The sequence below is a fragment of the Pyrus communis genome, chromosome 4, assembly GCF_963583255.1.
Source record: "Pyrus communis chromosome 4, drPyrComm1.1, whole genome shotgun sequence".
NCBI lineage: Eukaryota > Viridiplantae > Streptophyta > Magnoliopsida > Rosales > Rosaceae > Pyrus > Pyrus communis.
Window position 1 is genome coordinate 18570817 of NC_084806.1, and position 72089 is coordinate 18642905.

At 36.4% G+C, this 72089-nt stretch overlaps 2 protein-coding genes and 2 pseudogenes across 2 annotated transcripts; 1 reads left to right on the forward strand and 3 right to left on the reverse strand.

The window, feature by feature from the left end:
- The first annotated feature begins 15762 nt into the window (after nucleotides 1-15762).
- On the forward strand, nucleotides 15763-16943 carry LOC137730598 (senescence-specific cysteine protease SAG39-like; annotated as a pseudogene).
- An 854-nt stretch (nucleotides 16944-17797) lies between these two features.
- On the reverse strand, nucleotides 17798-46534 carry LOC137730661 (calcium-transporting ATPase 10, plasma membrane-type-like). The gene is made up of 37 exons (XM_068469633.1): nucleotides 46391-46534; nucleotides 46253-46306; nucleotides 42722-42761; nucleotides 41465-41615; nucleotides 40101-40217; nucleotides 39974-40016; nucleotides 39339-39448; nucleotides 39119-39250; nucleotides 38911-39000; nucleotides 35876-35945; nucleotides 34605-34675; nucleotides 34433-34516; nucleotides 34266-34343; nucleotides 34104-34175; nucleotides 33821-33904; nucleotides 33659-33741; nucleotides 33470-33578; nucleotides 33333-33388; nucleotides 25405-25447; nucleotides 25223-25306; nucleotides 24694-24831; nucleotides 24530-24595; nucleotides 24334-24432; nucleotides 23907-24017; nucleotides 23381-23548; nucleotides 23154-23213; nucleotides 22203-22367; nucleotides 21964-22080; nucleotides 21656-21754; nucleotides 20314-20451; nucleotides 20099-20199; nucleotides 19402-19447; nucleotides 19158-19283; nucleotides 18737-18844; nucleotides 18554-18645; nucleotides 18290-18389; nucleotides 17798-18196 (listed from the first exon to the last, which is right to left on the reverse strand). Exons 1-37 carry the CDS (start codon nucleotides 46413-46415, stop codon nucleotides 18185-18187), a joined length of 3342 nt encoding a protein of 1113 aa, XP_068325734.1. The 5' UTR covers nucleotides 46416-46534; the 3' UTR covers nucleotides 17798-18184.
- Nucleotides 46535-53833: 7299 nt separating this feature from the next.
- Nucleotides 53834-58800, reverse strand: LOC137732812 (uncharacterized; annotated as a pseudogene).
- A 6564-nt stretch (nucleotides 58801-65364) lies between these two features.
- On the reverse strand, nucleotides 65365-70892 carry LOC137731792 (suppressor protein SRP40-like). The gene is made up of 7 exons (XM_068471010.1): nucleotides 70561-70892; nucleotides 69849-69913; nucleotides 69204-69238; nucleotides 68269-69017; nucleotides 67686-67769; nucleotides 67536-67597; nucleotides 65365-65735 (listed from the first exon to the last, which is right to left on the reverse strand). The coding sequence occupies exons 1-7, from the start codon at nucleotides 70804-70806 to the stop codon at nucleotides 65630-65632; spliced, it is 1347 nt and encodes a 448-aa protein (XP_068327111.1). The 5' UTR covers nucleotides 70807-70892; the 3' UTR covers nucleotides 65365-65629.
- Nucleotides 70893-72089: the final 1197 nt, after the last annotated feature.

Genomic DNA, 72089 nt, shown 5'->3' on the forward strand with positions numbered 1-72089 from the left:
TGCCCACCTTAAAATTTTGGTCACAGTACTGTACGGCAAGTCGATTGTATAGAGCAACTACACACAAAAAAATGGGATCAGGTGAGATTTTCTGTGGGGGCGCACTTTTTATGAGAGAGTTGCCATGTACAGATGTTCGTATGGAATATAATTTCATGTTTACCCAGCGTATTGAGAAATTTTTTTTGGATTCTATATTTTGTGTGTACGTCATTGTAGCTCTCACTTTCTTATTTCTTTCATTTATTAACAGAGAAAGAAGAAATAAAGAAGAAGAGAAAATGGTGATCGGGCAATGAGAGATGAAGATAAGATTTCAATTGTGTTTATTACATCATAATTCACAATGACTCGTACACTTTGTTTATATACAAATCTAACACACTACACAACTACAATACAACCTTTCAACTAGCTCAATCCTTACAACTAATTCAACCAATACAAACATGACAAATGTCACTACGGTTATTATTCCCCACCTCCCCAAAACACGAAGCTGGGAAGTCCCAAACTGAGATTGTTGCAAATCTTCAGGAACTCCCAAACTAAGATGTCGATAATGTTTCTGAAAGACAGGACTATGCAGTCCTTTAGTAAGAACATTTGCAATGTGGTCCTTTGTTGCACAATGAGATCTCCTTTTTGAACTTTCTCACCAACAAAGTGGTAGTCTGTGTCTAAGTGTTTAATCCAAGAATGAAAAACAGGATTTAAACTCAAGGCTATGGCAGAGAGATTATCATAGTGTAAGTATGGAGGTGCATTTATGAATTGAAGAACATCTTTGAATAAAGATCGAATCGAAAAGATATCAACTGCACAATGAGCTAAAGCCTTGTAGCCTCTACTGAGCTTCTGGAAACTGTTGATTGCTTCTTAGATTGCTATAAGATTGGATTGGATCCTAAATACACCACATTCAAGTGATTGTTCTTTGAGTATTGATATCAGTAGCCCAATCAGAGTATGAATAATTCATGAGATTAAAATATGCACACTTTGTATACTTTTGACTAGATGGTTCCTTGCAGGTATCTAAAAATTCTTTTGACTAGATGAAGATGCAACTTGGTAAGTTATGTCATGAATTGACAAACCATGTTGACCGAATGTGCAATATCAAGTCTAGTCAAGGTTAAGTATTGAAGAGCAACAACCAGATTTCTATAATGACTTGGACCAAAAAGTTGAATACCTTTAGCTACAATCAATTCTATATGACGCTTGGATTGACTGATAAACAAGAATTTATCATGTTGATATTGAATATGCAAACCTAAGAAATATGTAAGTTCGCCCATGTCTGTGAGATCAAACATCTTTCCTAGGCTTGTTACAACTAACTAAATTTTGGTAGGACTTGAACCAGTAAAAATGGTATCACTAACATATAGCAAGAGAATAACGTTTTCATCATCAACTTTAACAAACAAACTGGTGTCTGACAATGAAGCTTCAAAACCAAAAGCTAGAAGATAACTTGTAAATTTGGAATTACAAGCTCTATGAGCTTGTTTTAGACCATAAAGATATTTAACTCATCTGTAAACATGATTGAAATACTTGGAATCTGTGAAACCCTGAGGTTGCTTTATATAGACCTCTTCTTCAAGATCCCCATCAAGAAATGCATTTTTTATGTCCACTTGTCTTAAATTCCAACCAAATTCAGCTTCTAAAGCAAGAATGAGTCTAATAGTAGTATGTCTAACTACTGGACTAAGTCTCTGAGTAATCTAAACTTTACTGTTAACTATACTCTTGAGCAACTAGCCAAGCACTATGTCTAGATATAGAACCATCAAGATTATTTTTCACTTTGTAAACTCATTTTCTCCCAATGATAGCTCTATTAGGAGGAGAAACCAACATTCATGTTCCTTGAGCTTTCAGTATATCAAATTCTTCTTGCATAGCAGTTTGCCATTGCAGTCTAGCAGAAGTAATTTTAAAATTCTTAGGTTCTTGAACAATAGTCATATCAATAAAAAATGAAAATCCTCCAAAAAAGGAATCAAGTATTTGTAAAGATGTTAGTTCAAGTAATGAAGCAAAAAATGCTGCATAATTCTTCCTACAAATGGCACATGTCTGGAGCCTTGTTTGTACGCGATTATTCCTTGAAGCTGAATTAGGAAGAATAACTTGATCAATGTTATGTGGAGGTGTAGAGAAATGAAGAATTACCTGTAACTGTGCAGAATCAAAGATAGGAAGCTAAAATGTATCTGATAAAGAAAAAAGAGTATGGCCAGATGTTGCTGAAGTTTCAAATTCCTGAACGTGTAAACCCTCATTAACATCAACTCCAGTGGATAAGGACACATCAAAAACAGATTCACCAAACTTATTGAAGGCTGATGAAATAGAGTAAGTAAATGGATCTTGAGGAGCTAAAACATATGTAATTTTTGGTCTCAATGAAATTGGAATACGTACTATAACAGGAGTTAAAGCATATGGATCGTATCTCAATTGCTGCATATCAGATTAAAGATGAATTTGTTTGTAAAGAAATATTGTCTCATAAAAAATCACACGCTAGAAATTATGCATTTCTTAGTCTTCAAATTATAACAAATGACTCATTTATACTTCATTGAGTATCCGTAAAATACACACGTCAAACACCTTGATTGCAGCTTATTAGCATTACAAAGGCTTAACTAAGGAAATACTGTAGAACAAAAAATTCTTAAAAATTGTAAATCTGGAATCTTCTTGTATAATGAAATATAGGGTGAACTCAATGACAAAGTCTTACAAAGCATCCTATTAATTAGAAATATTGAATGTGCACAAATAAAATACCAAAACACATGAGATACTCCAGCAGCAGTAAGTAGAGTAATTACAATTTCAACTATATGTCTATGTTTCCTTTCAGCCACTTCATTTTGTTATGGAGTGAAAGACCATGAAATCATTTGTGGTATTCCTTTTGCAGCAAGAAAAGCATTAAAACACTTACCAGTATACTTTCCCCCACCATTTGATTGCAAACACTTAATTGGAATATCAAATTGAGTAAGTACGAAATTATACAATTTCTCTAAAATTGCAAACACATCTGATTTATTGCATATGACAAATATCCAAACATATCTTATATATTCATCAACAAAGGTTATTTAGTATATGTATCCTTCTAAGGACTTTATAGAAAGGGTCCTCAAATATCAGAATGTACCTTTTCAAAAGGTGACAAACATCTATCTTTCCTAGTAGGAAAATGAGTTCTAGACATTTTTCCTTGCAAGAAGTATACATACTATGTTTGTTATCTGAACAAGTTGTAATACTAGATTACTTTAACATTGTAGACAATATTTCATGAGTAGGATGTCCCAACCTATGATGCCACACATTAGACTTCACCATTTGACCAAGAAAAGCTTCTGAAACCTTTGTTGTAGACTACACATTTTGAGCAGGTTTTAATTACAGTTATTTGAAACAATTCTTCAGGCATACTCTTTCCTTGATACATTGTTTCCATTGTCTTCTTGTCTTGCACAAAGAATTCAATACATATAAACAACTTTTGTTGTCAACACAAAATTGTTTCACAAAAAGTAGATGTCTAGCAAAATGAGGAACATGTAAGACATTACTAAGAACAAGAGAATGATTATTGCTTTGAAGTGTAGTAGAACCAATATTCTTTATTGGTAAACTTGTACCATTACTAATTGTAGTTTTCTCATAACTTTAGCATTTAAGTTGGTCTTTAAGGAAGGATGATAGTAGAAAGACATCGAGATGAACCAAAATCATAAAAATTCACATCAAATTCACTAATACTAAACTGATGAAAATATATATATAAATCAAATACAAGAACTATAGTGTCTAATCTGTTTAGAACAATGTGATTGCTTGTTGCCTAAACAATTGGGCTGACATATCTGAATAACATAAATAACTAATCTGCTAAAAAGCGTTTAATTATTGTAAATTCAATCTAATAAGTGAGTGTATAATGAAGCATGAAACTGACAAGATTATGTACTCTCAAAATTGCGAAAGATATGTAAAATTGCCTTCGTATTTATGTTTCTATTATGCAACCCTAATAGAAATAGCTTCTATTCAAAGATGATGTTGTGTTTATATGCTTTTAATTAAGTGAAAAGTATTAAGTAAAGCTTTTAATCATCTGTCATAAGATCAATAATAACAACATCGATTAATTACTTGTTTTAATTACCTTCAGCGGATATGACCTCACCGAATTTCACAAACATTGAGACACTGACTAGTTCCAATTTTAAGAAGCTGAAACAAGATGCGGAGATAGTGCTAGACCTTATGAATATTGACTTGGCATTGAGGGAGGATCAGCATGCAGCCCTAACTATTGCAAGCACCGTTGATCAAAGGAACACGTATGAGAAATGGGAGAGAGATAACATGATGTCCCTAAAGATAATGAAGAAAGCCATGATAGAGTTAGGATCCTCTCCAGATTCATTCCTTGGGGATCCTTGGGATTAAATCATCTCAGCGTTTATGTAAAATGTACGGTTGAGATGAGGCTTCCTCTTAACTTTATCACTCTCTCTTTCTCTTCAACATTCTTGCCTTCTTTGCTAGCGGTAATCGAGATTTTCTGTCATCCTTTTTGTCAATATTCTTCCACTGCTAAGAACTCTCTCCCTCATGCTACATCTCTATGGTGAACACGACCATGGATTTGTTATGAAGCTTCAACTTCACCTTTTTCTCAGTCCACCCAAATCCACCATTGTTAGAGCCCCTTGCTTGGGGAGGTATATCTATGATTGAGTGCATAACCAAATAATTAGAAATTTTATTTCTCCAAAAACTCCTGAGTTCTGCTCTAATGAAGACTAAATCGAGAGTTTCTACTGGATGGCTAAGGTTGCGGTTTTGAGTGAGTGGCGGAAATTTTTATGGGACGTGGATTTGGTCCTTTGATGCTGATAGAAAATCTCGATCACCGCTGGAGAGAAGGCAAGGACGATGCGATCCTGCGGAGAGAGAATGTGGAGAAAGTTAAGAGGAACAGTAATCTCAGTTGCATGATTTTACATGAACGGCTGAAATTATTTGATCCCAAGGATCCCCAGGAAAAGGATCCGGTGAGGATCGTAGTCCACCATGATACAGTCAGTGAAATGAGGCATACCAAAGCACACTAATGCCACAAAATTCCTTTTTGTTGTTGCTGAAAATTTAAAAAGTTAAAGAAAACTGAGACATGCAACTTTCTTACAAAGCTTACCTTTATGAAGTTTGATGGGGGCATAGCAAAGCATGCTGATGCCATAGAAGTCCTTTATGTTGTTGCTGAAAATTTAAAAAGTCAGACAAATCTGAGACATGCAACTTTCTTACAAAGCTCACCTCTATGAAGTTTGATGGGGTTCGGAGTGTTCGTGAGCATATCCTCAAAATGGCTTATCTTGCTCATAAACTCAAAGACCTAAAAATACCCACGACTGACCAGTTTTTGGTCCATATGGTTTTGAATAACTTGCCTGCTAATTATTGTCAGTTAAATGTGCCTTACAACACCTTGAAGGACAAATGGAGAATCGATGAACTCATCTCAATGTGTACTCAAGAAGAAGACAAATTGAAGGCTAACAAGACCATGGAAGCCAACTTTGTTTAAGAAAAAAGAGAAAGCATCAAGGACTCCAATGTTGGTTCATCAAGTACTATTGGTAAGAAGAAGTAGAAGAAATCAATTTCTTCTTCATTTAAAAATACTAACACCTCTAGAGGTTGTCACAAACTTAAACAGTTAACATTGATGTTGAAAAGGAAAAGGAGTGTTATTTTTGCAAAGAAACTACCTTTTAAGGAAGAATTGCATTGGTTTCAAATATTGGTTTGCTAAGAAAGGTAAAGTCTTAAATGTTTTTGTATGTGCTAAGCCAAATTTGGTTTTTATTCCTCCTCAAAGTTGATGGTTTGACACTGGATGTTCTATTTGTATATCCAATTTTTTGCAAGGCTTCTAAAAAACAAGGGAGATAAACAATAAGGTCTACAATGTTTTTGTGGAGAAGAGGAGCAAGCTGCTATTGAATCCATAGAGAGCGTCAAATTGGTCCTGTCACTTGGTTTTGTTTAGTTTTTAAGTTCAGTTTTATATGTACTAAAACTCAAAAGTTGTAGGACTACCATATATGCAACACGAGGAAATGACAGCATCACGCTTTGATGATCATCGTCAAAGAAGCATTGCAACGAGTCACCACCAACAAATGGCAACCTTCCTCCTTATGGTCCTTTGCAGACAAACAAACCACAAGAAACACAATGCCACTAAATCTACTCTAACAGATGTTGCTCAAAAGATTTGAATTTGAACAGTAAACCATAGACTTCACAAATGTTCTCCTCGATAAAGTGAGAGAACGACCACAACTATAAAAACTCTGCTCGCCAAAATGAAGGAGCAACCATAACCAGAGGATGAAGATGGTTGGAAGATGTAAGAGAAATATGGAGGAGAAGAGAAAAGAAAAACCAAGAGAATTGTTGGAATTTTTAGGGTATTTCAAAATGCAAAGTCGATTTATTTCCTAAAATTATGGTTGTTAATATTATCACTTAATTGGTTGGTATCCATCACTTCTTGTGCACCGTTATATATATATATATATATATATATATATATATATATATATATTAATGGCTATAGTAGCCGTTCGTGCATTCATTGACATCTTAATTTGATATCAATTATTTCCTTTGTAACTGTTAGTCACTATTTGATGTGAATCATTATTCATGTATCTCCAAAATGTAAACCCATTCCGTAAGAGTTGATCAAGTGATTCTCTCCCTTGAACCACTCAATCATAAATGAAGCTTCTCAAAAAAAAAAAAAACAAAAAAAAAAAAAAAAAAAAAAAATGTCTCTGATTCTCTCCTGTCTCGTCTATGGATCCCTTATCCTTTCAAATGTTGATATGTCATTCAATTGTTTTGTACAATGGAAGAATCGAGTTGTTCACTCGATCCAAGTATTGAGAGTGTACGCTTACAAGGATCATAGGTTGTTGTATCCTGGAGAGTAGGGCGTCATAACCTGCTACACCGAGACATTATCTTAGAGGGGCGAAATCTACTCTGGAGGGCAGTGAATTTGCATGCCTCAACCTAAAAGTAACATCCATATCGCTAATATTTCCAATAATCTTAAGAATAAATTTTGGCTGCTACTCCTACTACTTCTCAATCACATATAGTCCTCGATGGAAAATTTCTATCCATGTTAGCTAGCTATATGGATAATTTAAGAAGGAAGCGTGATTGCAATATATATGGAGCTTTCATATAAGTACCGCAAATTATTTTAGTCATTGAATTATGATAGGAGCATATTTAGGTGATTTAGTTAGCTTATTTTCTTACATTTAGTTCTTAATTATTTTAGTATTTTCAGCTATATTCGTGTGTTTATAGGTTCACATGGTTAAAGTAGCAAGAAAGTGCATTTTGGTGCATTTTGGAGTAGTTTTGGGCATCAATTCGATAGCATATGCTTGGAGCAAGACGGATGGACAAAATTGAGGTCCAAAGGAGGCTAGGAATCTGCTAAGGAGATGGAAGAAATTAATTCAAGACTTGGAAGAAAAGGAATCAATCACAAAGAAGGAAACATGAGTCAAACTTTCTTATTTTGACTTAATCAATCCTAATCTTTCCTACTTAATTTCCAGCTATCAAAAGGGGTTCCTAATCAATTTGGGACACTTAAATATATGTCCTAAAAGCTCTGATCCCAGTCCAAGATAGAGCCGCACCTTTCTTACCTTTTTCTTCCAAAATCTGCCACATATCTTCTTTCCCCTTTTCTTCTAGTCAATGTCGCAACTTTCCTTTCCTTTTCCATTGGGATTCTAATTTGTTACCCTTTTTCCTTGAAGATATGGAGCCCAATTCCTTCCCAAATTAATTAATTAAGGCCTTAACCTTTCTTCTAATATATAAAAGAATCTGCCGCACAAAATAGGGCTCTCTCATGCTCTCCATTCATTCAGCCATCATCCACCCCCTACCACCATCCAACCTATCCATCCATCACCATAATTCATACCCAAACACCCTTGTGCCGCAACAAAGAAGGAGAAAGAAGAGAGGAGAAGCCTTGGACGTTTTGGCCATTCAATCTTGGATTGTTGGAGCGTTTCTAGGTGTATTCAATCTTTGTTTTCAATGTTTAATTTATATTCTCTTTGTTTTGCTGTAAACATGAGGAGCTAAACTTGTTTTAGCTAGGGGAGACTTTGAAACCATGATTATATTTGTGATATGAATTGATTAATTTCAATTGTGATTTCATAAGTTGTGAATGCAATTTACTTAACTGTTTGATTAAGAACTTATTCTTGTTTGTTGATTAAGGGTGCACACTTAATTTGCATGCTTGAATTTGGTGCTAGAATATAAGGGAGTTTCACATAATCGTTACAAACTTATATTCACAAGTAGTTAAGGTTGTTTTCACAATCATGTTAAGTAAATTCCTAGCATGAGTATCATGATGTCATAGTTACAAGTGCTTTGTCAATACTTATGATTTTCATAGAACGTAATGATCTTTGATTGTATCTCTATTATGATGTCATGTAGGGAACTTTTGAAGAATGCTTTTGGTTGTCGTATGATGTCATCCAATCCAATAACTAAAGGAAAATCTGAGGGTTAATTAGTGATGTCACGGTTAATCTGGGGTGTTGAGGTTCATGGTTTATTGAAAAAGCAACTGGAAATCAATTTGTGTTCAAATGTATCATGTGTGGAAAAGAATCCTCTAGCTAGCTAATCACCCATCCATATCCCCAAATTCGTCCAAACTTTATTTAAGTCTTTTAGTTACTTGTTTTCATCTTAAATTCGTCAAAAACCCAATCCCCTTTACTTTGTTGTGTCAAATCTATCCTAAATTGTGCTTTTAGGTGTTTTGAGTCAAAACCAATTCTATTTTCGTCCAAATTAAGTCCTAGAGTCTAGTTTGAGTCTATTTGATTGTTTTGTGTTGTTTTGAGTCTTTTCAATTTGTTTTGAGTCATATAAGTTTAGTTAAGAGTCTTTGAGTCTATTTAAGTGTTTTCAAGCCTAGTTTTGTATTCTTAAGTTAGTTTTCATTAGATTAGCAATCCCTCCTAATCCCCGGCCTAGAACAATCCCTACTTGCATCTTTACTACAATTGTCAACAAGAGAGTTTAATTTGTGTGCTATTATATATCACATCAAATTATTACCTTCACTTAAACATTTCTAATAGTTCATTACGTGAGCCTGTGTTTGTGTGCCATCAAGGAGGCTAATTCCCTGTGATTTTGTAAATCTAAAGCTAAAGAGCAAGGCATATATATTTGATGTGTAATGGCTTTGATTCTTAAAGAATAGTAGGCCATTCTTACATACCTTGAAAACAAAAATGAGGTACGAGTCTCACACTTGAGCTTGATTTATAAGTGCCACAATCTTTTAGATTATTCTTTATAACCATTTTTTTTTAAGGGGTCTTTTGATATGGGTCCAATTTTATAAGTCTGTTTTGAATGGAATCCACTTATATTACATAAGCATAAGTGGGGGCTAGTAAGTACAACAATCATCCATGTCAGCAATTAAAATGCACATAATTTACCAACAAAATTACAACAATTGCCATTAGACCCCTTTATCAGGTCTCTTGCAAATTAATCTCTTTGTTTATTCAAAAACCTTATCCTCCCATCTTTCAAATTGGTTTGCGTCCGTGTCCAGCGAAAACCTTGTTTTGAATTCTAAATCCGTATGAAGCTATGAAAGCTATAAATTTTCTCCCAGTATATGATGAAAACAGAATAGGCGAAGATTTGGTTCTGGCTTCCCGGTATACCTGGAGAACAGGTATTGTAAGTTTGGGTGTTATGTGAACTGAGATATGCTTTGTCGTATCTGTTTTTTAATTTCAATTTCAATTGAAAGGGGATATTCTTCATGTTTCCCTTTATTGATTGCACAATAAGTTTTGTTTGTAATCTCAGATAATGTTATTTTGTCATTATCTGGACATAGTTCGTAAATGTACTTTCTAATTGTATAAGGATAGGTACTTTCAAATTGTTGATAAAAAATGGATGTCGGTAATTTTCCTACATGTTAGGTAGTTTAAAACCGTCCCAAACAGTAATATGTCGTACAACTAATGGTGAATGTAAAAGTCATATTCTACAAGGATAGGTATACCTATAGAACAGGTATTATAACTTCTCGGAAGATTTCAATTTCATACATGGTCATATGGTATACCTGTAGAACAGGTACTTTCAAATTGTTGATAAAAAATGGTTGTCAGTAATTTTCCTACATGTTAGGTAGTTTAAATACAATATAAGTGGGATTTTTTTGCTACATGTTGGATTTTTTGCTACATGTTATCAATCATTTGGTAAGTTGGCATCTTGCGTTCATCCAAAATCCAAGAATTGAAGGATTCTGCAATATTAGAGCACATCTCACCATATTTTTTTCCCCCCTGAAGTATGCATTGGACCAGTTTTCTTTGGGTATGTTTTGCAAAAATTTCTGAATTATTGTACCACCATCCTTGATGAGAGTTTTCATTTCCTGATCGAACACAAGTTGGGATGAAGCGTAATTAACAACATTTTTGGAACAGGTTAGCAACGACTTCACCATAACCAGAACCCATCTGCTTTGGATATTTACTTTGTATATTCAATTTCAAATGAAACATGCAAAATAAATGTGGTGCTTCTCGAAAAACGGTGGAAACAGCTTCAAGTAAACAGCCTTTCCACCAAAGAATGTCCAAAATCAAGAAAATGAGGAATAATGCTAAAACAACTCCAATCATAATGAATTTCTTCCTTTTGCTATCATCAGGCGGCTCGAAATCTAGAATAAGTTACAAGGATAGTGACAATAAGAAAACAATAAATTTCCACCGGAAATTAAAGAGTACACTTTTCAAAAAGGCATAACATCAAACACCTTCTGTGCATTGGTTTTTTTTTTTTTTTTTAATAAAAAGAGAAAGAAGCATATCAATGAGAGATGATAGAAAGGGATTAGGGGGATTAGGATAAAGTCTTCATGTTTTGAATTCGCACAGCAAACAACAATAAAGTGGAGAACAATTATAATATACCTGACTTGAAAGTTAATTGGCATTCAATCTGCTGTGTTTTAGTCCTTTGATAGATGGAGAAGGTTGAGTATCGACAAACCACGAAGGAAAAACACGATCATAAAAATTGTACCTAGAGAATAGGTCTTCTGAAGAAATCTGCGATCATAAAAATTGTACCTAGAGAATAGGTCTTCTGAAGAAATCTGCACGTATAAACACATAATTTGTATAGAAAGTTACTAGAAAGTTAAAAGTGATTAAGCCTTCCTTAAAAATAGATTGATAAGAAATTCAAATTCAAAAATTGTTATCAAGAAATCTAGGAGAGATGAAGGACCACTGAACAATGAATTTGAATTCTGATAAAAATTTAAAACGTGGGAAATATATGGAGAACGTGCAAAATCTATAGGAGGGTAAAATAATAATAATAATGCAAAAAAATCAACCTAATTAGAAAAATTGCTGACATGGAATCCTAGTCTTTGGAGCTAAGTCAAAAGTAACTAAAAATTGGACTAATCCTAATGTTGGGCTATAAAATTGGACCTATTTCAAGTTTTCCTTTTTTTTTTTAATTTGTTATGTAACGAGTATATGAACGGCAGCACGTTTATTTATTTTTTTTTTTCCTCTCTTTTTTTTTTTTTTCGGTGGCTAGTTTTCTATGAAGATGTAGTAGAAAAGGTCAAAGTACAGTACTTGATATCTTCATCTCAAAATTAAGTTTGCTACGAGTGTTGGTCAACTGGTATCATAGTGTTCTTGTGCTATTAATTCGTGTTACTTTTTTTCATCGAAATTAATTCGTGTTACTTCAATATACCAATATAGTGTAGTTGAAGAAACAACTAAGACAAACTAGTAGTAAGGCTAATGCTGTTTTTCTTCTTCTTCCTCCTCAGGCTGCCCTTTCTGGTTTTCTTTCCCCGCGGCCACTACCACCAAATGCCCAGATTTAGGTGGTCCTCAGTGGTCTTCACAATCAACTATTAGAGCTTTTAGATGGTCCTAGGACCACCTTGGTCCCTTAATAGATCTACCCCTGCTTATGGTGTACATAGTGCAACTACTGCAGCGTCCAAGGTTAAACTCATGTTCTTAATGAATACCACAACCTATAGTGCACACTTGATGGATTCACCTATATGAGTATGGGAGTGGGGCCTCTTCCTATGAGAACTTAGGTAGGTTCTCTAGAGCACTCATGAATATCTAGGTGGGCGCATGGCTTATTCGCACCAACCTGAACAAGCTCGATTTCCGAGGATTCATTGTGGGTGGTTAGTCCTATGATTCACACAAAGAAATCTTGGTTCATAGAAAATTTCATTTTCACCACATTTCTGTGAGCTACGACTAGCTTGTCCTAAGACTGGTTCATAGTCCAAAAAAACACTAGTTCTCATGCGTTGGATTCTCACTTTCTGTTGGTACTTCCTTGTCCTCTTTAAACTTTTGTTTCTCAAGTTCCCTTATGGTGATTCGATTTGTATTTTGAGATGTGGGGGGATTGTTGGAATTTTTATGGTATTTCAAAATACAAAGTTGATTTATTTCCTTAAATTATGGGTGCTAATATTATCATTTAATTGTTTGGCATCTATCACTTCTTGTGTACCGTTTCTATAACAGCCATATATATATATAGTAGCCATTTTGCTTGTGCATTCATTCGCATCTTAATTTGATATCACTTATTTCCTTTGCAACTGTTAGTCATTATTTTGATGTGAATCATTATCCTTATATTTCCAAAATATAAGCCACTCCATAAGAGTTGATCAAGTGATTCTCTCATTTGAACCACTTTCAGAAAAACTCTCCCTCCAATTCTCTCCGCTCTCGTCTATGGATCCCTCATTCTTTCAAATGTTGATATGTCATTCAATTGTTTTGTACCAATAGAAGAATCAAGTTGTTCACTCGATCCAAGTATTGCGAATGTACGCTTACAAGGATCATAGGTTGTTGTATCCTGGAAAGTAGGGCACCACAACCTGCTACACATAGACATTATCTTAAATGAGCGAAATCTACTCTTAAGGACAGTGAATTTACACACTTCAACCTAAAATCTTGTTTTGATCAGGGATTGATGAAGAGCACTCTCTACCTACACAAGATAAGTATTTTATCGTACGTATTTGGTTTATTTTATTTGATAAATTGTTGAAATATGTTGGAACCCTATTGGACTCTAAACTTATCACATCAGGGTTTAAGTTTAGAGGAAGCCGAAATCAGTTAGAGTTAATATATGAATAAATATTATTTCCTTTAAAGTAGGACAATAAGGATAAACATGGTAGAGAGTGGATATCCCACGTTGGAAATCAAATGGACGTGGCGTTTAATCAAATCGTTTCCGTGATAGAAGGAAATGGTTGAGGTTGCACGTCTATAAAGGTTCAGTCCCTGCTTAAGGGGAAATGCACGTTCTTATTCAATAAACTAGCCCTATTCTAGTGAGAACATAAGGTCCCCATTGAGTAGAAGATTTACCTCTGCGAACTCAGTTACAATGGCTTCTTCAGGTTTGATTTACACTTTGCTTCTAGTTAATATTGTAATCTATGTGAAGCTAAACTAATAAAATTCCAACATTTGGTATCAGAGCAAATCTTAGCTCTTCATAGATTCATTCTGTACCATTTGTTTGTTGTGATGACTAATGTCGTGTTTTCATGAGTGTGCTTCTTCAGGAGCAAAGTGTTATAACCAATCAAATGTCAAGTGTATATTATATAACAATTTGCACAGTTTTATTTTCAAATATAAAAACCTCAACGACAAATACACTATATTAAAACATAAACACATAATGAGATTATATATAAAATCATAAATCACTAACTTGTTTCTGATGATAGAGGGTTGCAGAAGCAATCTCCTAAGACAGAAATTCGTCCCTACTTCAGTGCAGCAGTTCAATGGACGTCTATCTTGCAGGATACAACTATCTAATCCAAGTTCTTGCACTCGAACTTGGATTCTTGGCGAATCGGTTGTGTGGTTCTCAGAGAAATTTATGGAGGAATGAATCTGGAATTAATTGATCCTTGTTTCTGATTTTATTGCCATATATATAATGGCATCCTTTGAACTTATCCAACCTATCAGTTTTTTTAAAAAGAAAACCGAATGCAACTGTTCAATCAATTTAAAAACTAAACGTAACTGTTCAATCAGTTTTATCCTTTCGGAAAAAAACTGAATCCAAAAAATCAATAACGTAACTTGTGTTTTTTGTCCATCCGAGCCCAAGAGCCCCAAGGGCCAAGGCCCATCTTTGACATTTAATATATACACCCAAACCCTCCAACTCTAAGGCCAAGGTCCATGGCTTTAGCCTAATTCAATTCAAACTACAAGTGAGTGAATTCACTTATAAAGAGTTATGTGAAAGGGTGTATGGGCGATGTGGGACTGGGAGTCCCACATAACACAAGTTCCAACACAAAGTTGATACAAACTGATACGAAATCCAACTTCATTATCATTTAAAGGAAATCATGCTTATAAACCATTAAAACAAATGTTTGAAAAGTCGCAATTTCGTCCTCGTTATGCTTGCTCGTGTCAGCCGCGACACTACCGTCGCTGCTCCTCTCGAACCCATCCCTCTTTATTTGACAGGGGCGGAGATTACCACTCTATCAATAACAAGAATAAAATAGCAATTTAGTTTCAAATGGTTTTTTTTTTTTTTTTTTTTTTTTTTTTTTTTTTTTTTTTGGAGGGGGGACAAACTGCGTTTGGTTTGGTTTTTTTTTTTTTTTTTTTTTTTTCCTTCCTTCTTCCCGTTCTTCTTTCTGGGTTGCGTTCTTTTCTTCTTTTTTTTTTTTTTTTTTTTTTGGGTTGAAGATTAAGCAGGAGGATGAAGATGGGGGAGAAGAGAGAGAGAGTGGTGGGGTGGGGAAGGGACGAAGTGAGGGCTTTTTTTTTTTTTTTTTTTTTTTTTTTAACTTTTGTTTTAATATTTAAAAAAATATTAAATAATTTTTTAATAGAAAGTGGGCCCCGAATCAAGCCACGTCAGCATTTAACTAAGAAATAAACGGCCAAGCTAACGGAAGGTATAACATTGGCACAAATTCTAAAGATGAGGTATGACATTGTCAATTTTAAAAGATGAGGTATGAAAATGTCGTGACACTAATAGTTGAGGTAGTTTTTTGTACTTTACCCTATATTCTAATTAAGCAAAGTTATTTGCGTTAGAACATTAGATTCAAAATTTGAGTCTAGTTCTCCAAGTTAACGAATTTTGCAAATAAAACAAAGTTATATATTTGTATTGATTCTCATAGTTTAAGGTTATATGAACCAGTATATATGCAAATAAGGACATGTATTGCTAGTAATTTATTGTGACTTAAAACAAAAAACAATATAAAAATACATGCAAAACCTCGCAGGCATGCATGTGTGTGTGTATATATGATATGTCAGAACATCTTATAGGGCACGAAGATTGCAGCTCAACTTTTGGGGCACGAAGATTGCAGCACTATTCTCTTACCTACATAAACCGTGAAGAGACTGCCATTTCAGTATACCTTAGTTGCTTGAATTCATTTACTTCATCAAATACTATTGTTGCGTCCCTTACTAGCTATACACCATGGAGTCCATTAACCAGTGCTACTGCAAATGTATCTGTTTGGCTTTGATCTTCATGTTGGGAGCCTTGTCTTCTCAAGCCACTTCTCGTGCTCTCCAAGATGCATCAATGTATGGGAAATACGAGCAATGGATGGCTCGTTATGGACGTGTATATACCGACATTAACGAGAAGGAGAAGCGTTTCAACATATTCAAGGAAAATGTGGCATTTATTGAATCTTCCAACAAGGATGCAAACAAACTTTACAAATTGAGCGTCAATCAATTTGCAGACCTTACAAATGAACAATTCAAAGCCTCAAGAAATGGATTCATGGGGCACGAATGTTCAGCAAAGACTTCTTTCAAATATGAAAATGTTACCGCACCACCAACTGTAGATTGGAGAAAGAAAGGAGCCGTTACACCCATCAAGGAGCAAGGCCAATGTCGTAATCAATTTTATTTGGAGCCCCACCCCCTTTGTGTAGATAATATCGTTTGTTAAAAAAAATTACGATTTAATTGCAAGATTAAAAATCAACGTCTATTAATCTAACCCTGGTTTAATTTATCAAGCAAAAACAACCCAATATTTAATTTCAATTATATACATGCAGGATGTTGTTGGGCTTTTTCAGCAGTGGCAGCAATGGAAGGGATTACAAAGCTCACAACTGGTAAATTGATATCTTTGTCTGAGCAAGAGCTGGTTGATTGTGACACAAGCGGTGTAGACCAAGGTTGTCAGGGTGGTTTGATGGATGAAGCATTTCAGTTCATCAATTAAAACCATGGGTTTAGTACCGAGGCTAATGTGGAGTTGATGGTACTTGCAACACCAAGGAGGCCAATCATGCAGCGAAGATAACTGGTCATGAAGATGTGCCTGCAAACCGTGAAGATGCCCTAATGAAGGCCGTTGCTAATCAACCAATTTCTGTTGCCATTGACGCTGGCGGTTCCGACTTTCAATTCTATTCAAGTGGTGTCTTTACAGGAACTTGTGGAACGAGTCTTGATCATGGTGTTACTGCTGTTGGTTATGGAGCTAGTGATGATGGTACCAAATATTGGTTGGTGAAGAATTCATGGGGCACAGAATGGGGTGAAGAAGGGTACATAAGAATGCAAAGAGGTATTGAGGCAAAGGAAGGTCTTTGTGGCATTGCTATGGAAGCTTCTTACCCCACTGCATAATTTGAATTACCATAAAAACCAATGCCTACAAGTTAGTACATTGAAGATATATATCAAGATATGTACATGATCAACTTGTACGTTTGGGACAATATGTTACATGGTATCTGTATAAAAACTAGCAACTTTTATAATTACCAAATGAAGAACTCAGTTTATTTTAGTTGAATTGTCCACTTACGCGTACATTTACTCTTTTGCTTGGAATCATTAGGTAACAACTAAATACACACCGATATAATTACGACTTAAGGTTTTGGTTTTCAAATATTTTTTTTTAAAATAAGGGAACCAGTTGGTAGCTTTGCCATGACAGTCCACGTTTCCAAAGGCTGAAAAGACTCGCATAGACATTTCAGCTTCCTCCTGATTACGATCGTGTGATTCACCAACGCCATGTACTTTAACAAAAAACTCTCAGTACTGTTCACTTTAACGAAAACCACATTTTTTCACTAAAAAATCAATCCTGATACTATTTATTTTACCCTTTATTTTGTCCTTATCATTAAAACTCAAAGTTTTCAAGTCATTTTTATTAATTTTCCTTTGATTCTAATGGACGCGAAGGAAATTGGTCTTTAATCAAAATGTTCCTTATGGTTTTGTTAATTGTAATTCTGAATTTGAAAGATTAATGACTGTATACATATGTTCACTGCCTTTGTACTTGTCATATGTGACCTGTTCTCCCACAATGTTGCTGGGAAGAGAGCCATCCGGCCTACTCATGATTTGCATATCATTATTATTTTTTCGAGAACCCCTGATGGCATCAGAAATCAAATCGCGATTGAGGAACTATTCAAAATTAAATCAAATATTGACAACATAATAATCAGATGCAGACGGCATATTAAAAAACCGATCATTTCGGTAGTTGGGATTTGAATACCGATCATTTCGGCAGTTTCCCTTTGATCTTAATGCTTAGGGTTTAGGTTGAAATTTTTCTTTTTTTATAGACTAATACATCATTCCAAAAACAAGTTGAACTGTAAAACCCCAAATCAGTCCTTAAGTACATAAACTGCACAAGTAAAATTCAAGTCAGCAGAGACCAAACCGAGTATGGCTTCTGTAAAGCTGAACCGCTGCAAGTACACACCCAACTTAACAAAATATTAGTTTGTGGATTCTGTGAAATATGATCTGTCAAGCCAAAAACCGAAAAAGAGAATGATGCAGATCCAGAAAACTATGAAACCCGCTGCTGTAACTGCGGTATATCTTCACACTTCCTACTGACTACCCTGAAAGACGAAAGTGCAGGTGACTATTAATCACGGGCTCGGAATATAGTAATACATCTTAATCCCGAAGCTAAAATATACAAGAACTCTTACCTCTGGACTGTTTCTTCGCCCAGGGATCATTCTTGTAAAATACTTGAAGAGAGGAGTTTCTGGAACCGGAATCAGCTTCCCGAGAACAGCAAGAGGCCAACTGCAGAAGAGGAGAGTTGAGTGAACCAACAAAGGAAAACTAGAGACTCCAGAGGGTTTAACTTATACTACAAAACACACCATAATCATATAGCTTCGTTTGGGACAAATAATAAATATCATCGTAACATCAATTGAACTTTAACGGTGTCTTCACCAACTCACCTGATAAAAGCTATTACAGCTGAAATCAGCCAAAGATTCCAAGTAAGTGGTTTTGTTTTAGTGAACTTCCCAAGGAACTCGACTATGATAATCTGACCAAAAAAAAGAGGGAAAAGCCAAGTGTAAACAAATGCAAACTTTCACCAAAATCACATGAGAAAAACAAAAGCACTAAAGTATCACCTGAAGTACAAGAGTTACTGTCACTATTCCTATAAAAAGGTAGTTCTTGGTTATCCCCTTGAATATATTGAACTCATCAGGCTTTCGAGCATTGAATTCATTGAAAATCTGCAAGTTGTACATTACACTTATTAAAGACGTTGCAAGTTGAACATTACACTTATTAAAGACGTCCTTTTGATAAATCATGTTTAAAAGTACAAATGAATAAACTCTAGCAGCTTCATATCAGCTGGTCACAACACTAGAAATCCAAACAATATTCCACTAGATCTGAACTAACAAGTTACATATCATTTTCAACAGATCAACTTTAGTAGCAACTTAGTACAGAACTTAATAGGAAAACTTGACGTGAGAAGCTGATTTGTCAGACTTACTTGACAAGGGGCACCAGAGAAAACAACAAATGTAGACTTACCTGACATAGGACAAATGTATTGAATATCAGAGTATTCTTCACTGTGTTAGCATTGGGACCATGTAGCTTCAGTATACTTATTCCTCGGAAGTTGAGGACAAGTAGGACAGTGACTTGGTAGAAAGCCTGAAGTTCAGACAATAATGTCAAAAATATAAACGACAAAAGCAGAGTATGGCATGACAATACATGTTATAGAGCACCAATACTTCAATTTACAAAAAAAATCAAGAAACGCATGTACCTGAACCAACAAGTTCCTCCACATTATATTTGTTATGAGCGGCTCTCTGTAAAACATTGTACCATAAGTTCATTACTATAACCATCCGGAAAGCAAATAGTCTGCTTAATGACATGAAGTATCCAATACATATGGGCCAAGAAGAAGGCATGAACATTCAAAACAATAACACAACACTTTTGGATTCTGTGCACAAGACAGTGTAAAAAGGATTTGGAAATTTCTCTCGCAATCCCACTGATGCCTTACAATTTCAGAAGTTAGTTCCTTGTTAAAGTTATGTAAATAATATGGCTACGATAAGCATTGTCAAATGTTGATAAGGACTTGGAAAACTAGATGTAATCGATAAAAAGGAAACCTAACTGAAACACATTTGGGCACAAAATATGGAAATACTGTAACTAAGTTTGTCATAGAAAATATCGAGTCTTGTTCCCTTGCATCGCCTTTGAGGGTAGAGATCCGGAACACAACATAAACAAGAACTTTATCCTAAACAGCATGACAAAATAAATAAAGGAAATAAATAAATAAAGGAAGAGATGATAATTTTTTGTCAACTAAAACAAAATGCTCCCAAATTTTCCTAAAATTTAGGTGACTAACATATTGATTAAGATAGCGTATTTGGTGATCTAATGGGATTTTATGTTTTTGTTCTGTAAAAGGAAGCTGTCATCACATAAAATATTACCTTCGACCAACAGGGGGTCTGTCCATCAAGTGGTCTGTAGGTGGCTCCGTAGCCAATGCTAGTGCTCCAAGAGTATCCATGATAAGATTCACCCACAGAAGCTGCATCAAGCACAAGAAAAAGAGGCATCAACAGGTATACACATGGAGGACGAGAGATATATGCATATACACAGAGATAGAGATAGAGATAAAGAGAGTAGAGAGAGTGAGAACCTGAACAGCATTTAGCGGTACATCACCAGATGAAATGGCTGCCACGACATTTATAATTAGTGCTGCTACATTGACTGTAAGCTGGAATTGGATGAATTTCTGAATATTTGCATATACAGATCGACCCCATCTAACAACCTACAACCATTAGATGAACAAAAACACTGCTAAATATTGCAAATTTGGTTTCTGAATCGGCACTTGAAATAATAATGAAAAAACAGACCAAAATAGATTTTAGATACACATACGGCCATTCTCCAATCCAGACTTTAACAGTACATTCAACAACTCAGACATGACGTGTAAACACAGTTAATGGCATATGGTTAATCTGGTCAGTTTATCACCATGCTGACACTCCCTAAACAACTGCCTTTTTTCTTTTTGTTTAATCAAAACTTTGTATGCACTTCTTTCATACATTTTGCTTCCCCCTACTCTATCCTCTCAACATATTTTCTTTTAAATCCACACTCTAGGAATTAACTCTCAGCCATCTCCAAAACTATTGACATCTCTCAGCCTGACCACCAATTTCAAAATGCAAAACAAACCCTCCCCATAGGTAAATGGTTCCCAAAGCAAAGAGAGCAGATTGGAAGATTAGAGGAATGATTTCTTGGATGGTTCTCCGAATGGTCAAGCCAATTTCACGACTTTCCATGCCATTTCTACCTCGGCAGAAAACCAGAGATTTTCTAATATCATCTACAAACCACTATAAAATTATGTTGCTTCGATGGGTCTAATCGGATATAATCTCAATCTTTTTCGAATTCCCATCCTTTCCAGTCATTAATTTGTTTCAGTGATGCTGTGCTATTGAGGATGAAAAGGTCACTGATGCTCTCAGTTGTTTGCCATTTTCGTCTAGCAGTTTTATTGAAGCAATATTCTTGACAAAGCATTCGATGCTATTTTTCTGTAATTGTATGGCTAAACAAAAAGCAAACTTCGAAGTATAAAAGCCTAAAGTGGAAAAGTAAGTTGTACATTTGGGACACCATATATGCACACTGAGTGCTATCCTATTCACTGAAGGGTGAGGGCGATGCGAGAAAAATTAAAAGTGAGAACTCAGAGAGAACAAAGTAATAAATTAATTAAAAGTATGTATCATCTGTTGGTTGGAATTGCTGAATGAAGCACCTGAACTTTTGTTAGACTTACAGTCCAAATAGAAGAATGAGCTTGTGTGTATGTTACTGATTAATTAAAGCACTAGACAACATGGTCTATTAAAGAAAGGAGTTATGAACAGAAAGGTAGAACAGAGTGCGACAACACAATACACAATGATATTACAAAGAAAAATTGCAAAATGTTCAGAGTTACTAACCTTCACAACTGAAGCAAAATTATCGTCCAAGATAATGATATCTGAACTCTCTTTGGCAACTTCAGTCCCTTGAATACCCATTGCAAGACCGATGTCAGCCTGAACTCGAATGTTGATTATTTCCAAAAAAAAAAGAAAAAAAGAAAAAAAAAACCATCAAAACATAAACTCATTTAACACTAAAGCTAAAAGGGACAATAAATGGTCCGCTACACTACAAAACCAGTACAGGGATTCAAACACATAGCTGCTACAATAAAATAAAATAAAAAGACAAAAAAAGACTGAAGTTGAAACATTTGAGAGACCTCGTGCAGTGCAGGAGCATCATTAGTGCCATCTCCAGTTACAGCAACAACATGACCCCTTCTCCTCAATGCTTGCACAAGCAGAAGCTTGTCATTGGGGGAAGACCGCCCCATCACCTGCACATTACACAAAAAAGAATCTATTTTCCACAAAGCTGGTGTTCATACTTCAATCATCAAAACATGTCACCAGAAACATAAAGTAAATACGATTAGATATTCAATTACTCAGATCATACCGAAATCTTTTCAGCACAATCTTCTCTCTGCTTATCTGAAAGTTCACGGAAAGCTGTTCCTTCAATGAGAGTTGGCTGGGTAGCATCTGAATCTGGAGCAAGTATGCCACATTCCATAGCAATCGCTTTCGCAGTATGAAGATTGTCACCTGTGACCATGCGTACCTACAAAATTATCAGATTGGAAGGAGAACTTAAGCTACAACATCACGTGTTCACTTTCTACGAACAATATTTAAAAGGATACCCAGAAATTAATTTATGAAAACAAAATTTTAAACAGTAGTAAATTTCTATATAAACTAAATTGATTCTTCTGATTTACAGTTACCGTACGAATAAAATACAGATAGACATGTATCTAAACCTAACTAAAAATAATCACAATAGGACATATATTGACACATAATGACCTTACCACCAGTGCAAAAACAACTGCATTTAGACCAAGTGTATAAAACTCAAAATAATGATAAAAAATTTAAGAGCAAGGAAATGAGGGAGCAATTGGAGGCTGAAAAAAAATCTACAAAACAATACAATAAATTCAGGGTGGTACCATCCGCACCCCTTTTTACCTTCCACACACCCCTCTCAATTCCGACCGTCAGATCAAATGAATTGAGGAGGATCAAAGGACATAAATTACCAAGGGGTGTTTGGGAAGTAAAAAGGGGTGTGTGGATTGCACCACCCTGAATTAATATGAATAGGACACCCCTATGACAAACAAAGAGGGAAGTTGATCTACCATTGTTGCAGAATAAACAAGAAATTGATACAAATTGACAGCCAAACTTATTAGCATAGAATCTATGGGCTTTCTACGAGTTGGGGACTGAACCCTTTCTGCTCTCTCCGGCCTAATACTCTTAATCCGAAAATAAACACCCCTCTATATGAAGAACAAAAATTCAGAATACCATCCACATTGATGTTACTAAATAATACCTTAACACCAGCTTTTTGGCATAGTCGCACTGCATCTCCCACCCCAGACCGACAAGGATCCTGCAATTTTTTTAATTCTCTAAATAAACTAAACAAACTACAAGTGAATGCAAATATGGAAGGTGCCGCAAAAGAAGCAACATATCAGCTTAGAACAGAGGATGTTAAATGTTACATGCTCCTCATCAAAGTTAGTAATGCAATGTCTGAATTTATGAACGCACTACCTTTATACCAACAATAGCAAGCAAGACAAGGTCATCATCAGGCAACACCCACTCAGATAGTTGTTCATCACCTGGAACATTTTCCAATTCATGTGGTCTATAAGCAATGGCAACACAACGCAAACTGCGGGTAGCCATATCCTCAATTGACTTCCTGAACATGGTTGACTGCAGAAAAAGGTATATTTCATTCGAATGAAGCATTAGTTATAACCTTCCAAAGTTCAAAGAAAACATAAAAGGAACACAAAATAGTAAGAAAATGAGTTTAGGAACAAGATTCATATAAATGATAATTCTGGATAATTGTACAACTTCAAATTTGTTCAAGCTTATAAAAAAGGTTATTCTGTCTTGCAAGATCATAAAAACTTAAAGGGGTGTTAAAATCATCTCAACCTGGAAAGAAGTGACTAAAATAATAGGAAGAAAAAATAGAGACTGTACTATACGAGTGTTTCACTAAAGGTGAAACTGCAGAAGTTAACTATAATTTTATCATGTAAAAGCCAAAATTTTCTCCTACCTTGCCTTCATCCATAGCTACCAACTGGTCATTAGGATCCAGGTACTTTGTACAACAGGCCAAGACTATTTCAGCAGCCCCTTTCCAGTGAATATGAACTTCAGTATTGGGCTGTACAGATAGATAAAAGGCAATCAACCATTACTTGCAGTATCCCTTGAATGCAAAAGAAGTTATCCACAATGAGAATACTAATATTCTTCCCTGTGTACTGTGACTGATATATGAAGACATTTTACAAAAGAGAACATATAATATTAAATCATCCAGATTCCTGAAATAATTTTTGCATCCACGAAGTTAACAAATAGACACAACAATGAATCTAAAACAAAAGTCAAAACATACAATCTTAAAGTGCCGCATAATATATCACATATAACCAAGAAAGCTTAGTGTGGCAAGGTATGATTCTTAAGTTGCCTACCAATTTAACAGCAGCACCGCCCCGTTTTTTCTCTGAGTTGAATGGGAACACGTGAAGAATTGAAGACTTGGACCTGATGGCATCAAAATTCATTCCGAGCTGCAAAGAAGTTATCAACAATTAGTGGCGAGTTTAAGGGATGTAGTCACCCGTGAGAAGTGGCAAGATACATGAATTGGAAAACCAACTAAAGAACCTTGATTCCCAATTGCAGAATTGCCTTTTCAGTTGGTGATCCAGAAACCTCTATATCACCGCCAGTCTACAAAAGGGAAGAAACAGTCTGAGCCTCAGCCTTTACCACTCATTATTCTGCTAAAATAATGTACCAAGAAAGCAACACAAATACTTTAAGCATACCTCAGGCGTATATACACTGCCATTTGTATTCAATGCAATGCCTTCAATAAGCAAAGATGATAGCATTGGAGACACGTCTGACTTACTGCCAGAGAGATCGATTTTCCCCCCACCAGTAAAAGCCTCAACAACAGTCATCTATACTCAAGAGGAATGTAAAAAAGAATATCACTCATTAGCAATCTTAAGCTAGAGAACAGAAGAGTGAGAGAGAGAGAGAGAGAGAGAGAGTGACAGAGCAAGAGAGACACAAACCACCAGTGTCTTCCCCTGTCCTATGCACAATTACAAAAAAAAATGTCCATAACATTTGTTCTGCTCACATCCACCACCATTTTTAATCTCACAACAGCCACACCAATTGACTAAATTTTCTTTTAGTGAGACATACTTTAGCTGATTTGAACCCTCAAAATAACATCAACAAAACTAGCCTGGTCAATAAGACCTCAACACCTCGGTCGCCATATATTGAACAACAGAAGAAACTGTGCATTTAGAACTCCATCGTGGGGTAAGTTATACCCACCTTGTTCAATGTTAAGGTTCCAGTCTTGTCGCTGCATATAGTAGTTGCAGAGCCCATGGTTTCACATGCAGACAGCCTCCGCACCTACATTTAGAGCTCCATCATATGCTTAAACCCCAACAAAAGTATATAAAATTAAAGTTCTGCAAAGCCATAAAACTGAAAAAACAATTAAGACATACCAAGGCCTTATCTGCCATCATTTTTCTCATCGAGTAGGCAAGCCTGTGTCATAGCCAAAGAATGAAAGAGGGGGGGGGGGGGGGGGGGGGGGGGGGGGGGGGGGGGGGGGGGTGTGGGAAGTAAGAAATGAGGAATGTAGAAAGATGCTCGTGTGCAATAGAAACGTATGTTTTACAAGAGAAGATAAAACAAAAGAGTGTTCACTTTTTATTTTACGTTTGGCTTGGAGGGATGGGGATGGCAATTCTAACCGTTAAACCCGATAAACGTGGATAACCACCCGAATGGATTGTATTTGGATATGAAAATTCCGGTATGGTATGGATATGGGGAAAAACCGTGAACTTTATTCGGTTATGGTTTTGGATATGATTATAGGGGTCCCTAATCCGTATCCGTCCCATAATCCGACCTGAATATTATATATATATATATATATATATATATATATATATATATATATATATATTTGGTATATAATATAATTTTATTCAATTTACCGAACCCTCCCTATACTAATTCATTATGCATGCATCAAACCCTATACTATCTTGATTATGCACCAAACATCATGCATGGGGCATACCAACAACCTCATCAATTCAATACTCTTATTGTTATACTCAACCAAATTAATTCATTGAATCATTTGATATATCAATTATCAAATGTTCCAAGTTTATTAGATTCATCTCTCTTCAAGAGTCTCACTGTCAAGAAATTGGTGCATGTTGTCAGCTCAATAGGTACTCTTTCATTCTTTTTCATGTTATTTGATTCATGCAAATTCTCAATTAGCATCAGTTTTCTAGTTTATTACATATGTTATGAGCCCATAGAATTATGAAAAATTAAATCAATAATTGTCTTCTTGTTTGTTGTTATATATTTAGTTTACATGTTAATTGATTCAGTTTCAGTATTATACCATGTCTTGGTTTACATATTAATGGATTTGGTTGTGTTCGCTGCAATCAAAATGTCTAAAAGAAAATTTAAGTCTCAAGAAGAAATAATATCAACCCCAACTGATTGTAATCTAGCACCTACATTGAATCCAAGTGTTGTGCAACAAGAAATACCAAATCAAATTGCTCAGCCCCAAGATATACCAACTCCAAATGAGGTTGCTGGTGAGATTGAGGAACCTGGAGGTGATCATTGTGAACGTAATAATTCGAGACTTCGCAGTTTGGTGTGGCAACATTACACAAGAAGTTGATGGGGTGATAAAAGCAATATGTAATTATTGTAACAAGAAGCTTGGTGGGAACACTGGAAATGGAACCAGCCATTTAAGGCATCATGTGACGATATGTCCACGTCGGAGACAAAAAAAAATTGAAGCAAACGCTAACCCAAAAAGTGGGAGATGGGAAAGTAGAGTTGTATACATTTGATCAAGAAAGTGCAAGGAGAGCTCTCGCCCGAATGATAATATTGCATGAGTACTCTCCTTCCATGGTTGAGCAGGTTGGATTTAGAAACTTCATGAGTGTTGTCCAACCGTTGTTTAAGGTTGTTTCAAGAAACACAATCAAGAGTGATATCCTAAAAATATATGATTATGAGCGTTCGACAACAATGCAATTGTTTGATGAAAATAAGAGTAGAATTGCCATAACTACTGATATGTGGACTGCAAGTAATCAGAACAGAGGATTTATGGTAATAACAGCACATTTTATTGATGACTCTTGGACGTTGCAGAGCTGAAATAATAAGGTGATATTTTTAATACTTTAATTTCTATTTAATTATTGTCTAGCTTTAGATTTATATTTCAGATTCTTTATTGTAACCATCTTCTTTGTAACTTTTTTCAGATTTATTTATGTGCCTTGTCCACATACCGCCGAGAAAATTTCAGATGTTTTGATGGAGTGCTTGCTAGATCGGAACCTCGATCGTAAGTTTTCTACATTAACCGTAGATAGTTGCACTACAAATGATAAAATGATTGATCTTATGCTTTGAATGAAATTGATAAGATTCGCAAATATTGTTATGATTTGGTAAAAGAGTGTGGATCTAATCATATCTCTAACATGGGTCATCAACCATCATTCACTTCATCTCAATTGAATCAATCTGACTTCGAAGCAATGTTTTAAAAAACTCGTCTCGGGGCGCTCTAGGCGCCCTTGGAGGCAGGGCTTCACCATTTTCGCCTCTGTTTTGTGGGAGTGGTCGAAATACTCGCCTAGGCTCGTCGAGGCGCGTCTAGGCGCCTGAGGCGTCAACTGGCCGTCAACTGGGCGCCCCTTTTTCTTTTTTAGGTTGCAGAAATCTGGATTTCTTTTAGCTGTAGGGCTGTTTTTGAGTTGCAGACCAAGAAACTAGCGAAGGAGATGGAGATGGAGATGAAGACAACGGCTAGGGTTTTTTAGGTTGAGTTTTTTTTTTAATTTTTGTCTTAAAATACCCTATAAATACTCCACTCAACTTTTTATTTTCGTCATTTATTTCATTTTAAATACCTTATAAATACTCCAGCCCATTTATTTCATTTTAAATACCCTATAATTACTCCACTCAACCCTTTGTTTTTCTCAAACTCCCATAATTATTGCTTTATATCATTTTAAATACCCTATAACTACTTCACTCAGCCTTTATTTCCTTTTAAATTACTTATAATTGCAACATTAAGCCTTTATTTTGCTTGAAATTTTCCTATAATTGTGACCATTCATCCTTATTTTCCTTGAAGTTCTCTGTAATTGCTTACAATAAAATAAATAATTATAACATTTTGAGACTATATGACATAGTTTCCAAGTGCAACTAGACTTAGTAATAAAGAAGATGATATTATCCTTGATTTAGTTATAGTTATATTTGTTTTTACAAAGTATTATATTGTTATAAATATACTTACATATAATATATATTTAAATTTTTGTTTCCATGAGGCTTCGCCTCACACCTCACGCCTAGGCCGGGCTTCCCCTCGGACGCCTCGCCCACGCCTCACGCTTTTAATACATTGCTTTGAAGAGATGAATCCTTTAATGGATAACTTTGACTTGTTTGTTTCTAGTACTATAAGTACTGATAATGTAAAGTCAGAATTAGATCACTATTTGGATGAGGCTGTTTTGCCTAGAACGTTTGATTTTGATATTTTGGGTTGGGGAAATCAAATGGGACTAAATATCCTATCTTAAGTGCTTTGGCAAAGGATATATTAGCTATTCCTGTGTCTACAATTGCTTCCGAATCAGTTTTCAGTACAAATGGGAGATTTGTAAGTCCACACCGTAGTAGACTTCATCCAAAGACATTGGAAGCCTTAATGTGCGCCCAAAATTGGTTATGGAAAGAAATTCAAGGTACCCCAAAGTATTAATTTATTTTCATCTTATATTTGTACATGTTCTTTAATCCTAATTTCGAACTTATTTTTCAACTTTAATTAATTAGTATGCATTCAGTTTTAGAAACAATTTAAGTATTCATGTTTCACAACTAGCTTCTTGTTCTAATGCACACAGCGGTTGCTGCACTTATTTTGAAGATATGGATATGGATGAGGTAAGTATTGGCAATTATCTTATGGCCCTGTTTGGTACATCGTATAAGGTACCGGATAGGACTAATAATACGGTGTACCGTGTTTGGTGACCGTTTGGATTAAATAAGCACCGGATTAAATAATCCGGGCCCACCTTTTTTACCCGATGCTTACCCGCTTAGTAATACCTTGCAAATGCACGGTACAAATTAGTCGGGCTTCGGTTGGAAAGAGCAGTCTTCCTCACCATCTCTTCCTCTACAGGCGCTCTCCAGTGCTCTCCAGGTGCTCTTTCTTCCTCTCCAGGCACTCTCTCTTCCTCTCATCCCAGGTTCGTCTTCTCAACTTCTTCTTCTTCGTTTGAATCACAGTACTTTTCAAATTTCTTCTTCTAGGATTCCGCCCCTCCCTCTATTCTTCCCCCTCCTATTTTTCTTGCAATTTTCTTTCAATTGATTGAATCTAGTTATCATTTTCTCTCTAATTATGCAATTGATTATGTAATTTTGTGTTTTAATTAGAATTTTTTAATTTTAGGGTTTTCTATTGGGGTCGAATTTAGGGTTTGTTGTTGGTGTTGAACTTACAATTTTAACTCACCGTGTGTGTGTGTGTGTCTGTGCTTGCAATGTGCGCAGATAGTGTGTGCAGGGTGTGTGTGTGTGTGCAGCGATGTGCGCAGATAGTGTGTGCAGTGTGTGTGTGTGTGTGCAGCGTGTGTGTGTGCGTGTGTGTGCAGGGTGTGTCTGCGTGTGTGTGCAGGGTGTGTGTGTGCGTGTGTGTGTGCGTGTGTGTGCAGCGTGTGTGTGCGTGTGTGTGCAGGGTGTGTCTGCGTGTGTGTGTGTGCAGGGTGTGTGTGTGTGTGCAAGGTGTGGGTGTGTGGGTGTGTGTGTGTGTGCAGGGTGTGGGTGTGTGTGTGTGTGCAGGGTGTGTGTGTGTGTGTGTGTGTGTGTGTGTGCAGGGTGTGTGTGTGTCTGTGCTTGCAATGTGCGCAGATTATGTGTATGTGTGTGTGCAGCGTGTGTGTGTGTCTGTGCTTGCAATGTGCGCAGATTGTGTGTGTGTGTGTGCGCTCGCTTGCAATGCAAGAGAAAACCAAGGGCAGTGTGTGTGTGTGTGTGTGTCTGTGCTTGCAATGTGCGCAGATTGTGTGTGTGTGTGTGTGCAGCGTGTGTGTGCTTGCAATGCAAGAGAAAACCAAGGGCAGCGTGTGTGTGTGTGTGTGTGTGTGTATGTGTCTGTGCTTGCAATGTGCGCAGATTGTGTGTGTGTGTGTGTGTGTGCAGTGTGTGTGTGTGTGTGTGCAGCGTGTGTGGGTGTGTGTGTGTGTGCAGATTGTGTGTGTGTAACGTGTGTGTGTGTGCAGATTGTGTGTGTGTGTGTGCAGATTGTGTGTGTGTGTGTGTGTGCAGCGTGTGTGTGTGTGTGCAGCGTGTGTGTGTGTGCAGATTGTGCGTGTGTGTGTTAACATGCTTCCTTCCGTTTTCAGTGTTATTATGCATTCATGCTCCAGTTACTTAATTTTTTGCCACTATCTAATAATGTTATTTTATATTATCACTAGACATGGATCAAAGAAAGGAAGAGAACTACTAATGATAATGATCTTGCTGTGGCATTTAAAGAAATGCTTTCTGAATCAGTTGATAAGTTGGGTGAAGTTTTACAAGTTGCTTTTGGGAAAGGAGTGGATCCAAAACCTGAGATTGTTTCAGAATTGTCAAAGATGGATTTGTCTATTGAGGATCAAATCAAGGCACTAAATATAGGGCTGGGCACGGGCCGGGCCGGGCCCAATTTTGAAGGAACCGGACCGGACCTAAGTTCAAAGGGAACGGGCCGGGCCGGGCCGGGGATTACATTTTTTAAATTAAGAACCGGACATTACCCGGCCCGGTTGAAACGGGCCGGTTCGGGCCGGGTCCACGGGTCCTTTTTTTTTTTTTTTTTTTTTTTTTTCTTTTCTTCAGAAAATCACTACAGCTTCTGATCGCCATATCCATGGAGGTGAAGCTCCATCAGAAGGAAGACGGCCCACGAGTTCTCAAGGTCCTAGAAGCTCTAAAACAAGCCTCCCACGAGCTACAGACCCACCTGATTCCCCACTCAAACTCATCCTCCGCCATTAACGCCCTCCTCGAGCTCGAGACCGAGTCCGACAACATCCTCTCCCGGGACCCACAACTCTCCGCCCTCTCCCAACACCTCGCCACCCTTAAAACCCTCGTCGAATCCCTCCGCCAGTCCAGCGGCCACCTCAGCATCCGCTCCTTGCTTACTCGCTGCTGCTCGACTCACTGCCTCTCCAAACTCGCCCGGTCTATCGAGTCCGAAATTCAAGCGTGGATCGACCGCGAGTGCTTACATAGCTTGACGCGAGCTCTGGAAGAAGACCCAATTCGCGACGAGGACGAGTTGATCGAACTACTGACTCAGTTCGAGGACCGAGTTGCGCAGGGGTTCAACCATGAGTTGCAAGATTTGATCTTGAAGTCCAAAGTTGTCACCTCGCTCGAGTCAGTTCTGTGCGAGTCGACTCGGTCATCGAAGCGAGTCAAAGAACACACTGCTTTCGCCATTGCAGCTCTGATCAAGTTCAATCAATCGGTCGGCCGACGATCAGCTCTCTGATAAAAATCGCGTCTCCGAACGCGATCAGAGTACTCTGCGCGCTCGTCAGGCTGATCAAATCGCCGCTCGTCGACGAGATCGAGTTCAACGGAGAACTACCCCAGATCATAAGCTTCCTGAATTCCGAAGATTTGGAAATGCGAGTGATGGCTATGGTCTGCGTGTAGCTAGTACTCATGAGGTCGAGGCGTTCGAAGAACAAAACGATGTCAGGTGGACTTTTTCTAATAAATTTCTTCACAGAGAGCATAATCTTCTTATTTCTGCGGAAATTACCAGTACATGAAGGCAAAAAACCAGGGGTATCGATGATAGTTTGCTTGGGAGTCTGGCAGGCAGATACAGAGTGATTAGATTAAATCAACGGAAATTTGGAAGGTGGAAACGGTTCGTACCCGCCCCGCCCCGTTTCTCAGCAATTAGGATCCGTCCCGCCCCGCAAATGACATGGACCCGACCCGCCCCGCCCCGTTTCAGAATTTTAAAAACAGGATCCGCCCCGTACCCGCCCCGAATCGCTTGGACCCGCCCCTACCCGCGGGTCCAGGCCCCGTTTGCCCAGCCCTAACTAAATATCCTTTTCGAAAAGCCACAGAATGAGAGGACATTCTCGTCTTTGGATGGTGCAATGAAAAAAGCCTTTGTACTCATGTTACTTGGACAAAGTAACCCCAATTGACATTTCAAACCAACAACAATATATTTTGTTAAAAGCTGTAGCATGCATATATTTTGTTAAAAGTAGCATGCATATATTTTGGCTATCTGGACAAACTGTTTCTTATTGAAACCACCTTGCATTTGTATATTTTATGAACTTGGATATGTGGTTGGATTATATATCGTAACGATTGTAGTTGCTTTTTGTGAACCTTTTTTTATGTTATTAGAAAATATTTTGAATTTGATGTATGAAATTTACTATTTTTCTGTTATTTGAAAATTTATGTGGTTTTCAATAGGTATAAATATGAGAAAAGTTCAACAAACAAAGAAAGATTTGTTAAATTTTTTTTTTCTTTTGTCCTATCCGGTTCAGTACCAAACACAGTATAAATAATACGGTCATTAATCCGATACTGCACCAAACGCCCGACTAATTTAGTCAGTACTATCCGGTGGCTATTTATCCTATCCGACAGAAATAGTCAGTACAGTCCGAGCTGCCAAACGAGGCCTATATGTATATAACTATCTTCTTTGTAGATTATGTGTGTACAACGATTCATATTAATTATTTCGTCATCATGCTCCATTGATGGGTGTGAAGGAGGAGCACCATGAAATATGATGCTGGCTTGGTGGAACTAGAAGCGAAGTGCAAATATATCGTTCTTTTGTCGTCACAAGTTTTGGAATTATTAGACAATTTGTTTGGACCAATTTATCATATTGGCTTATCATGAACAACTTCAAATATATTGTTATGTTTTTAGTAATTGGATGTTGCTATTTAATGATGGAAATAGCATCTACTAAAATTTATAATGTGTCAATTGGATGAATATATATATATATATATATATATATATTTTTTTTTTTTTTTTTATTTATTTATTTTTTTTTTTTACGAAGATGGATATTACCGATAACCGATTGAAAATCCGTTACCCGGTGGATATGGTTATGAATAATCCCTGATGGTTAATTTGCGGTTATGGATAATCCCCCATGGTTAATTTTCGTGATTATGGGGATGGATATATCATTTTCATCCCCAAACCAAACCGTTGCCATCCCTAATGCCCAGAGACACAACACATGGTATAGAAGACTTACGTCAAGGTAACAGCTAATGGGAGCCCTTCAGGAACAGCAACCACCACAATGGTGACCTAGAACAGTTTTCAGATTAGTCAAATTCACACAAACACTCGTATGCAGGAGAGTGAATAACCAAGGAATTATTGACATACCGCAATAGTAACAATTTTAATGGCTCCATCTATGGCATCTCCAAATTTTGTCTTTCCCGCTTTAAACTGAGGGCTTCCATTTGCATTTTTTGTATGGCCAGTAAAGTATCTGCACACGTAACAGTACTCTATCATAAATCAAGTGTCACTGTCATAGAGAAGGGGTCATTAGTGAAGATCAAAATATACCTAACCAACAGGACTATCAAGACAAGTAAAGCCACTGTGAGTCCAACAATACCAATGAAAGTTGCAACCCCGTTTAAGCGCACCTGTTCAGAGATGTATATGTTTGAGTACAGGATTTCATGCATCGAATAACTATATTCAAGTTAATAGTTCATTGCTGACCTGCAAAGGAGTTTCTTCACCAGTATCTTCTGAAATACTAGCCATGAGCATTCCCCATTCAGTATTAGTCCCAACACTGGTTACCTGAAGAAACAATGATAATAATATTAAAACATTGAAAGTTATATTTCAAAATTACATGGGCAGCAAAAAAAAACAAGCCTATGGAAAGCAAAGTTTCAGTAATCAGAAAGAATTTCAGATTTGTCATTGACTGACTGTAGAAAAACTCTTATAAATCTATGAGTCAAGGAAAAAGGAAAAGAGAGATTGGAATCTTTACCAGCATGCTACCATTTCCATCTGCTACTTTACAGCCCGACATTAGAAATGGATTTTTGGAGTCCTTGCGTACCTGAAAAAAGGAAAATACATACATCATGTGTTTTACCAAAAATAAATGGTCAATGTTCAAACAAGGATAGGAACATGTATTGAGGCTCACAATCTTGCTCTCTCCAGTCATACTAGACTCATCTATCGCAAGTGAGTGTCCAGTTATTAAAATGCCATCAGCAGGGACCTACATATAGAATCACAATATCAATAAAATTTTCAATTGGAATGTAATTGTGAAATATATATGAAACATTTTCTGACAAATGTGCATACCTGATCGCCGATGTTAAGGGGTACAACATCACCAACAACAAGATCATAAATTGAGACCTCAACACGTCTACCACCTCTAATGACCTGCACAATACCTCCAAAGCTAAATATCGGCACATGAGAAGAAATAAAATTCCCATAAATCTGACAGAGATGAGAACCAGAAGCGCACCTCCAAATGTATATTTCTCTTTTCCTCATTTAGATTCTGGAACTGAAGAGACTGTCTGTAATCACTAACGGCTGCAAGGGAAAAGTTTGTGAGTGTGTACCACTTCAGATTAATAGAAACTCACATTTATTTAGAATTCAAGTAATAAACTTGTAAACGCTCATGACTAAACACCCCAAAAAAGAGCAAAGATGATAAAACATCATCCAATTTGTAAATCACATATATGGTGATGAGTGACATAAATAGTATCCCCTCCAATAATGACACACACACACACACACAGATATACGTGTCATTAAATGAGGACCCTTGGATGTTATGTAATCTAATGGATCAAAAGGAATGTAAAAATGTTTGTCCCCACCACCCCCCCCCCCCCCAAAAAAAAAAAACACACACACACACAGACAATCGGGGAATTGATGTATTCTGGCCACCATGAACTGTCTTCACTCAATTTAGTTCTTGGGAAATAATTACAAAACTTGCAGAGCTTATTCACAGAATTTTATTTGAATATGGAGATGGAAAGAAAGAAAACTGTTAAAACTCTATAATATATACGCGTGTGTGTGTGTGTTTATTATTTGAAGCATTGACTAATACATGCAAGCATGAGGCGTGAGGCAAAGCCTCACGGGACCCAAATTTTTTAATATATACACTGAGCGTACACATATTATATTTAAAAAAAAAAAAGATTTTTAATCAATAATCACCCTGAACACACATATATTATAAATATATATACACACATATATTATATTATATATTTATAATATAGGATCCAAAGCACAATGAGCACACATATAACAATGCACGCAGACGACACACATATAACAACGCAGACGACAAACATAACAATGAACGCAGACAACACACACATCCATTATATAAAATAAAAAAAATCAGAAAAAAAAAAGACAAAAAGACGATAGTGCAAGGAAGAGGTATGGGGCAATTAAAACCCTACCAATTTGGGTTTTGGAGTAAAAAAATAAAAATAAATAAATAAAAAAAAAAAAAAAACCCATGAGGCGCGCCTAGGCGGCTCCGGCGACGCCTTCCGCCCACTCCCTCAAAACAAAGGCAGCAACCCTCACGCCCAGCCCCAGAGGACGCCTAGGCGCGCCCTGAGGTGAGCGTTTTAAAACATTGCATGCAACATAACAGACCCTACAAGCAAATTAACTAAAATGTTGGAAACAGAAATGACACTGAAATATTTACATTTTACCCATCAGCGTATACACTCGCTCAATCAATACCTGTGACAACAATGACAAGGAGAACTGCAAAAGCAATGCTGCCCCCATCATACCATCCCTCCTCTATACCCTGTAAGCAACAAAGAACGCATAAGATGAACACCGTAAAGAAATTTCGGGTTTAAGATGAATAAATAAAATGGGATTCACAAGGATTTGTGATATCACTTTTCTCCAAATATGATTATGAAATCATCAACACTCCCACAAAAAGTGACAGATTTGCAACCATGTAAGCACTATATTTGTGATGATCAATGTTTTAAAAGGCGAGGGCAAGGCCAAGGCGTTTCTTGGATAGCCTCGCCTAGGAAATAATCTCAAGGCGTGAGGCGATATTCTTAAGGCGTGAGGCGAAAGTTTCACAGTACCAAAAATTATTATAATACTTAACATATATACATAAAATATAATACTTTGTAAAAGAAATATCCATTGTCATTTAAACAACTAAGCCAAAAACAAGCATATAATTCAAATAATAGTCAAGATCATCACAAACAATAACAAAGTCTTATCCCACTTAGTAAGGTCGGTTGTATGAATCCTAGAATGTCATTGTGCCACGTCTTCCGTTAGATCCAAGTACTCCCAAGTCTTTTCTTAAAGTCTCTTTCCAAGTCTTCCTAGGTCTTCCTCTACTTTTTCGACCCTAAACCTCTGTCTCTTAATCGCATCTTCCAACCGAAGCATATGAAGGCCTTCATTTCACATGTCCAAACCACTTTAACCGATTTTCTCTCATGTTTCCTTCCATTTCAGCTACTCCTAGTTTACCTCAGATATCCTCATTCCTAATCATATCCTTTCTCGTGTGCCCTCACATCCAATGAAGCATTCTCATCCCCGCTGCACTCATTTTGTGTACGTGTTGTTGCTTCACCGCCCAACATTCCGTGCCTAGCCTTATTGCCGTCCTATAAAAAATTTCCTAAGCTTTAGTGGCATACAACGGTCGGATAACATACCCGATGCACTCTTCTACTTCATCCATCCAGCTTGTATTCTATGGTTAAGGTCTCTATCCAACTCTCAGTTCTTTTGCAAGATCGATCCTAGGTAGCGAAAGCAATCGCTCTTTGGTACTTCTTAATCTCCAATCCTCACCCCTAACTCATTTGAACCTTCGTTCGCACTTAACTTGCACTCCATATACTCTTTCTTTGACCGATTTAGGCGAAGATCTTTAGATTCCAACATTTCTCTCCAAAGGTTAAGCTTCGCATTTACTCCTTCCTGAGTTTCATCTATCAACACTATATCATCTACGAAAAGCATACACCAAGGTATATCATCTTGAATATGTCATGTTAACTCATTCATTACCAATGCAAAAAGGTAAGGATTTAAAGACGAGCCTTGATGTAACCCTACAATTATGGGAAAGCTTTCGGTTTGTCCTTCATAAGTTCTTATAGCAGTCCTTGCCCCATCATACATTTCCCTTATAGCTTGGATATACTAATTCTACCCCTTTCTTCTCTAAAATCATCCAAAGAATGTCTTGGACCCTATCATACACATTTTCCAAATCTACAAACACCATGTGCAAATCCTTTTTAATTTCTATATCTTTACATCTATCTGCATAAGAGATAGATTGCCTCCATGGTTGAGCGCCCTGGCATGAACCCAAATTGATTGTCCGAGACCCGTGTCTCTTACCTTAGTCTATGCTTAATTACTCTCTCCCATAGCTTCATGGTATGCCTTATTAACTTAATACCCTTATAGTTCATGCAATTTAGTCCGTCGCCCTTATTCTTGTAGATAAGCACCAAAGTGCTCCTTCACTACTCATTTGGCATCTTCTTCATTTTCAAAATCTTATTGAAAAGGTTTGTGAGCCATGATATACACGTCTCTCCCAAGACTTTCCACACTTCGATCGGTATATCATTTGGGCCCACTGCTTTTCTATGCTTCATCTTTTTCAAAACTACAACCACTTCGTCCTTCCTAATTCAGTGGTAGAATGAGTAGTTTCTACACTCTTCTAAGTTACTCAACTTCCCGAAAGAAGAACTTCTTTCATATCCTTCATTAAAAAGATTATGAAAATAACCTCTCCATCTGTCTTTGACCGTGATCTCTGTAGCAAGAACCTTTCCATTCTCATCCTTGATGCATCTCACTTGGTTCAGGTCTCGTCTTCTTTTCCCTTGCTCTTTCTAGTTTATAGATATCCAACTCTCCTTCTTTGGTATCTATTCGCTTATACGTATTGCCAAAAGCCACTAGCTTTGCTTCTCACAGCTTTCTTCGCCTCCTTCACTATTCTATAACTTTCACAGTTTTCGTCGATTCTATCCTTGTATAAGGCTTTACAACATTCCTTCTTAGCCTTAACTTTTGTCTGTACCTCCTCCTTCCACCACCAAGATTCCTTTTTGTGTGGAGCAAAACCCTTGGACTCTCCTAATACCTCTTTTGCTACTTTCGGATACAACTAGCCATGGAATCCCACGTTTGGCTGCATGAGATTTGCATGATGTCACTGGCCTGCTGCTCTCACTCTGTGTTCTTTTACGCAAACGCGAAGTGAGAGAGACGCTATTTCAGTTTTTTATAAAAACGCTGCCCAAAACAACATCATTTTGGGTTTGGCTTTTGTAAAAAAAAAAAAAATAGAAATAAAAAATCGGACGGAAATATAACCCACTCCTGCTGGGCAGAGGCATTTTCTTGATAGCACCACCCAAAAAACTGCCTAGGCTGGTCTCAAACTAGTTTTTTAAAACATTGATTAATGATAGAAATCATTTCTCTAAATTTGGAACATCATGGCCTTCACAATATATGCAATCAACTAGGGTGTAGTATTTAAGAAAGACAAATCAAGGGACAAATCAAGGGTGTAGTATTTAAGAAAAGACAAATCATGCTACAACAATAACTCAGACTTCAAAACAAACAGGACATTATCAGAATACAAAAGATCCCCACAACTAGCAGATATTCATAAGACCACCCTAAAAGTTTCACATCCTACTGTGATGAAGGACGCAGCTATTAAGAAGCCAATGCCAGCTCACCTCTGTTTTTATACCCAGCGCTAAAGAAGCCACTGCAGCTACCATCAAAATGATCAGAGTAAGATCTTGCCAAGCTTCCCAAAGAAATCTCTGTCAGACAGAAAAAGAAAAAAGAAATATATTATAAAAGAAAAAAATTTCCTTCTGTTTTTTTTCTTATTATATCCAATGTAGAAACTTCAAAAGTTCACAACTGTAGCAAATTTACCCAGAAACTTCTTGCTTTTTTCCGAGGATATGTGTTCGACCCAAATGCATTTTTCCGTTTTAGTAAATCAGCATCATCTTCATGAATTCCCTTGTCAAGATTTGTTTTCAATAAGTCCCCTAAGCCTGTGACCTGATTTAAGAAAACAACAGAACAAATATAAGCAACAGTGTTTATGTACCAACTTCAGATCATGAAAGAGGTTATGTGGTGGACTTGCCCCCCCATATTGTTGAAGAGCAGCAAAATTATGATCCCTCGTCACTGGAACTAGTTCCTCTTGTCCAATGGGAAAATCACCAGTAGGACTTGGTTTCGGTACTACAATCCCTGACAATAAGAAGCAACAAGTTGACTATAGAACTATTGCAAAGAACAGTTTACACAACAGGATTTATGCATCATGATGGTGGAGCGAATGAGAGAAATGTCTAAAACACAATCCTTAAAAAATGAAACAAGAAAGCAACCTCACAAATCCAACAACAATTTAAATGACAATGAACCGGAAATGAACAGAGCATGACAAACAAATTGCCATACCGTCTTAGGAAAGAAAAATGAACGTTTACAATTGGAACATTGCACAATATAGGAAATCAAACATCTGCTTGTTACCAGGTATTCTACAAGAAGAGTGAGGCAAGACTACACACACTTGCTCAGAACTGAACAATGGCATGCTCGAGAACAACAGCAGTTTATTTTGAAATAAATACTCTTCTACTAGTATCATACCACTGTTGGATGTAAATAATTGAAGCATGCGGCAATATCAAATTAATGCTGCATGTTTTTTCCCACAGATAATATTTGCAAAGAATTAATGGAAATTAAAATAATAAAAAGAAGTACCATTCACTTGTTGATCTGCAGCTTCCTTGAAAAGATATGCAGCCTATTTTAAAAATAAATAAAAAATCATATGTTAAGATACTTGGACATGAGTGACATATGACACGTTTATTTTGAAGTGAATTACTCGTATGGCTTGTGCATGTGCTCTAATCTTCCTTAGTGTATGCTGCTTTTCTTCTTCCTTTTTCAAGTCTAAGGTGTACCGGAATCGACGAGAAGCATTCAGCACAAGTGCTGCTTGCTACAACAAAACAAAAAAAAAAAAAAAATAGTTTAGAAAAAAGCCTCGATAAAAAGATCAGATCAAATCAAATCAAATAAATGACTTCCGCTAAAAATGTAAACTAAGCACCCAAACGAAATTTCCAATTTTTAGTTTAAAAGTACATGGAAACCAGGTATTTCATGGACTCTCACCAAGCCTGACCTGGTGGCATCTAGGGTATAAATTCCCTTGAAAGATAGGCATTTTGTGTTTTATTATCATATCCAATATAGCAATTTCCTTTGGCAATATTAAATTGAGAAGATTGAAACATGAACAAACACGTATATAACTCCCATCAATCATACGTGAGGAAGTCAAGAGTCACTCATCACAACTCCCCACGGTTAAATACATAAACAAATATACAAAGAGAACCTCAAAAATCATAATTTCATTTGGTAACACTCCAATACAAAAGATACTCGTAGAACCTTCCAATTTTATTTCAACTGTATATCCACTACTTTATAGGTTAAATTTATAATTCTAGCCATACTAAACCTAAAACTGTTCGAAAAGTCCTTTTCCCCTCTCCCTCAAAAATGAGACTAATCTTTTCCACATAGAGGGGGCAACTACACTATTAATAGAAATTTACCATTAGTACCGAAAATCGACATTAGAATCCAAAACCTAAACCGCAGAGGAAGATACATACACAACAGATATAGGGTGAACTACCAATTTAGTACCTAAATTATCACCCAAGTGAAAGTTAGGTCCCTAAACTATTTTTTTCAGAAAATGAGTCCTTGAATTATAAAAATCTGCCAATTACATTCCTAATATTAGATTCGAAACTACTATATTCAATTTTCCGTCAATTTAAGTCATGTTTCTTTTATGTATGGAGTTAACTTTGGCAAGTAAATTAGACGTTAGATTAGCAACCTATATGAAATGTTAAGGGCTTATAGGCGAGAAAATGACAATATTACGTTCTAAAGTGAGTCAAGTGATTTAAGTTGACCAAAAATTGGATAAAATAGCTTTGAATATTATAGTAAAAATGAAATTAGTAATTTTTAATGAATTTACGAAATTTTATACCGAAAAATAATTCAATGACTAAATCGGCACTTCACCCTAGAACATATGAACCAAAAATACACCTCCAAAACAACATATACAGAGATGAAGAACAAGTAGCAAATAAATAAATAAAATATATACAAATTAACTGTAAAACTGCAAAATGTGATATAAATTGGAAAGCATACCCTCCAGCGCTTGAGGCGATCGACCGAAGCATCCTTAGTTCTGGCAATGTAAAAAGGACTGGACGAGGACTCGCCGTCCAAGTCACCGGAGCGGCTGCCGCCGGCCTCCAAATCCGAACGTGAGCCTCTTGATTGATTCATCGTTAAAAACCTGTCGCAGGAGAGATGGCGCTGTTAGTTGCACCCAACCACTCGAAAACCTTCTCACACCCCCAAATTCTCACCCTCCGAACCAAATTTCAGCTCCCCAATCTCTAATTTCACTTCAAATTTTCGCAAACTCGAACGCTCGTCACTGATTTTCCTACTGTCTAACCCATAGTAAAAACTAGTGCAACTTCCGGCCCAGAACCTCCCTCCGCTCCGCTCCGCCGCACTTTCTCGCTCTCGAAAACGCTCCGGCTCTCCACTTTCTCTAAACCTTGGCAGAAATGTTGGGGATCCAAAACCAAAACCGGAAAAGTTTGACTACTATGTGTAGCTTGATAGTGCGTTCACTTTTGCAGTCGAGAGACTCCACCGGGAAACTTCCTACTACCTTCTCAAAAGACCAGTGAAACAAGGCACTGTACGAATAGAAAGGTTACTTTGGACAAGGCCAAAAAGGTACTTTCAAAATATTCCCCCGGTAAACTTCCTAGATTGTCCGCTTCTCGTATAGAAAATTACAGCAATGTCCCTAAACTTTAGCCAAATCAGAGCTTTGGCTAAATTAAAAACTTATGAGTATTGATTCTAAATTTGTTATAATGTAGAGCAATGATCCTTTGACTAACTCCGTTATAACTTTCTCTAGCATATAAGGTTTAAAGGGGCAAAAGATGGATGGAAGTTCTAAAAGAGTTAACCAAAATGATCATTATTTTACATCATTACAAATTCATGGACTAATATTCATGAATTTTTAGTTCTGAAACTAAAACTGTGATTGAGTTAAAATTGAGAAATCATTGCTTCAATTATCTCTTGATTGAATATATGTGTTGATATTCCCTTTTTCTTAATCAATATATGTGTTGATATTCTAATTTTTGAAGATTTGCCTTGAGTTTCTACTTCATCTTATTCCTTCTCACAAAAATCCAAAAAATTGGAATCAAAATAAAACCAATTTAAAAATTCAAACAAAAACAATTGCTTCAACAATAATTAGACTTGTTATAACACGTATAAGATGTACGAATAATTTAGAATATCGCGTGATTAAATTTTATATTCATAACAAGAGTTGAGATTAAAAAAAAAAAACCAGTATACCTTGTAATTGGTGGTAAAAGAGAAGCAATATGAGTCTTACCTGCACCAATCAAACCATTAAATGAGTTTAACTTCGAACAAAGAGTTTTCAGTTGAAAATAAAGACAGTTGATACATAAAAGACGAGTATCCAAGTCAATTATCTTCCTGTTAAATACCCATTTTGACCCATGAGAGTTTACAAACAAGGGAGATTATATTCACATGTCCCAAATTACTTCTCTCACACCGTTTTATTTTTTTAATATTTTTCTATCACGGTGTGTAGAAAATATTAAAAAATTAAAAAGATATGAAAAAGGTAATTTGAGGGTGTATGAATATAATCTCTCTACGAACAATAGATAGATAAGAGACGAAACACGTGAGAACTTTAATATTCGTGTCAAAAATCTGCTTTGACCATTGGAGGGTATTATGGGAGAAAAGGTTAGAAGTGGAAATTGGTTCGTACAGTAAATTGTATTTACAGTGTTAATTACTATAGGGGTATTCTTATGGCCCAACGCGGCAAGTCACCGACCGAGGGGAGGAGAGAGTGTTTTGCGGCGTTGATGAAGGAACGCGTTATTAGTGAATGACGTACGTTTCCGCGTAGTGGCGGTGGGTGGGGGATGAGGACCTCTCACATCCTATTCATCTCTAGGATGGTATATGGTCAATTTTAGTTAGGCAGTAATTGTATTTAATTTTAAATGAATAATTTAAAATATTTTTTGATAAAATGAAAGGGTAGGATATAAAGATTCTTAAAATCCTCACAAGGAGGATTTAGATGATAAGAAATTTTTTATTGTAACAGGAACACGAATGGTATATTACGTGTTTTTATGTAAGTAGTTGAAAATTTTATTTTTTAAGTTATAAATTTTTTAACACATATTTCACTATTTGTATAGTAACACATAATGTACCAACTTATATGCTAGTCATACTAAAAAATCTCTCTTCGTATGAGATCCACTAGCATACTAAAAAATCTCTCTTCGTATGAGATCCAAACCCCTTTATGGGGAGAAATGGGGAGAAGAGGAGGAGGACGAGGAGGGGGGGGAGTCGGCGGGTCACACTAGGCACGTTGGGGTGTCATTTGCATAGTTTTGGTTTTGGGGGGGGAGGGGAGAGGTGGGTGGGTGGAGATGTGAGGAGTCGGCGGGTCGGCGGGTCGGCGGGTCACACTAGGCACGTTGGGGTGTCATTTGCATAGTGGTTTAATGCTGGATATGAACGTGGGTGCCTTTTATTGTTCCGAATCGAATCATGTGATCGTTGAATCTAAATCTTGTAGTGGGAATTTGATGTTTTTGTTTGGAAGCAAGGAAAGAATCAAACGGTGATGATAAAGTTTTGCCTAAAAAATCTACTACTTTTAAAAAAGAAATTTAATAATCAAGAGATGAAAATGTTTGAGATAATTATACTGTTGCTCAGCATCGCTAGTTTATCTTTTACGGAAGAGCACTCGATCAATTTTGTTACACTCATTTAAGGATTGTTGCTTCGAAGCAAATTTTCTGGCTATCTCCTCACTCCACCTCCTTGATCACTGAGTGATCATTTAGTGAGCTTAGCTGGTGATTTGGGTTGTTTATCTCGATGATAAAGGTTATCATCTTACCATATTATTGGCCGACCTTACCTAGTTTGGAAATTAGCTTTAAAATGTACTGAATTAGCTAGGCGAGAAAATAATGAAGTGCGAACAAAGGTATAGAAAATAGGGCAATTATGGAAAGTTTGTTGAGTCGGCCATGAAGACACTGCTGGAGCATCACCATTCATAATTTGGTCACACTTTATATATATTTGATGTCGATCGATGCGGTGTGGTGGTACTACAGATTAGATTGTTGACGGGTGGAAAGTTAGAGCACTGTCCAAAGTTTCGAGTGTAAGGCGTTGATTGGGAAAACAGGGAGGCAACATATGGGCGTGACTTGTGGCAGTTTGGAACTAGAATTTGTTGTATGATGGACTAAGGAGTATGGGCAAGAGAAAGTCTGAGAGAGTTGAATAGATAGATAAGAGAGAAAGATAAATAAAGGAGAAAACATTATCCTTGGATACACAACTACTTTGGTCGGGAATAAAATAATGTAGTGACTAGAATTAAGACACTTCTTCAATTATTTAGAGTTGTAATTCAATTAGAATTTAAAAAAAAAATTTAAATTTCGAAATATTGATGGAATGTTATAAGATATTTCTAGCGTCGACGTAAGTTTATAGGTTGTCAATAAAAATTTTAGAAGAAGCAAATGGCCTTCTATCACAGTGGTAGACGCAGTGTTGCACCATGGTATGCGTTCTGACTCCATCAACTCTCTATTCTAACAAATCTATCGTTTGACAAAAAAAAATATAGGTTTTAAAAGACATTAAACAAGTGTGTGCAAATCAAAGTGTGTAGGATTTTGTTAAGTTGTGGATTTTGATGGATTTTAAAGTAAACTGTATATAGCAAAGTTCATAAACAGTCTCACAATTCCTCCAAAAATTGCTTTGCATTCTACTTCCCTCCTCCCTGTTAAGCTCGCTCCCGTATCAATTTGTCAAATCTTAGTTTGTTTTACGTGGTTTTCTTCGATAAGTTTCTCGTTAACGAGGTTCACATCGTTAGTGTAAAATGTTTAGTTTTCTTTGTTTTAGAAAAGGCTGTATTTTACATAGAGAATTGGCGATGTTTGTACGATATTTTGTTTGTTTATGCTCTCTGATAATATTTCACGTTGCTGTGTTTTTAAAAGGCTGTATTTCACGTTGCCGTCTTAAAAGTTAAAACCACGACAGTTTACAGCAGTACGAAGAAGAAGAAGAAGAAGAAGAAGAAGAAGAAGAAGAAGAGGAGGAGGAGGAGGAGGAGGAGGAGGAGGAGGAGGAGTGGCGTCGTCCAGTAAGCAACGACTGCCACAAGGTCAAGGTTGGTCAACGTTTTTATCAAATAGGAACAAAATGGCCAAAGTTACGACAACCTTTGTTATTATTTGTCTCCTGTAACTCGCATGCAACGATGATATGCCAGTTTTCCATGAAATGTCCGTTAAATAAAAAAAAAACTCCAGCTTCACTTGTCGGCCAATTAATCCATCAAAAATATGGGTCGGCATATAAATCTAAATTCATGTAAGGATGGAGTAGAAATTATTATAAAAACATTTTTTAGGGTAAGTTAAATTAAGGTATAAAACTCCAACAGTGAGGAGATAAAATTTCAAGAGCTGGAAAAGTTTGGTCAAAATATTTTGGAGCCCAGACAAGATAGTGGCATTTTAATTATGTACGAAAAAATAAATAAACAGGAAGAAACAAAACAAGATGATGACTTAAGGCAATAACTCTCCCCCCCCCCCCCCCCCCTCCCATTTTTCCCTAGATTTTAATTTGTATATTGCTTAATATCAGTACATATATTATATTATTCTAAATTTTTCTTTTTTGTCCGAATCTGATACATATATTTTTCTTCCAGATATGAACGAATAAACGCTGAAAATTAATTAATTAAAGCCGATTAAGTAAATTAGTACGTACCAGATTTTGCAGAATATATATTCAGAACACCGCCGAAGTGTTGTCTGATATGATCTTCAGAAGAAAAAACAATGATGATCAATATCTCTGCATCGCCAACGAGATTGAGATCTTATATACATATATAAGAAGCCTGACCTGCTATTAATAATCCACCATGCATGCGTATATTATTTTTCGTGTCTATAGTAAGAGTGCATGCTCTAAAATAATTTCCAGTAATTACTCTACGCAAAGCATGCAGTACTCTCAATCAAAACGGACTAACGTAAACTGGATACAGCAGATTTATATATAAGCTAAAATAGATCTAGGGTGGAATTTAAAACATAAAAAGGTTCTATGCATGTCGGTTGGATTGGTATGACTTCGTGTATAGGTGGAAGGTATAAAAATTAGAGAATTTTAACAAAAAACTTCCGGTAATGTTCATTTTAACGAAAAATCACATTTTTACACTAAAAAGTCAATCATGGTACTATTCACTTTACCCTTTATTTTGTCCTTATCGTTAAAACTCAAAGTTTTCAAACATTTTTCATTAGTTTTCCTTCAAAATTATGTAAAATCTGCCTTTTATACACTTATTGCCAAATTAAGCAATTTTAGTTGGTCGCAAAATTCAACTTAAATGTAAATGGTTGAGTCTAATTCGTATATTTTTTATTTAACACGTCTGATCAAACAATTGTTGTCCAATAATTTAAAGTTCAAAATTTCTCCAACGATTAAAGTAGACAGTAGTCGCTAAAAATGGTCATTGATCGACTACAAGTAATTAAAAATGGTCATATCCAAATTAAGAATAACTTTGCCATATTCGAACGCAAATGTATATGAAAAGAATTGATCTTCACCTCTTTATAATTGACAACTTTCATATTCAGATATGGGCTTTATGAAGTTTCAAGGAAGGTATAAAGCTTCTCCGTGAATACATACTATATTTGGACCACCTTTCTCTTTTTTCTTTCTTTTGTGCTTTATTTTATTTTATTTTTTCTATTTGATCTTATTTCGTACATCGATCTGTACGCCTTAAGTGGGGCGGCCTTTGCTTGTCAATTGGTTTTGGCACTGCGTATCCATCCATTCGTATAAATTAAACGACATGTGTGTAAGAACCTACCCTTCGATCGGAACAGTCGTCACAGGCTGTCTTATAAGCTTTCTTGAGTTTCTTCTCTGATTTAGGTTACGGTGCGTGATTTCACGTCCAAGTAATCTAATCCCTGTCCTAATTAATCCTGTTAAATGTTAATCTTTATTCTGAAAGTCTTGTAATTAGTTTTATGGATGGAAGGACTCTATCATCTGTGACAGATTAGATTGAGAGGTTACCTTACACTATTACATGTGATCGACAAATGTCTTCATCAGCTGCAGGTAATAAGGTGGAGGCTCACATAACACCATGCAAACCAACAAAGAAGTGGGATCGACAAAACGCAACACACAAGACCTAGCCTCTTGCAAAACAGACCTGGATGCTAGATTTAGATGGGGCGGATATCATCACATACTGGCTACTTAAGATATTGAAGCATATGTCCTACAACAGAAACATCTTGAAGTTCAATTCCATTATACTGATCGAATGGGATCGTTACTAATTGCATTGAGACTTGAATAAGACTTCACACCTAAAAAATTGGAAACAATATGAATAATGAACTGCGAGAACATGTTTGAACCTTTTGACACTTAAATCGATCATTGTTGCATTTTATCTAAACAATGATGTGGCAGGAGATTTATGATTACAAGGGCTTCCATGGGATCAATACAATATATAATACTTGCGTTTCCAATGGCACTATTTCACCTTTTACGAATAAATATTCATCATGCAAAATTTATAATCAAAATTGTTTAACTTGTTAATCTTCATTTGAAGATCACCCCTCAAAAAAAAAAAAAAAAATTATTCGAATCGAAGATTGTTTAGTCATCTAAATGTATCAACACTACAAAAAAAAAAAAGTAGTCATTACCGATGAAGATTTTTCGAGGGCCCCAAAAAAGGGTCATAAAAAGCACATTTTGCGACCATAAAATATGGGTCGTCGGTAACATGGCATGAAATTTTTTATTTTTTTTACCAACGCACATAATGTCCTCGGAAAAAGTCTCAAGTTTCATCGGAAATGCACTTTTGTTTGGCGGGAAGAATTGGCGCCAGTTGTATTAACAACGAGTAAAGTTCTTATTGGAAATAGAATGGTTATCTCCGAAGGTTTACTCATGTTGACGAAACTAATTTAGTATTTTCGAGGGAAAAAAAGTCCTCTTGGAAATGTTTTTATATTTTTTAGGGGAAAAAAAGTCCTCTCATTAATGTTTTTATATTTTCGAGGGTGATCAGTTGTTGTCGGAAGTAATCATATTTTTTTTTGACAAAATTTTTTCTTTGTCAGAATAAATTTTTAAGGCATATGGTTTTGTTGGAATTAATTATTTACCAATGGTCACATGTGTCGTTGGAATACTCTTGAAATAAGTTTGATGCTTAATTTAAATTCTACAATAAATAGATTATATAACTTAGAATACATATGGAGAAGATTGGACTAAGGGTGGGCACGGGCCGGGCCCAAATTTGAAGGGACCGGACCGGATCACTTAAAAAGGAAACGAGCCGGGTCGGGCATTACAAATCTAAAAATTGAAACCGAACCTAACATGGCCCGTTTCAAACGGGCCGATTCGAGACGGGTCCACATGTTCTCTTAACTTTTTTTTTTTTTTTTTTTCGGTTTTTTGATCGCCTCTCGGAGTCCGGGTGGGCAAACAGTCCCAAACTTGCTATCCCCCACACAGACGTGCTCATCCTAACCGTCGACCACGTCATCCCACACAAACTCGGTCTCCTCGTCGCCTTCCTTAAATCCATCCTCAAATCACTCCAAGATCTCATCTTGGCCAAACCCAACCCGACCTAGACCCGCTCTCAGAATTCGTCATCCCAGATCTTCCGTTCATTCCACCATGTCCGAAACCTCTCGGTCAAGCTCTCGTCGAGCGATCTTCGGTTCGGGAATGAGCGAAAACCGGCAAAGGTGCGTTATCGGAGACAGAGGCGTCCGAAGAGATAGAGAGAGAGACTGTGGGAGAGAGAGATCGAGAGGGATGAGACTGAGAATCGGAGATTGAGATTGAGGTCTGAGATCAAGTCATCAAGATTGAGGTTCGAGAGTGAGAATAAGAAAGATAAGGTGAGGGATTAGTTGAGTGGTGACTCGGAGTAGGGATAGAGAGAGAGGGTGAGGGGAGAGTTGAGTGTGAATTGAGTTTGAGAGTGAGAATAAGAGAGATAGGGTAAATGGATAATAATAGAGGATAAATCATAGATGCAATGAACGGTCTGGGCCGGGGACCCCTTTTTTCGAATTTTTAGAACCGGCCAGCCCTGTTATTTATAAGGAACCAGCCCGGCCCGCCCCATTTTGTATTAATAATCTTTGGACCCGCCCCGTACTGGCCCTAAACTGCAAAGAACCGGCCTGCCTCGCGAATCCAGGAACCTTTTGCCTACCTCTAGATTGGACCATAAAATTAAAATAAAATTGTTGAGCAAAAAGGTGTATAATTTAACATAGTATTCTATGATAAGGAGATAATTTGCATGCCTTTGTTAACTCATAACAATTATCCTGGACATTGAGCAAAATACAACCACATCTAAATTGTAAGTTTTCGTTTATAACCGTCGAAAGGTTTTGTCCCGTTACCTAATATCTAAATATCTGTTTTTTGCGATTTTTTACTTATGCGATCTTGGAGCATATACAAACAAGTTTGATGGTTGAATGGTTGAAACTAGTTTTGTAGAATGTGTATCTCTTCAAAACGGTAGATTTAACAAATACTTGAAGTTTATTTTATACTTCCATTAAGCAGAACATAATAATTTGTGGTATCCACTAGTGCAAATATCTTAAATTGAAGATTAAATTCGTTCATATCACTCTTATAGGTTGAGGAGTGTATTTGTAAAAAATCATCAAAGTCGGAATTAAAATAATCATTAAATCATGAGTTTTTTTTTAACTGTTGAAATGTTTCGTCTCGTTACCTAATATTCGAATGTCTGTTTTTTGCGATTTTTTATGTATGCGATCTTGGAGCATATACAAACGAGTTTGATGGTTAGATCGTTGAAACTAATTTTGTAGAATGTGTATTCTTTCAAAACGATAGATTCAACAAACATTTGGAGTTTATTTTACACTTCCATTAAGTAGAACATAATATTTTGTGGTATCCACTTGTGCAAATATTTTAAATTGAAGATCGAATTCATTCATCGTACTTTTATAGGGTCAAGCTTGATATTACGAGCAATTATATGTATATATATATTTACATTTTTTGCACTTCAACAACAACGGTTAAATTTTAATCTATAGTTTATGAGATTATAGTGACAAATTTCAGAATTGACCTCTTCACAAAAGTTGTCGAGTTTGATATTACGAGCGTTTGTATATGTTTTTGTACTTTTACATTAATTAAAAAACTATTAAAATCTTAACTACAATAATAGCAATAAGATATAATCTTACGTATGTGAGATTAAATCCTTACCATTGAATTTAATCTTGCAATTAAATCATAAGTGTTTTTGGCGGGCTGCCAAAATTTTGGCATGTCGCTAAAAAACTAAACTATATTTCCAAAGAGAACGCCATTTAGCGCGCTCTCCTCATTTTCATTTCTCTCACAACTTTTTTGCCTTTCCTCTTTCAAAAACAAAACCCTAGCCTCCATCATTCATTTCTCAAAATCTCTCATAGCTTCTTTCTCTCCATCGCTCTATCACAATCCATGGCCTTATTTCTTTGTCGCTTGCTGGCCACCACTGAATATTCAAGAACCTAAGAGATCCATTCCAACAAAACTCAAATCCACAACTAATCCTCATCTCCCAGACTCACGAGACCACCATTTTTCAGCCAATGTTCTAAGGTTGAATGTTTTTCATATTTTTATCATTTTTCTTTATAATTTGGTTTCGAATTTGCAGGTACTTGCCTCTAACAGCCATCCACCTGCACATCCGCACTCCACAACCTATAATTTGGGTAAACTTTGGTTCTAACTTTTCTAGATTGATATGCATTTGTCTCTTCAAAACTGCCATCAAAAGCTTTGTTTTTGGAGCAAATTTCCTCAATTTCCTTGAAAACCTTATAAATTCCGCCTTGGTTTCGCACTCTTTCTCACCTTCGCCGCTCACTCCATTGATTCGTCTGTCCATTGCCTAGCAAGCCCTGGTAAGGGTTTTCAAGAAGGCGGTGTTAGACGACGCCGATGAAGTAGAACAAGGTAATAGTGGTGGAGGTAGCTCGGTGTGTTGTAGGTTGTGCTGGTGACGAGCAGCCAGGTTGGGTGTGTGCTTGGGAGAGGAGGCAAGATTGTGGAGAATATTAGGCAGGAAAGTGGAGCCCACATTAGGATTTTGCCCATAAACCAGATTTAGCCATGTGCATTCCCTGTAGATGAGTTAATTCAGGTAAAGAATGCTTCTTTTTTCGGTTTAGTGTGAGACAACCATGCCTCTGAATAAAGCCGAGAGCAGTGGACAAAAGAAAGACAATGCTAAAATTGAAATAACAAGATTTTTGTTAATTAGATCAAAGTAAGATGAAGCTCAAGTGGAGCCACTTGAACAAGGTGTTGAATTTAATGATTTTGGGGAAGAAGAAGAGCATTAACATTGTTCACCAATTAGCAATCAGGTGGAGTAAGGAAAAAGGCAGATTGAAGGCACTCGAATTTGTCAAACATCTTAAGGGGTTCGAACTTCAACGCATTATTTACATGTATTTTAGAGATGCATAGCATAAGACAAACCCATTCGAAACAAGAAGAAACCTGACATGTTTGGTTTGACTAAGATGAATTTAACTATGCTCTTAACATTAGTCAAGGAGATCCAACTACTTATTAAGAAGATATAGCAAGTGATGAACGAGATAGTTGGATAAATGTTATGACAGAAGAAATGGATTCTCTTTACAAGAACTCTATTTGGGAGTTGGTTCCTAACCCAAAAATAAAAAGCTAATTGGACGCAAGTAGGTGTTTAGGAAAAAAGAACTACATGACCAGGAAGCCATGAGATTCAAAACAAGGCTCATGGGTAAGGGGTACTTACAGAAGAAAATGGTGGATTATGATGAGATATTTTCACTTGCAGTCAGGCATACTTCTATCAGATTGCTTTTAGCAATGGCAGCACATTATGACATGGAGATTGAGCAAATGGATGTGAAGACTACATTTCTCTATGGTGATCTAGAGGAGACAATTTTCATGGCTCAACCAAAAGGGCTTGTCGATATGGTCTGAAACAGTCTCCATGGTAGTGGTAACAAGATCTTTGATTTCTTTATGTTGAAATTCAATTTTAAGAGATGCTTATATGACTGTTGTGTGTACTATCATGCATTCCAAAATGGGATGATTACATTATTGCCGCTATTTGTGGACGACATGCTAATTGTTTGTCAAGACAAGTCAAGAATTCAAGACTTAAAGAAGATGTTGAGTGCAGAGTTCAACATGAAGGATCTAGGTGCTGCATTAGGGGTGGGTTCTGTTTCATTCGGTTTACTTTTTTTGCCAAAACCAAAACCTAACCAAAACTTCAATTTGGTTTTTTTCAGTTTGGTTTTTTTTTTTTCAGTTCGATTTTGTTCAGTTTGGTTTTGGTTTGGTTTCGGTTTTTATTTTATTTTATAAAACTTGATCTTTTTTTAATATGGAATTTAGAAAAGAGGCTTACATTGTTAGACTAATAATAAGAAAATAGAGAAAGTGAGAAGGTAGTTGTACATTTACAAGATCATATAAATCATATTCTATCAGCAATCTCAATTGCAAAGAAAAATGATTATCGTATCCATTCCAAAAGAAAACAAATAGAGAAGCTCATCCAAATTCCAAAGCCTTCCAAAACTTTTTTCTATAACCAATTGAATATCCTTCCTAATTGAACCAAGTATGCTCCTTGAAAATGTCCTAGGCTTAGTTTCAAACTTGGTAACAAAGTTTCACAAAAGAAACGTCATGGGCATACATTCATTAAGTGTAAGGGGTTCGGTTTGGTTCAGTTCGGTTTTTCCTATTTCGGTTTGGGTTTTTTTTCAGTTTTTCGGTTTTGGTTCAGTGTTCTGTCCCTTTTTTTTTTGTTTTTGGTTTTTTTTAACCCACCCATAAGCTGTATAGAAGATCTTAGACATGGAAATTCAGAGAGTTAAGATCGGTGGTAGAATCTGGATATCACAAGACAAGTATATTCATAAGGTTCTTGAGAAGTTCAACATGCTAGAAGCAACGGAAGTTTCAACTCCTTTGGCAACTCATTTCAGATTAAGTGGCAACAATGTTCTAAGTCAGAAAAAAGAGAAACAAGCGATGGAAAAGGTGCATTATGCTAATGTCGTAGGCTGCCTAATGTATGCATAGTATGCACATGACCCAACGTAGCTCAAGAAATCAACGTCGTTTTCAAGTGCATTGCAAATCCAAGAAAGCAATATTGGGATGCAGGGTGCTGGAATATGTTGATGTCAACTATGCAAGGGACTTAGACAAGAGAATATCAACTTCTGGTGATGTCTTTACATGCGCAGGAGGACCAATCAGTTGGAGGGCATTACTGCAAGAAATTACAACATTGTTGACAACAGAAACATAGTATATTGCTTTGGTCGAAGCTCGAAAGGAAATCTGATAGTAAATGTGTGAAAATGCATGTTTTTTCATGGAAGATGAAAGCACATTGAAGTGAAATATCACAGAATCCATGATTGGGTAGAGTCTAAGGAGATTTGTGTTGAAAAGATTCACATGAAGATAGTGTCGGCCAAGAAGTTCAAGCATTACTTTTACTTGATCAATCTTGTTGATTGATTAGGGTGGAGCATCGCCACACTTGAGGTGCAATGAGGCGACAAGAAGTTTGCTAAGGTAAAGATTCTTGAAGATTTCTAGAGCTGCTTCAAGAAGGTTAAAGATACTCTAGGGAGCAACAGTCAAAACTTGGTTTGACTCACCAAGGTGGAGATTGTTAGGAATTGGCTTGTCAAAGTTAGTTTCCTATTTTGTTTATGATTGTATTAGGGAAATTAAAGGTGTACTGAGTCTTCTCCTAAAAAGACTAGGAAAGAATCAAAGTTTCCTTATTAGGCATCCTAGAAGCCTAATTGAAATAGGAAAGTACGCTTATTTTCCTATTTCATATGGAATACGAAAGAACGTGTACTTTCCTATTCCATATAAAATAGGAAATAAAGTACTTTCCCATTTCCATATAGAATAGGAAACTTAATTAGAGAATAGGCATATAAACCACACCTTATTTTAATAAATAGAGTGCAGCAAGGCTAGAAACAGTGACGGATCCAATATTTTGAACTCGGGGGATCCCATTAATAAAGGTCAAAAAATTTATAGACAAAAATAACATTGAAAAGTTAAATATAATACATTTCATTAAAAAATCATACGCAAAACAATATTACAAGCTATAAAATCATAATTCAAGCGTCCACGACTAGGTTTCATAGTCTGAAAATGTTCCATAACAGCTTCATTACCAATACATGAAAAAACATTTTTCTCAATGTCAACAACTAAACTATCACTCAATTATTGATCCCTCATTTTGTTGTGAAGTTGACCCTTAATGATATTCATAGCAGAAAATACCCTCTCCATTGAAGCGGTTGCAATCGGTAAAACCATAGCGAATTAAACAAGCAAATATACATATACAAATGTTTGATGCAACCTGACACACCCCGACCGAGATCAGGGCGTGCTGGCCGCCACGCAGAGGTGACGTAACCATGTGTACGTGCGGAAGCTAATAAAATAGTGATAAAAAGTACAAATAATAAAAAACTAGCATACAAAGTGATAAAAACCAGTGCTAGCGTAAGTGAGACGCTAAGTTTAGAGCAATTAGTCTACAGCAGTCCAAAAGAAAAGATGCGACAACAATACACCCGAAGGTGACCCTACAATGGTAAGTGTCTGTCAGAAATGCCGGAAAAGCCCTCTGGGAAACCACCGAACCTGCTAAACCACTAGAACCTGGAGGGGCGCAAAACAAAACCGTGAGTGGGCAAAAACAAAGCTTTTCGAAAACCATTTAGTAAATTACATTCTAACCCCTCGCCGTAAAACCTGTATACTTCCCAGAAAATAAACATATATACGTATGTATATAGATATGCCAATCATGCTCAAGAATATGCCATATCAAAATCTCATAATGAAGTGCAAGTGCTTAGGTATAAATCATGTCAACAACATATAATCTGGCAGCCGGAGTCACCTAACGTGACCTGTACGGCTGCATATAGAGCTCAAATCTCAAACTCAATAACTGAACCTGCCCACGAGTCGAAACCACCTAAAGTGGTCTGTACGACAGGCCTGGGTGTAATACATATATATACGCTCTAGTGTTACGATCACGTGAAGGCTGTGCGAATAATCGCGGGTCACCTACGAGTCGGAACCATCTAAAGTGGTCTGTACGACAGGACTGTGCACCTAACTTGGATCCAAGCTGAGCGTGTGGTGCGGGAGGTGAACATCACGTGAAGGACTATGCCCTACTCTGGGCTGGAGCACTAACACCGGGGGTGCAGGTTATGAGCTCTCTAAGCATCTCAAACCACTACTGAAATATAAACATGAATAACACTTACCTGGCACTTACCTGTGCGTCCACATCACCCAATATGCATATGTATATATATATATATGCAACTACTAACGTAACCAACGATGCATAAATAACGATAATGTAATGCATGGCATAACTAATAAGCATTTAAATCAACTTCTGGGAAAAATATAGTATATAGGTATATACGGAAAACCAAAAGCCCACTCACTGGTATGTGGAAGGGTCATAGCCCCCCTGCCTCGAGTGACCACGCTCGTCCTCGGGATACGTATCACCTATATGCGAAACAACTATAAAAACGTTAATTTTTATAGCACATAACCAACTTCTCGTAATAACTTCTCATACATTGCTCAAATTGGACAAATGAATATACCAACGTGCTCTACACAACCTCAGGATCACACCCAAATTTTTAGAAAATTTTTCCACCGCCGCATGCGCCCCCACGCGCCGGCCAAGGCACGGCCACACGCGCCGGCCACGCACAGGCACGTGCCTGGCACGCTGACGGCGTCAACTAACGCCGTAAGGAATATTCCGTCAGTTTTGACAGATTCCGTTAACGGCGTCAGGAATATTCCGTCTCCTTCTCCGGCGAACCTCCGGTGCCGTCGCCGGCGCCGGAAAACTGGAAAAACTTCTAATTCGATTTCTCTCTCGTTTTTCAACCATTTTTCGTGATTTTTGCACCAAAATGACGCCTAAAACTAGGAGAACACAACCATACAACTTTTAAGAGCCAAAAACTACGAGATCTTACCTGTCACCAAACTCCAAATCCGGCCAACTTTGAACACGGCGATCCCGACGTCCAATTTCTTCAAACGAACTATTCCGAGACTCCTTGGGACACCACTAAGCTACCTATGAGCTTCATTTTCCCAAAAACGTGAGAAAATACGTTTGCATGAATAGTACCTCAAAACTGCCTTCGTGAAATCAACGTGAAAACAGTGATAATCTTACCTGAAAATGGTACAGCTGCACTCCCCTCAACCTCACGAGCTCGACTGTGGTCTTGGTTCCCTCAATCTGTGGGTGTTTAGTATGTTTGTGTGTGTGTCCGTACGTGTTCGAAGGAAGAGGAAGGAATGGGGTTCACGGGAGAGAGACAGGGAAAGGGACAGAGAGACAGTGAGAGTGAGAGTGTGTGTGTGTGTGGCCCAACACATGCCAACACCACACAAAACACCAATAACGTGAAAGAACTCACTAGGGGTAAAAATGTCTTTTCACACGTACGTTTTCGATATTTTCGGGACGGGATGTTACACAACCCTTTCTCCGCCATTTTCTTAGCAAGATCATTAATCCCCTGCAATCGAGAAAAATCATTATCAAAACGCACAAAATGAATATAAATATCAAGTTGATCTTGAAATGCTGAGCTATCTCGATCCATGAAATCTTTAGGATACAACTGAGCAAGGCAAACAAGCTTTTATTTATCAAAAGCTACAAATGAATCATTCGGACTCAAACATGCCAAGCAAATAAGCAATTCGGTGTTACCTTCAGCGAAGCGATCATCTAATTCTGTAAGTTGGTAATCAATGACCTCAAAAAAGAGTTCCACTTTGTAATGATGACGATTGGTCTTTCATGGAGCCTTATGCAATGACTTCCCTTGAATGACATATGAATCATCCATATTAGGTACCTCAATTTCATGTTCAACATAAAAAGATGATATTTTATTCACCAAAAGATCAAAATTTTCATTATTCCTCATGCAACGTAGTTGTTCTTTACATGTCTTAACTAAAGCCATTGCATTCACAATCTCTTGATCTTTCTTTTGTAATGCATGTGACAAATCATGAGTAACTCCCAATATGGAGTTCATCAAAAAGAGGAGGAACACAAACTCAAAAGATTGTATAACTTTTAGTAACCTTTTACTTCACTAACATTATCATTGTAGCAATCTTCAACAATCATGCCAAGCACATCCACCGTAGATGAGAACATTGTAATCAAACTAATCAAAGCACCATAATGTGAATTCCATTGTGTATCCCCAGCACGTTTAAGACTAGTTTCTTGATTCAATCGTTGTCCCGTTTCAAGACACTCATTTTCAATAGCTTTCGTGAGATTTTCTTGTTGTTTCTCTCTAAGTGCATCACGACGCTTACATGAGCATCTAACAACATTCACCAAACTATTAGTCAACGTGAAAAAAGTGGCAACATCGGAGTTTTTCTTTGCTACGGCAACGAGAGCTAATTGTAGTTGATGAGCAAAACAATGAACATAGAATGCACAACTTTCTTCATCCAAATTTTTTTTTTAAAGGCCATTGAATTCACCTCTCATATTACTCATGTCATCATAACCTTGGCCTCGTAGGTTGGAGTAGCTCAAATCATGCAGTTTCAAAAACTCATCCATTGGCTCCTTTATTTTACTTGAAGTTGTTTCGTAACATGTTGGACTCCCACGAACATTTCAATTACTTGACCTTTGTTGTCCACATAATGCAAAACCACGGTCATTTGCTCATTTGTTGAGACATCACGTGATTCATCTACCATTATAGAAAGAATTTACTCTCTTTCACTTCCTTCATAATAGCCTTAATGGTTTCAAAGGCACATGAATTGACAAAATCTTTTTTAATTGAAGGAGCAATTAGCTTGAGATTTCTTGGAGCATTTTCCAAAACAACTTCCTTTATTTTCTCATCATGATCCGCAAGCAATTGCAAGAGCTCTAAATAATTCCCCCTATTATTTGAAGTGTCACTTTCATCATGGCCACGAAAAGGAAGACCTTGTTGCAACAAGAACTTAGTGCAATCTATTGATGCATTCAAGCAACAACGATATTTCATACTCTTCTTCTGATTGTTTGATCATAACTGGTTCAAGATGTGTCTTTTGGTTCGTTAGATAACTAGCCACTTTTCTACCCTTATTGTGGACACTACCAATAGGACCAACATGTTTGTCAAAACATTCTCTTGCATTCTTCCATTTCTTAAAGCCTACTCCAATGAAGGCATCACTTCCTAATTGTGAAAAGTTAATTGTAAAGAGATAGCAATGAAGACAAAATACTGCATCTTTAGATATACTATACTCCAACCAATCATATTCTTCAAACCACAAAACAACAAATCGTCGCTTTTTCTTTGCATGCAAAGTGTATAAGAACTCATGCTTTGTAGGCCTATAAGGTTCCATTTGCAAATACGCTCTTCGGACCTCATCTTAAATATTAGGAGGATAGTCCTTCATTCGAATTCTTTTTCCTGGGTCTCTCTCAAGATTATTAAAATCAATGTCACACTCATTTTGTCTTGAGTTCAAACTACCCAAACAAATAGATGGTCCTATTGGCTTTGGCTTGAAAAATCTTTCCATATTTCTTATCTCTAAACTACACATTTAACAAAAAACACAAAACATATACCAAATAACCAATAAACAAAAATTCCATTTAAATTATAATGATCAAATGAGTATAAACATAAAACATATCAACAATCATATCAATAATAGACTAAAAATCTTCATCAATATCTAATATAATTTAATTGAGATTAGATTAGAATACCAAAAAACTTACTTGAATTGTTAACCAGTATTGGAGTAATAAAATTATAATATGGGATTGGGTGGGATTTAGAATTTTGGGGTTTTGAAATCTAGGGAGTTGGGGATTGGAATTTGGTTGAATATGTTAAAGTTGGGCACTAGGGGAAGCAGAAGAGTGAGGAAGGGTGAGACAATGGGGAAAGATGTGGGGTTGGGGCTAGGATTTAAAACAATGGACAAACGATGGCGTTTTGTCCATTGTTTTTTTAAAAAAAATTTAATTAAAACAATTGGCCAAAACACTGTCGTTTTGGGCCAATTGTTAAAAGAGGATTTTCTTTCTTCTCAATGCACAATCATTTTCTCCGAGAAAAAGATATTGTTGCAACCTACAACCTTCAACTTGCACTGCACAGACCTTGTGTTTGAGTACGAGGGGTCCCCGGAAAATTTCTAGCAGCAATTTAGGGTCACCGAGGGGTCCTGGGACCTCCCAGGTCTCTCTGTATCCACTACTGGCTACAAATATGTGAGAACAACTAGAAACAGCTGAGAGGGACAAAGAGGGGATAGTTTAGGGTTTTGCAAAAGTAATGTAACTCTATTATTATCAAAGAAGGCGTGGTTTCTCTATCCAGAGAAATCATAACTAGATGCATGCAAAACTTTTGCTGAACCAGTATAAATCTTATGTGTTTTTAGTTATTCTCTAATTTGTTAAGTCTAGTCTATTGATGGTTACATTAAAGAGCAAGGTCTAGAGGAGAGTCAAAATTATAGCAGAGCCTTGGGTAACCCTATGATTATGGGAAAGCTTTTAGTTTGTCCTTAATGAGTTCTTATTATAGTCATTGCTTCATCATACATATCCTTTATTGTTTCGATATATGTTACTTGTACTCCTTTCTTCTCTAGAATCCTCTAAAGAATTTCTCTTGGGATCCTATCATACACTTTTTTTTCAAGTCTATAAAGATCATGCGCAAATCCTTTTGCATATCTCTATATCGTTTCATTGATCTCCGTAAGAGATAAATTGCCTCCATAGTCAAGCACCCAACCCGAATTGATCGTCTAAGATTAGTCTCTCTTATCTTAATCTATGCTCAATTACTTTCTCCCAAAGCTTCATTATATGACTCATTAACTAGTTTATGCAATTTTGTATGTCACCCTTATTCTTGAAGATAGACACCAAAGTACTTTTTATGCCACTCATTTGACATCTTCTTTTTTTTCAAAATTGAAAAGGTTTGTAGCCATGCTATACCCGTCTCTCCCAAGGCCTTTTACACTTTGATCAGTATATCGTCGAGACCCACTTTTTCTATGCTTCATGTTTTTCAAAGTTACAACCACTTTTTCTTTTCTGGTTTGGCATTAGAAGGAGTAATTTTTACGCTCTTCCAAGTTACTCAACTCACCTAAAGAAGTACTAATTTTGTGTCCTTCATTAAAAAAATTATGAAATAAGCTCTCCATCTGTCTTGAACTGCATTCTTTGTCTCTAGAACATTTCCATTGTCATCCTTGATGCACCTTACTTGGTTCAGGTCTCTTGTCTTCATTTCCTTTGCTCTAACCAGTTTATAGATGTCGAACTCTCCTTCTTTGGTATATAATCGCTTATACATATCGTCAAAAGCCATGAAAGAGCCACTAGCTTCGCTTCTTTCATGGCTTTCTTCGCCTCCTTTTTCTCTATTTTATACTTCTCACAGTTTTCATTGGTACTATCCTTGTATAGAACTTTACAACGCTCCTTCTTGGCCTTAACATTTTTTTGTGCCTCCTTCTTCCACCACAAAGATTCCTTTTCATGTGGAGCAAATCCCTTAAGATTCTCCTAATACCTCTTTTGCAACTTTTCAAATATAGCTAGAAGAAGGTTAAAACAAAACAAAGAAAAAGTTCAAAAAAAGGAAGATTGCTAATACTCTAGGTAAATTGTTCAACTACTCTGATATTTATAACTTCGTCTAAGTTCGGTTGTGCATAATTTCACTTCATCTTCCTTGTATCATTTTTCTTGCTAACTGTCCAAATCAGTGGGGCATTTTTGTGTCAAAATTATAGCTTTGAGATAAGATATCATTGTACCATTCCATTCAACTTTGCCTGAGCTTAAAAGGCAAAACCCATCAAGTTATAAAAAAAGAGTGGTTGAGCAGCTTCTCTAACAATAACAACCATGACCCGCAACCACATTGACATTACCTGCTTCTGTCCACGTTCTTTCATTTCATTCTCTTGTAATTTAATCAATTTAAAAATAAAAATTAACAAAAATGTGTATGAAGAAAAAAAAAGTGTGTGAATATCACTGTTGTTCAGAATCGATGAGTCTATTAATTGTACCATGTATATTAAAAATATATCTACAAGCAAAGTTCTAAAAGGCACTAGAAGCTAGTCGGATGGCGTGTAGGGACCTAGCGCCTAGGCGTCTAGGCAGGGGCCTAATCGGATTTTATAATTTTAATTAAATTTATTATATCATATATATAAATGTTTACTTATATTTTAAAAAAAAATACATAGTTGTAGGATACATAAATTGCAAGATAGAACGACATAGATTATAAAGTATTATAATATATTGGAAACATGAAGAACAAGTATATAATTAGTGTTCATCCAAGTATCCAACAAGTATTTTACAATTTATTGAAAAATATAATGTAAAATGAAAGTTATCTATTTTTTGTTTAAGTGAGTGTCGCAACCTAGGCGGGTGGGCAGGTCTAGACGGGCGGGTGGATGAGTCTAGCAGTTGGGTGGGCGCCTGGGTAAGTCTCGACACCATTTCTTAACTTTTAAACACCTAGAAATTAATCGTGGTGTTGGCCAGCCGCCTGAAGCCTAAGCAGCGCTAGCCGGAAATTTTTAAAACATTGCCTACAAGATAATCATACTCTTAAACCAATCCAATTTATTAGAAAATGTATACACACAAACACACACATATATTAGAAGAAAAAGTAATTACTTTGGCCTAAGCTCCAAAAAGCTTGAAACTTACAAGGACATGGTTAACTTTAAAATTTCCAATCTATTTCCGTGGAGACTTGCCATATGAATCTAGTTTGATGGCGGAGGCGAATGTGATACGAGCAGTGGGGTTGGCTGGTATTGATAAAGACTTTGTGGTTGTCCAGGTAGAGTCAGACTCCAAGTGTCTTGTAGATATGCTTAATGGGAATATGCAACATGATGTTGTGATTGAAAGCATCCTCTTTGATATTCAGTGTTTGAAACAACAATTGAGGTTAGTAAAATTTATCTTTGCTCCTCGAATTTGTAACAAGGTAGCACATCTAGTGGGCTTCGTTTGTTGCGCAAGAAGGGGGCTTTCATTGTGGTGATGGTCTTGAGCCACAATGGTGGTTTAATCCGTTGACTTCTGATGTAAACATTTTCATTCAAATTTAATAAAATTCTTACCTTTGAAAAAAAAAAGAAAAAAGTTAGCAAGATCTACTTTTTCGGATTACGTAACTTTCTTGGCAAATATATTATGCTCTTGTTTCTTTTCACTAGATGAAATAATAGTCAGAGTTTATAATCAGTTTGTTCTTTTTCTCCTTATTTGATTTTTTTTAACACTTTAGCCTGCTATTACAAAGCAACTGCACCAACCTTACTTCATATTCAAGCTATGGTTTTATGGTGATTGGTAGACAAAGTCCTCCCAAATCCCCACGAAAGTATCTTTATATATGGTCCAACTTCCAAGCTTCGCTTCAATTGAAAGCAAGGGACATATGTACAAGAATTTCCAGTTTTCTGTTTTTGGTAAATTATCTTTATTGCTTTTGGAAAAACTAAAGTATCTTGTCCCACACACTATATAATAATAAATATAATAACCAGACTTATTTGTTAATTTGTCTTCGAACTTGTATTAAGTTGTTAATTTCTTTCCTAAATTTTAATTTTATGCGATTACCCCATTGATTTTTTATAAAAGCCAAACTCCCCCGCCCCTCTCCCACCCTACGTTAGGTTTTGAAAATTTTCATCCAATTTTCAATCCATCTTATCATGCGGACATCACATGTATCACGACAAAAAGAAAATTTAATTTGGTAAATGTGGTGCAAAGCCAATACTTTGCAGTTGTTAATTGGACTTCCATGGTTAATTCAAACAAAAAGGAGCCAGAGACAACTAGCGGAAGAGACGAAGAAGAAAAATTAACAATATGTTGTCCATATTTGGGATAAAATTACTTAATTACCCTCAAACATTTCCCATGTGACCAAAATGGATAGAAAATTGGATGGAAAATCCTAAAATCTAACGTCATGGAGAAAACTGGCTAATTATAAAAGTTTAGGAGAATAATACTAAAATCAAAGTTAAGGGAGAAAATTAACAACTCAATGCAAGTTCGAGAGAGAAATCGACAAATACCTCTAATAATAATTCATACTAGTGACTCAAATAAATGGATAGATATAGCATAAGATGTTGAAAATATGATAGAAGCAAGCCTTTTTTTCTACATGATGCATGGAATATAATCTTTATAGGTTACCGTCGCCTTCCCTTTGTCAAAAGCTAAGAAAAAGTGATAAAGCGAATATTAAATATTAAAGAATTAGATTGAGAAAATGAGCAGTCTATTGAGTGGGATAATACTTGGATACTCATTAGTGAGGGGGTATTTTTGCTCTGCACCATAACTATGGTGTATGATCACTACACACCTAATTATTTGCCATATGTTATTTCACTTAACTCTAGTTAAGTTTCACATTTAAAGTTACTTTTTCACTTTTGAAGAAAAATAACCAAAGTTAAGTGAAATAACACGTGGTATATAATTAAGTGTATGATGAGCATACAGATAGTTTGTGGTGGTGATCAAAATGTACTGTTTAGTGAGTAGTTATCTTTTGATTTTGGCTAATGATATCTTAACATACGTTTTATTGTTTAAAAAAATGTATATGTTAATATTTTTTTTTTGGGCTTTTAAAAACAAAGAACGCGTGAGATTTTTTATTAGGCCAAGCCAAAAAATGAGTAAGAGTATTCATTAGTGAAAACTTAAATTTTATCCGATTAAGTGTACTGTTTAAGTTGTTATTGGAACTCTAAAAAAATACATCATGCCCTATAATTTTATGAAAACACGAAGGAGAAAATTATACTTCAAAGCATGCAAATACCATTTTGCCCAAAAAAAAAAAAAAATAAACGGAATGCAATACAATCAGCACACCCGCCACTTAACCTAAAAATGTGAAACATGTGTATCACAAACACATATTGAGTGACGCAAGAGCACATGTGGTTGTTGAGTCAAACACATGAGCAAAAATATGAATCACAAACACATACTGAGTGATGCAGGAGCACGTGTTTGAGTGAAACGCATGAACAAAAATATCCAATCCAACGATGGGCAATTCTCGGAGACGTGGAAAATCTATCAAATTCTAACCCACCTATATTCTCCAATTTTGGCTATTTTTTTTCAGTTTTGGGCAGTAGTCCTAGACCTAGCTTTGATAAAGCTAGAGGTTAATGGGGGCACAACACAACCCAACCACAGAAGTGATAAAGATTTAAGAACATTTATCCTTGCACTCAAAACATGTATAAAAATGCGAAAAAAACATGTAAGCATATCTTCAAACAGCTCCTACAATCTGTGTGGGGAGAGGACACGGCTTCCTCGATGAGTTCATTTTATATGGAAAAAGATGTACCAGTCATGCATAAACTATTTGCGGCTAGACATGCAAATTTTTGAAAACCAAAGTCTTTCGAGTTAACAATTACTAGCACGAAAAAATAAAAAACAACAAAAGAGAAGAAGAACAGAACGAATAAAACGGTTACAAAGAAACTTAACTCATCACATAAATACTCTGTAGCCAAAATACTATCAAAGGACTGGAGCCAGCCTTCCGTGTTTCAGAAGGGAATAAAATGGCTCGTTTCATCAATAAGAAGAGGAAGAGTTATAATAAACTCTAAATAGGTAGACGCTAGTCCTTTCATTGAAAACTTTTGTAAATATAAAATAGGCCGGTATCATGCTAGGTCAAGGAAGAAAACGTTTCTGCAAGTGAATACCGGTCTTGATTTGTGCCTTAGAAAACTTTCCGATTAATCTTCATCAGAATAATTGAACTTGACCGAGTGTGACTGCAGATCAATCAGCCCTCCTCTGTATGTCCCACGCTTCTTCTTGGTCTTTTCATGCCGAAAATCCCTGCAAATTCAATGTAAAGCATAATTAAGAAACAAGTGCCTAAAGAGCGCGAGGCATTCTAGCGTGGTGTGTGCACACGTGCATGTGTGAATGAAGGACATAAAGCTTGAGGTCTAACGTAGTTCTCAACAGGAAGCATCACAATTAGCTCAATAATAGTAAGAAAGACACTAGTTATCTTTTTTATTTTTGAATATTTATGTTTAAGAGTGTCAAATCATTCAGCTCTTTCTGTACACAAGAAATATATTTTAAAACCCCTTCCCTATCCAAACCCTAGTAGGACAGATGAAAAATAGTTCAGGAGTCCTGCTCTACTGGATGACAGTTTTTGCGAAACTGTGAGCGGCAATTATTTTACACTGTAGTGTTGGATTACAAACAAAAGGAGTGGGGTTATTAGCCATAGGATCCACATGTTGTGCACAGGCGCTCAAAAACAGTGCATTAGTTGAAACTTGAAATACGTAGGAGTTTTCCCATCAAAACCAATTTCACTATAGTAGAGGTCCACAGGAGAAAAAGAGAAGGATGGTTAAAGGTGAAGAAATAGGAGAGAGCAAAGACTTAAGAGACGTGGTCCCTGTTTTTCTGAAAATAATGTAACTCTAACTTATGCGTTTGAAAATGCGGAAAGACATAAAATTTTGATGAATACAAAAAACAAAAATTCATTTGCATAGAAGTAACATGTTTTTCTAACAGTACAATTATTTCCTAACAGCCAATATGTAGAAAGGATTTATACCATTTGTTCTCAAAAAAAAAAAAAAAAAAAAAAACAAAAGGATTTATACCATTTATGTTTGTCACAGCTTTCACAGATGATCCTCTAACCCTTAACCCTTTCCCTCTTCTAGTATGATGCTGGATTTTTCTTCTCTGAACATTTTAACTACTGAACCCCCATTCCATTCTTTATCCAAGTTGACTTCCAAGGCAGTATGAGGGGTCTCCGTTCAAACAAATTAAGGCACAAGAGACATCTAAATGTAGATTTGATTACAAGTCAGCTAGATGATTTTTTATTTTTTTTCACTGTGAACCCCACTGGCTGTTTACCCAATTAACACCCAAATTAACTGTCCGTCAACCTACAACCTGTCCATAGCCTGAGTCCAACTTAAATCAAATAAATCCTATTACATTTAACGCCCTTCACTAAACATAACCAAACCATCTCAAACAATTATTCCTCACAATTCATTTTATCCAGGATTGGTGTCATCCTCACCCGATTGCATATACATGTGTGTATGTATAGATTGTATATCTTGATTGAGTCATTCACATGAAATCCTTATCTCAACTACACTGACTTAATGGGCATGTTGGTTTGAACTTGCCAGTGATGTGCATCTTTTTTTTCATAATTACAAACATGTCCATGCCACCAAAAATGGCAGGCCTTGCAGCAATCCATTAAAGCTTCACAGGTGTTTTATAATCATAAAATACAATATTTTTATATATGCTATAATATAACCATAAAAGTTTTCACCAGATAACTATGTGAAAACTGCAAACTTGTTCGGTTTTTAATCCAACCAACCACTATAAGATTTAACAATACAAATGGGAACAACGCTTTGGACTACAAAAAACTGACCCACTCTCTAATAGAGGTGTGCCCTACCATTTGTATGTGGGAGCCACGTCTATCAGAGTGTCGGTTTTGTTCATCTAACTAGCATTGCTCCAAAAGGAAAAGCAAGATGAAAATTCAAAAGAGCATAAAACAGTTTAAAATACAACATCTTTAGTTAACTTTAATAAATAAGTGGCAATCAGCATACACACCTTCCTCTGACTTGCCCAAGAATCTCTTGTGCTTTTGCACCATAGCCAATCTCCGAACCATCCTGCACAGAATTGAGAGCGAGAAATTAGTGGGGACAAAGATAAGTACAGCTTACAAGAAGATAATACATAAGCTAATCAGTCTCACACCTTTGCCCAGTAAGAATTATCTCGAAGCTTCTCATCAACAAATTCCACCTCATCGGCTTTTACCCTTTGAAATGCAGTCTTTGGCTGCACTAACAGCATTTATCAACATTGTTTAACCCTGAAGTTACATAAGTATAATGCGCAAGAGAGAAATTGAGAAATAGAGAAAAGGAAACAAGCATGAATCCAACAACAACATCAAGCACCACACGCGAAACTCATGCATAATATAGATCACAATAATAGTTGAGAAGAAAATTTCCCAAGAAAGAACTCATTTGAAATGACTTAGTGAACAGTTAAAAGAATACGACTTCATACCACCTGCAAAATCAGTAAAATTAGATCTAAATAATACTAGGACAAAAGAGCTTGAAAAAAGTAACAAATGAAGATAAAGAGTTCAATTTGAGGCGAGATTTTCATTGATTTTGATTCACATAAAAAAAAATGAAGGAAAATGCATCTGACAAGTCATGTAGAACATGCCAAATCATGTAGAACCTAGAGAATCTCAAACAAGGCTGCATGAATAGATCACATCTCAAATGGTTCCTATCACTCATAAAGATCAAGGAAATACCTCAGCTGAACCATTGTGTTGCTTCTTGTTTTTCTTAATAGAAGACTTCTCAGCACTTTTATCTAGTTCACCAAAATTTTCAGCTTTTCCTTGTGATGCATTGTTATTTACTGGTTGCTCATTTCCCTTGGATGATTTTGAGCTCTCTACCTTCCTGCACTTGGATTCTTCATCTTCTTTGTTGTCGGCAGGCTGTGAATCATTTCCTTCAGAAGCTAATCTTTTTCTTTTTTTGGAACCTTTATTCTCCTTATCAGTAGCATCCACATCTGATATCTTGAAATCATATTTTCCAGAACTAGTTCCATTCCTATCTCCTATACTAAGCGCCTTCCCCTTCTCACCACCTAAACTTTCAGAAACCAAACCATCTTTCTTTTTTTTCTTACTTTTAGGTTTGACACTCTTCCCATCCATTGGATTGTCATCAGCAACTGATTTACCAATTTCAATTGCATCATTTTTTCCTTCCAAGCCATGCTGCTCTACACCAGCACTGAAAGAATCGGTACTTGACTTGTTCTTCTTTTTCTTCTTAACCTTTGGTTTCTTTTCTATCTCAGAATCACCAACACCATTTTCCTTTAAAAGTACAGCATCTTTAATTTTTTTTTCAGTTGCACCAAGAAACTGCTCTGATTGATGTTCTTCGGCTGCACCAGCAAGAGAACCAGAAGCTATCTTGGACTTCCTTGCCTCCTTGGATAACTTATCCGCCATTACCAGCAATTGGAAGGTATCCTTAAATACTGTGCAGAATTAAAAGACTAACATAAGCACTACATACAAATAATGAACATATAACTACATCCTGAGACTCATATTCATACGCATAAGAGAAAGAAAGAGAGACAGAAAGAGAGAGAGAGAGAGAGAGAGAGAGAGAGAGAGAAATGCACAATGAAAAACAAAAATATTTATAAATTCCTGCATACCTTTCTCCTCGCTGTGGACATTTGTGTCTCCACTACTACATAACAGAGAAACACAAGTTAAATTAGAATAGAAACTGAAATTTAATGTTTATCTAAACAACAGTATAATCACCAAATGTATTTGAGGCATTATGGCAGTCTGCCAGACAGCATCAGGATTTTTCCAATTAGATTTCATGCTAGTGATTGCCATCAGCAGAATTCTAGGATGTTGAACAAAAACCTAAGATAACCCTCTAATTAAAACTATTATTTAAAAGAAAATCCTTTAATTTGAAACTACTTAAGCATTAAAACAAAATCTATCACAGTTGTGATAACATTGATTTCCTACTAAAGGAACACTACAAAATCATCAAATCCCAAATACCTATACCATGAAAGATTAGCATAATACCATCCTTCTTTCTAACTCCACATCGCTGAACTTACAAAAAATCAGAAACAAAAAAAGTTTCGTAATTTATGTTGCCACACAAAAAATATCATCTGTATTAAACTCATACCGTTGAATACTTTAAATAAAAGCGTGTAACGATTTAAAGAACCATTTTAAAAGTATTTGAGAAGAAGTTACAATTGATGACCGTCTTCATATAAATTCATTAAGAGAAGAAAAATAAGTTGAAGAATTGGTCAACTCACCACATCTCAGAATACTTGCAGTAAATTTCTCCCAAATCCAGTGGCAAATCCTTCAGTTCACTTTTCTGCAAAAGGGTCAATAACCAATTCTGAATTCAATTCACTATCAACCACAGAATACAGTAGACACTTATCGTATTGAAAGTCTAATACTTGGTTAAGAAATTGTCCAACTCCATCTTATGCGACAATGTTACGAGTGCATTACTATTCATTCATATTAGATATGAACCAGGCCAACGAAAAAATCATAACGGATACGATAACAATACTGGATTAACTACTGAAGGTCCAAAACAAACTGTAAAATGCTCTACAGAGAATGCATCGACCATTTAGGCATTTTTCAAGAGTAAATTGTTGCAATGGTCTTTGGTCCTTCAATTTTAATCAAATTGGAGCAATGGTGGAATCATGGTTCCAATTGGATTAAAGTTGAGGACCATTTTTCCAGTTGAATTAAAGTTGAGGGACTATTGATACAAATTTTTTTATATGATTTTTCATATTTGCCCCTTAATTTAGCTTTTCATAGAAGTTCTAACGAAATTGACGAAAATGATTTAACTGCACATTTTGATGAGACGAAAGACCAATGGTAATTAATCAATGTTCAAAACAACTTGTTGAGAATGCAACAATAAAAATTCATGTATGCTCTGCATTTTCATATTTTTCCAGGCAACCAAACAGAAAATAGACAAGGGCCGACCTCGATTCCAGCTTCAGAAAGGAACTTTTTCAAGGTTTTGGAGAACCCATTGTTTTCCAGGAACCGAGCCACGGCGCGGAGGAGTGGACCCTTCTGGTCGGGACTCAGAGTTTGTGCTCCGTCGGCAGAGCTATTAGGCTTCCTGTGCTCCATGTCTCGGTTTGCGAGCAGAACTTGGCGAGGCTTGAATGCGAGAAGGGTAGGGTTGATAGCGTCCTCCTGCGTGCTTGTTAGGGATTTGGGCATGCGAGGATTCTGCTCTGAGTAGGTTTATTGGAGGAGGACGAGGAGGGAGAAGGCTCCAACGCCGACTGATGAGGTTTTAGGAGGAATTAGGGTTTATTCGTGGCTGTGATTCAATATTCGGACATGGAGTTTGACATAATTACGAACAATAACATTATATTGGAGTACTCATCACTCACCGTGAAATGGATGGCTTAATCGTCAAAACGGTCTCTAAGATTTGCATAACAAATCACTTTGGTCCCTAAGATTTCAAATTAATAGAAGTGGTTCCTGAGATTGTCCACCATCTATCATTTTGGTCCTTCTGCTAAAAACTCCGTTAAGTGTCCCGAAACTCTTGGCCAGAAGTTTGGGCAATTTTCAAAGCTTCGTAATTCAATCGTTTCTTAACCATATTCGATTCATAATATATCACGATGAAGATAGGAAAGTGTAGAATGAGATTATACCTATTTGAAAGCCCAATGGTTGCCGGAGATGGCAGGAAAATATCCTCAAAGTTGACTGGTCCAAGGGAAAACTGGAAAATTCGTTGGAAACTGAGTAAATTTTATACGTTCATAACTTCTTCAATACTCAACGAAATCAAATAATTCAAAAATGACGGCGATTTAGCCACTTTCGAGACCAAGATAACCACTTCGAGCAGTTTTCGGCCAAATCACAGAGATTTAGCCATCAAAAAAGGTACCATTCCCTTCGTCTCGTCGAGAAGTATGATTTTTATTTTTTAATCACTTGATTTCGTTGAGTATTGAAGAAGTTACGAAAGTTTAAATTTTACCCAGTTTCCGGCGAGTTTTCCCTCGGACCAGTAAACTTTGAGGCTATTTTCCAGTCATCTCCAGCAACCATTGGACTTCCAAATAGGTATAATCTTATTCTACACTTTCCTATCTTCATTTTGATATATTATGGGTTGAATTTGGTTAAAAAACGATTGAGTTACGAAGCTTTGAAAATTGCCCAAACTTCCGGCCAAGAGCTCAAGGACACTTAACAGAGTTTTTAACGGAATTACCAAAATGATAGATGGTGGACAATCTCAAGAACCACTTCTATTGATTTGAAATCTCATGGACCATTTTGGCGATTTAGCCGAAATGGATTTATGTTTTTTTTTTTTTTTTTTTTTTCAAACAAAATTACTTTCATTAAAAAACTAGTACAAGAAAGAGAGACCCAAAGGCCTCTCATAAACAAGAGTAGGTAAAGCAAATGGCTCAGACAAAATAAAAGTTGTAACCCAAGATACAATAGGAGGTCCAAACAAACTTAGG

What these genes read in the sequence shown, in the direction of transcription:
- LOC137730661 (XM_068469633.1), bottom strand. Translation starts at nt 46,415, where the DNA reads ATGCATGGTGGATTATTAATAGCAG. An exon ending in CTCTTCAACAATATGGGGGG is followed by an intron (nt 39,251 to 39,338) that starts GCAAGTCCACCA and finishes TTCTTAAATCAG; the next exon opens with GTCACAGGCTTAGGGGACTT. An exon ending in TGATGGCAGATAAGGCCTTG is followed by an intron (nt 25,307 to 25,404) that starts GTATGTCTTAAT and finishes CTCTAAATGTAG; the next exon opens with GTGCGGAGGCTGTCTGCATG.
- LOC137731792 (XM_068471010.1), bottom strand. Translation starts at nt 70,806, where the DNA reads ATGCCCAAATCCCTAACAAGCACGCAGGAGGACGCTATCAACCCTACC. An exon ending in TGCAAGTATTCTGAGATGTG is followed by an intron (nt 69,239 to 69,848) that starts GTGAGTTGACCA and finishes TCTGTTATGTAG; the next exon opens with TAGTGGAGACACAAATGTCC. An exon ending in AACACAATGGTTCAGCTGAG is followed by an intron (nt 67,770 to 68,268) that starts GTATTTCCTTGA and finishes CTGTTAGTGCAG; the next exon opens with CCAAAGACTGCATTTCAAAG.